This window comes from Balaenoptera acutorostrata, chromosome 3 (genome assembly GCF_949987535.1).
Source record: "Balaenoptera acutorostrata chromosome 3, mBalAcu1.1, whole genome shotgun sequence".
NCBI classification, from domain to species: Eukaryota; Metazoa; Chordata; class Mammalia; order Artiodactyla; family Balaenopteridae; genus Balaenoptera; species Balaenoptera acutorostrata.
Window position 1 is genome coordinate 96,513,937 of NC_080066.1, and position 69,127 is coordinate 96,583,063.

General features: G+C 51.9%; 3 protein-coding genes across 13 annotated transcripts; 1 reads left to right on the top strand and 2 right to left on the bottom strand.

Annotated features, from left to right (window-relative positions):
- Positions 1-7,086: 7,086 nt before the first annotated feature.
- Positions 7,087-17,534, bottom strand: KNSTRN (kinetochore localized astrin (SPAG5) binding protein). The gene is given in 10 exon segments (XM_028166098.2): positions 7,087-7,870; positions 8,605-8,679; positions 9,451-9,506; positions 10,534-10,627; positions 10,794-10,899; positions 13,201-13,248; positions 14,128-14,257; positions 17,072-17,163; positions 17,327-17,459; positions 17,462-17,534. Coding segments are annotated over 10 exon segments (939 nt in total). The 3' UTR covers positions 7,087-7,738.
- Positions 17,535-22,169: 4,635 nt separating this feature from the next.
- Positions 22,170-37,679, bottom strand: DISP2 (dispatched RND transporter family member 2). 6 transcript variants are annotated; one of them, XR_009007771.1, is made up of 9 exons: positions 37,508-37,679; positions 32,384-32,713; positions 32,095-32,286; positions 31,796-31,919; positions 31,407-31,522; positions 31,166-31,293; positions 30,701-30,846; positions 23,642-29,447; positions 22,170-23,529 (listed from the first exon to the last, which is right to left on the bottom strand). XR_009007771.1 is itself a non-coding variant. In XM_057544576.1 (8 exons), exons 1-8 carry the CDS (start codon positions 37,618-37,620, stop codon positions 26,181-26,183), a joined length of 4,206 nt encoding a protein of 1,401 aa, XP_057400559.1. In that variant the 5' UTR covers positions 37,621-37,679; the 3' UTR covers positions 22,170-26,180. The 6 variants fall into 6 exon arrangements, 5 of the variants coding, with proteins under 5 accessions (XP_057400559.1, XP_057400557.1, XP_057400556.1 ...); XM_057544576.1 differs by having other exon boundaries at positions 22,170-29,447; positions 30,701-30,798; positions 32,069-32,098; XM_057544574.1 differs by having other exon boundaries at positions 22,170-29,447; positions 32,069-32,098.
- Positions 37,680-55,937: 18,258 nt separating this feature from the next.
- CCDC9B (coiled-coil domain containing 9B) lies at positions 55,938-65,025 on the top strand. Of its 6 annotated transcripts, none has more exons than XM_057543931.1 (11): positions 55,938-56,073; positions 56,880-56,993; positions 57,277-57,384; positions 57,976-58,131; positions 58,223-58,348; positions 59,036-59,235; positions 59,560-59,618; positions 60,178-60,231; positions 60,331-60,430; positions 61,015-61,057; positions 61,142-65,025. In XM_057543931.1, exons 1-11 carry the CDS (start codon positions 56,062-56,064, stop codon positions 61,685-61,687), a joined length of 1,518 nt encoding a protein of 505 aa, XP_057399914.1. In that variant the 5' UTR covers positions 55,938-56,061; the 3' UTR covers positions 61,688-65,025. The 6 variants fall into 6 exon arrangements, with proteins under 6 accessions (XP_057399914.1, XP_028021896.2, XP_028021898.2 ...); XM_028166095.2 differs by having other exon boundaries at positions 57,277-57,375; XM_028166097.2 differs by lacking the exon at positions 57,277-57,384.
- Positions 65,026-69,127: the final 4,102 nt, after the last annotated feature.

The following is a 69,127-nucleotide window of genomic DNA, read 5'->3' on the forward strand; positions in this document are numbered from 1 at the left end:
CCTGCTCCATTTCAGGGAGACAGGAAAGGAAGAATGGTGTATGAGGGGAAAGAGGAGAGCTGATAGAATTCAGCTTCTATCCCCTTCCCTGCTTTGCTAATTTCCTTCTCTGTGGGGCGGTCAATGCCCTTGAAGAACTCATCTCAGGTAGTTTAGTGCCCTGAATCCAGGGACACCATTGTAATCCTGCTACTTAGATGTGGAAGTTCGGGCAAGTTTCTTTTTTTTTTTTTTAATTTTAATTTAATTGATTTCTTTGGTTGCATTGGGTCTTCATTGCTACATGCCGGCTTTCTCTAGTTGCATCCAGCGGGGGCTACTCTTTGTTGTGGTGCGCAGGCTTCTCATTGCATTGGTTTCTCTTGTTGCGGAGCTCGGGCTTTAGGTGCGCGGGCTTCAGTAGTTGTGGCACGTGGGCTCAGTCGTTGTGGCTCATGGGCTCTAGAGTGCAGAGGCTCAGTAGTTGTGGTGCACAGGCTTAGTTGCTCCGCGGCATGTGGGATCTTCCCGGAACAGGGCTCGAACCTGTTTTCCCTGCATTGGCAGGCGGATCCTTAACCCCTGTGCCATCAGGGAAGTCCCTCGGGCAAGTTTCTTAGATCTTTTCAGACTCTGTTTCATCTTTTTTTTTTTTGGCCAAGCCACCAGGAATTGAATCGGGCCCTCAGCAGTGAGAGAGCACAGTCCTAACCACTGGACCGCCAGGGAATTCCCTTTCATCATCTTTATTTATTTATTTTTTAATATTTATTTATTTTATTTTATTTTTGGCTACGTCAAGTCTTAGTTGTGGCATGTGGGATCTTTGTTGAGGCCCGCGGGATCTTTCGTTGTGGCCTTCAGGCTTCTCCCTGGTTGCAGCGCTCGGGCTCCAGGGCGCATGGGCTCTCTAGTTGAGGCACGCGCGGGCTTAGTTGCCCTGTGGGATGTGGGATCTTAGTTCCCCGACTAGGGATCGAACCCGAGTCCCCTACGTTGGAAGGCAGATTCTTAACCACTGGACCATAACGGGAAGTCCCCCCTTTCATCATCTTTAAATGAAAACAATACCACCCATTGCAACGAGGAATAAAGGAGATTACATATTTAATGACAACACTTTGTGTTCCTTCTTACAGTGCCCCATTCATTAGTCCAAGGTCTCAAACACAGCTAAGACAAAAGCCAGGCTCTGTCAGTTTGTCCAGACCAAAATGCTTTCTTCTTCAGCTCACTGCCTTTCATATCAAGGGTCCCCCCCACCCCCACGTGGAGAAGATTTTCAGAATAACCTGATGTAGATTGTGGGCAGGTTCTCTACATTTCTGATGATCTGCAGCCTCGTGTTTGCGAAAATCTTCCATAGGCACCTTCCAATTTATCTCTTGGAGCCATTCCTTTGCTTTACTTTCAGGGACTAGTAAATGTACAAGCTGGTACAAGTTTGAATATCCAGGCTCATAAGTTCTTACTGTAAGATGAAATTGTTTAGCAAACCCCAAGGGATCCTGTGAACAATCTGGAAATTCCTTAGTTAAGGCCTTAAGTTCTGTCCTACTCCAAGGGTGTACAGGTAAGAGCAGGTTTCTCCTTAAAGGGGGTGGCTATTACTTTAGGGCTGTCTCTATCCTTTCCCTTAGACTCAACAAGTTCTTCCTTTGAGATTAGAGGTGGAAGAGCAGAGGGGTCAGCATGGGGGAGCTCAGAAAGAAGAGGATACGAAGGAGCCAAAGGAGGAGAGAAAGGAGGAGAAGCAGTGATGACTTCCGAGGTCTTTTCTAATCTAGTCACCATTTCTGATAATTTCTGATTTGTCTCTCACAATGAAGCCATTTTATCATTCTCTCGTTTTGAGGCTTCCAGGTACCAATTAAAATGTCTCCATTCTAGCTGTTTGATCTTAAGCTGGCTTTTTCTAATTTAGTGTGCAAATAAAATTTACCAACTTAGGTAAATCGAAAGTGCCCCATTTTGGCCATCTCGGGGACAAATGATTTTTGGTCAGACCTTCCCATTAAGTTAAATGCTTGCAAGCCTCAGTTTCATGGGTGTTATACATAAACCCAGCTGGGGTTCCCATAGGTGGCTATTCATCTGGGAGCTGTTTGGCCCGTAAGGCACGATTTCCCATTATTAATTTGGTAGTCCGGTTCAGGTATGAGATATGATCTGAACAATTTTCTGAGGACAGTGTGGTGGACTGGATGTGCACTGCTTCTGAGTCTAGCTCCCCAAGGAATTACCCTTGAGTCGGTTTGACTCTCTTATGTGTCTCGGTTTCTCCCTGTGACAGTCTAAAACTGTCATGGGTGTGGGGAGTGCTAAGTTATCAGCTTCTGTTGCGCCCCCCAGATGAGCAGTATTTACTTAATGGTCGTAGTGGGGTTCCCTTGTAGGACCACTGCACATAGTAAGGATTGATCCTCAGACACTTCTGCAAGGTCCTCAGTCACCTGAGGACGCCTTGTGGCCAGAAGGAGCAAAATGTCCCTTTATTCTTCAGAGCTGAATAACTCAGTCTCTCATTTCACTAACAAAAAAGTTTTGTTAAGACCCGATATCAATTTACCCTTTTTTTTCCCCTTGATTTAAGCCAAACTTAACAAAAACCAGCTACCTATGTTTCCCTGGACTTGCTGTCCAGATCCCCCTAGGACCCTGCCTAGGAAATTCCTACGTGCCCCTTAAGACAAGTAAAAACCAGCCCAAATAAAATTTTCAGGATCATCACCAAAACAACGAGATCTGGGTATTAGGAGAACTCACCAGAACACCTGAGAGATGCTGAGAAGCCGGTGAGGGTCAAAGTACCCATGCTGGTACTGAGTGCCGGTTTGAGGCGTCTTCCAGGTGTCCTCTGGTCTCTGGTATCCTGCTGACTACACCAAGCATATGTCGAAGAAAAATTAATCAATAGCCAATCTATGAAAGAAATGGAAAATTTTATTTGAGCCAAATCTGAGTACTGTAACCCTCAAATTTGTGTTCCAAGAACTGTTCTGCCTGTTAGAAGTCAAAACACAGTTACATAAGTTTTTTGAGACAGAGCCGTACATTAGATGACGTATTATTGACAGTTTACACAATCCAGATCGGCAAGTGCAAACTGATGGGTCATTGTGACCCCTTTACAAGATCAAGAAGAAATGTTGTCTTTTAAGGAGTTGTCTTGTTCCTGCTAGAAGGATGTTGCTGTTTATGGTTGAGCAGGTGTTTCTGCCAGCGGGGAAGGTTTTGTGGAGGCAAAATGCAGATACACAATGCACAGTAGAGGGGAGACAGGAGGCTAAAGGGCAGAGGAAATTTTTTTATATTTAAATTTTTCTTGTCTTGCCATAAAATGTGAATTTCATTTCACACACCTTATCAAAAATTGTTTTGGGAGAGTATTGAGACAGGAAGCCAGATTATCCACAGGTGAAAGAAGAAATCACAATGGAAATTAGAACATATTTTGAACAGAAAGACGAATAATGAAAATGGGACATAGCAAAATTTGGGATGCTGCTACCTGGCCCTTAGAGGGACAATTTATAGTTGTTAATGCATATACTGGAAAAGATAAAAATTGAAATGGAATTACCTTATCTTCTATTTTAAGAACCTAGAAAAAGAACAGTAAATTAATGGGAATTCCCTGGTGGTCCTGTGTCTAGGACTTTGCATTTCCATTGCTGTGGGCCCAGGTTTGATCCCTGGTCGGGGAACTAAGATCCTGCAAGCCACGTGGCATGGCCAAAAACGTAAAATAAGAAACTTGTTGTGATAATCATTTCACGATGTATGTAAGTCAAATCATTTTATGCTGTAAACCTTAAACTTATACAGTGCTATGTCAGTTGTATCTCAATAAAACTGAAAGAAAAAAAGGTGCTATGGTAGTGCCCCATGACCTCCTGCCTGCCCAAGGAGTGGCTCAGGAACTAAGATCCTGCAAGCCATCCATCTTTCACACAGTGCTAGATTCATTTTTTCTAAATCATTCATTATGGTGATCATCTGCTCAAAATGTGTCAGTGATTCCTTATTGCCTAGATTCATGGTTCCCAGACTGTGAGCCAAGGCATCCCTAGGCAGCAAGCTCACTGGGATGCCACGGGATAAACTTTTGGGGGAATCACAGTGATACATGACATGTTAGACCACATGTGAAGTACTGGCTCAAAGTAGGTCAGTTTCAACATTAAATCATGCTATGTTCCTCTCAAACAGGATAGGAAGGTGGTAGTGTCCAATTTGATTCCAAGGCTTGAGAAATTAAACTGTGCCCCACATCCCATTAGTAAATAATTGTAGTTATTTAAAAATAAAAATATTTTCTTTAGATTTATGTGTATTATTTTTTCAAATACCTACTAAGTTGTTAGGACATAAGTGCTTATCGTTTGGATCTAACTACTTAAAAATAGAACTTTTAGGTATATCTTTTGGTGTGTCATAAAATACTGAGACACTAGGAGCATCATGAACTGAGACAGTCTGTAAACTTCTGGCCCGGATGATAAAAATCCACACCTCCTAGCTTGCATTTAAGTTTCTTCAAAACATCTAGTAGCACCATGTACTTTCCACTCCCATTATTCCCTGGCTCAAATCTTTCTCCAGTACTTGCTTGTTGTTTGACCTTGGGCAAATCAACTTCATTTCATTAACTAATTTCCACTCCCATTATTCCCTGGCTCAAATCTTTCTCCAGTACTTGCTTGTTGTTTGACCTTGGGCAAATCAACTTCATTTCATTAACTAATTTCATTAATTAATTATATGGATTAATTTCATCTAATTTCTCTGAGCCTTTTTCTTTAGCTATAAAAAGGGTTAACAGTGCTTACCTTGTATGACTGTAATGAGGATAACATGAGAATGAACATAAGGAGGCACACACATAAACATCACATATGGCATATTACAAGTGCTCGGTTAAGCGTCAGATATAATCCCCTCTCATCTTTTTGTTTTTAACATCTTGGCCGTGCCACATGGCCTGCGGGATTTTAGTTCCCCGACCAGGGATCGAACCCATGTCCCCTGCAGTGGAAGCACAGAGTCCTAACCACTGGACCACCAGGGAATTCCTCCCCTCTCATCTTTTTTTTTTTAAGATTTCTTTATTGATTGATTGATTGATTGATTGCTATGTTGGGTCTTCGTTTCTGTGCTAGGGCTTTCTCCAGTTGTGGCAAGTGGGGGCCGCTCTTCATCGCGGTGCGCGGGCCTCTCACTATTGTGGCCTCTCTTGTTGCGGAGCACAGGCCCCAGACGCGCAGGCTCAGTAGTTGTGGCTCACGGGCCCAGCTGCTCCACGGCATGTGGGATCCTCCCAGACCAGGGCTCGAACCCGTGTTTCCCACATTAGCAGGCAGATTCTCAACCACTGCGCCACCAGGGAAGCCCTCCCCTCTCATCTTGAACCTTCTGAAGAAGCCCAGTGTTCTTACTTAGTTCCTTAAGACTCATCTGGATATCCCCTCAACTTTTTTTTTTTTCTTCAGTCTCTCATTTTATTTTCTCCTTGGAAGTTCCAATGATCCCCTCCTTGGGTTTGATTGATTTGCTAGAATGGCTCATGGACTCAGAGAAATATTTTATTTGCTAGATCTGGTTTATTATAAAAGGATATAACCCAGGAAGAGCCAGATGGAAGAGATGCATGGGGAAAGGGCGTGAAGCTTCCATGCCCTCTCTGAGTGCGCTACTGTCCCCAAATCTCCATGTGTTCACCAACCTGGAAAGTTCTCAACCCTCTAGCTAGCCTCTCTAAATATTACTCTTCCTTCAACCACAGTCTACGGCTTCCATCAAGCCTCCCCCAACCGAACTAGCTCAGAGTTAACTACTACAGCACACAACTATATCACACAACCCACTGTTTAACTATTGCCTTTGTTATTCAACTTGTGTATCACCTGTGCAATGTTTCACCACATGTACTGTAAGCATTTCTGAGGTTAAGAACGTCATGCTACATTAAAGTTTCCTATAGCGTCTAGCAAAGTGGAGGGTGCAGATCACACTGGTTCATGTAATGCATGAACTTATTCACACTGTACATCAGAATAAGCACCACAACACCTCCACACGTACAAAAGGCAGATGGAGCAGCAGAGGTCAGAGGGAACACAAGAAAAGGCAAGACTGCACAAATGCTGGCTGGTGGTGCAAAGCAGCGTCGTGAGGTGAAGGCCCCTGTGAGGCCAGACCTTGAGCAAACAGGATCTCAACACTGGGCAACATGAGTAATGGAGGAGTTGGGATAGTTCCATTCTTAGGAGTTAACTAGGGAGGCATGACAAGGAGGTGAGGATCTCACAGCTGAGTTTCCCACCCTTTCCTTCCAAGAAGGAAGTAGAACTTTTGGGGGGACCAGAAATGCCAATTACAAATTCACTTGGGTAAACAATCTTTTAAACTATAAATATCCTGAAAATGGGTAGAAGAAAATATTCAGCCCTTCTCACCAGTGAGAATTATTTAACTGGGTTTCCCTATCAAAAATATTTGGGACATAACCAACTGTGTGAATGTTGTATGTGTATGAAGGAAAAGAATTTTAGCCCTACAAGTTAGGGTGGGACGTTACTTGACTTGATTGGGTGGCTCTGGGCAGCCCCAATAATGCTGAAGAGTAGGGGGAGTTGCTGAAGAAATTGGGAGAGGTGCAGAAAAAAATGGGAGATGGCCAAAGCCAAAGTCTGCCTAGTTTGACTATGAAATATGGCGGTGCCTTTGGTGATCTGGCGGTTGCAGGGGTTGGGGGTGGCTGCTGCGGACTTCAGTTGACTAAGGATCCAGGGGGCCAGGTCCAGGATTGGCCGAGCAAAGCAATAGCAGAGATACACGCATACTTAGGAACGCAGGCAGCTAGTGACACAAACCTGGTGGACGGAGTGTGGCACCCACTGCTACAAACAGGGAACACCACAGAAGACTAGCTAATGTTCCTGGAAGATGGGGTTGGGGGGTGTGGGGGGGGCACTAGCCACAGAGCATTTAATGAGTGGAAGAAAAATATTCTGGGTGAAACTGGAGGCTTGGACTTGTTACCTAGATTAGTTCGATAGTATTCAGTGGACGTATTTAGGTTAAAAGGCTATTTTCATTTGCCAGTGTTGCAGTCTGAACATTTACAGAAATATTTATTTTAAAAGTAACACTTTATGAAAAAAAAAAACAGAACTGATTTAGATTAAAAGCTCCAAGGTGTATTGTTTCATAGGTGTTATTGCTATTTATACCTTCACCCCATTTATTAAGCCATTTCAGGTAACTTCCAGTTCATAAATTTACAGTGAGGTTGTACAGCCCAACCAGGATGGGACAGAATGTGTTCCAAGTGAGGAGGGGACCACAGGGCTCCTCAGTGATGTCTCCCGCGGAGCACCTGCGCACCGCTGTTTCTTCCCGCACGTCTGAATGTGACCTTTTGGCTTCTCTGGCTGTGGCTGGTTTAGTCTCCTGATACTAATTCTGTGCCGCTCTGTTGCCTAGGAGGTTGATCCAAGCTTTCAGGCCCCCTCTCTTGTAGGCCTCAGTTACGTATTGTGAGGTTCAGGAGAGCTGGCCAATCTGAAGGCTGGGAATGCTTGCTTAAAGGAGGAATTGCCATTCCAGCATAAACTGTCCTTAATCCTACTGCAGAAACTGTTTTCATTCTGGGGATGGTGAGTCCTAGAAGATCATGGCCAAGAAGCAGACGTCTTAAGTGGCCTCCTCTGAGAGTTTATCCCCAAGAGGGAGCCATGTGGCCACCTGCTTTCTATCACATTTCTAATAGCTGCTCCATTTCCTCAAGGGCTGTTGTAAAATCATTTACTTGACTGTTACATAAGGTCTGCTGTTCTAGGAACTGGGCCCTCTCTTCTTCTTTTATCTTCAACTTTACCTTTAAGGCCTGCATGGAAAGACATTAAAAAAGACAAAAAACAAAAAACCACCAAACTCTGACTCACAGGAAAGACAATACCATAACCAGAACATTATGCTTCTGTTTCATTGAGGAAGACCACTGGGATACTGACAGACATTGTCTTTTCTATCTTAGGTTTGTTTATCTGTGTTGGTTTTAGGAATTGTCTCTCTCTACTACAGAGTCTGTTATCTCAACTGGAGCAATGAAATCCTCTGGGATTCCGTGTAGTATCCCATGGTGCATCCAAGCAATCCAAAGCGGTCCAGACCCAAGAACCGGGGTTTCCTATTACAGGTTTTCCTGAGATATCAAGCTTCTACAGCATGGATTTCACACAGGTGTCAACTGTCAACCTGGAACCACCTAGTGTGTTGCACATTGCCTCATGCCCTGCAGATGTGAACATTTCTAAGAGTCTTTAAAACAGAAAATTAGTTGAAAAAAATGGTGAAATCAAATAAAGTCTTGGAATTTAGTTAATAGTAATGCATCAATATTGGTTTCTTAGTCTTGACAAATATAGCATGATAATGTAAGATGTTAATATTAGGGGAGTTGAATTCTCCATTATCTTTACAACTTTTCTGCAATCTAAAATTATTACAACATAGTTTATTAAAAATGAATAAATAGATAAATAAGAAAGAGCCCTCCACAGATCCACCTATTGTGGTAGGAAATGGTAATTTTGCCTTGCGGAGACGTCTGCCTCTCACCTGCAACTCCTCCATCTGCTTTTTGGCTGTTTCGTTAAAAAGCTTCAGTTCATCTTGCAAAGTTTCTAACAGCAGCTAAGAGAAAAGTACAATGTAGTAACAAATCTTTATTGAAATGTGAGAACTTTCTTCATATAAACTAATCTCTTCATGGGAGTTGAATCAGATGATCGCTAATATCCCATCTGTTCAGTCACTGACTGAGTGTCCGCAAAAGTGCCGGGCTCTCTTGTGGGCCTGGAAGAACTGAGTCCACAGGATGGACAGAGAACCCCACCTCCATGTGCTCTGTGCTACACAGGTAATATGAACGGAAGGCAGTAGCCACTAAAGGGGTGACAAATCGCCTAGGGGAGCTGAGGAAGGCTTCCATACCTAGTATTCTAGGATTCTAAAATGACAACTGATCTTCCTGGGGAATAGATCACAGAAGCTCAAAAGGCTTTAATTGCAAACAATTGCCTTCCTACTTCAGGGAAGGAACCAAAGAGAAGACAGATTTAATTCAGGCTGGACCTTTGTAAGACACAGTTCTCAGCAAAGGAATAAGGGGAGAAATTTGGTAAAGCAAAGAATAGAGAAACCAGAAAGCTGTCTCTACTGGTCCACCCTACTATGGGTTTTAAAGTAGTACATTTTCAACTTAGACTCACTCATATTTGTAAGCACAAAGTCACCTTCCAAGTAAAATATGCTATGTTGAGTACACATCCACCACCCTCTTCTACTACCCTGGATAACCGAAGGCTGCTTCGCGGGCTTTGCCGAGCATACGGCAGAGACCTGCCTAGATCTGCAGGGCCTCACGCTCACTGGGCCTTCGCCCACTCACACCCACACCCTCACCATCGAGTCCATGTGATCCGTGGTGGAGTCTTGCTGTGATGCCAGGGTCTCACTGCCTAAAACCAGTAAATACAACAAAGTCAGCCCTGCCTAGGGAACTGCAACTTAAAAGAAAATTAAAAGCCCTCCACAGAAGTATTCATGAGGGAAACTTCTCTAAGCATCTAAAAACTCTCTCCCCTGAGTTTTCACCTTGGCAAGGTCACCCACGCCTACCCTCCAGAGCTGGATTTTCTCTCCCCTTCCTCTCTAGGTATGGATATGGCCAAAACTTCATCCTGCTTTCTCCTCAGCTCAGCGGAAAATTTGTCCAAAAGAAATGTATAGGTTGTATTTTTTGGTTTTGTTTACAATACACAAAACTGTTTTTAAAAGCTTTTCAGGCCTTAAAAAATTTTATTATTTTTGGTAAAAACAGTGCATACACATAGGAAATTAAAATCATCCAAAAACGTATACGATGACTATCAAGAATATATCCTAAAATGCACAGGTGAATGGCAGCATTCAAAGTCAGCGCTCCTTAATTCAAACAAGCCTGGGCTCCTTCCCTGGGCATTCTCAGGCTCCTCAATTCAGGCTCTCTTACAGTCCTGGGGTAATCCCTTCTTCCGCTTCCTCTCTGTGACAGACTCTGCCCTCTAGGGACAGGGTCAGAACAGGAATCACATTTTAAACACCGTGATTCTGCTAACTAGCCAGCTTTAAGAACCCTTTCAACAGTATTATCTCTCTCTCCACCTGTGAAGCTTACCTGTATGCTATATCCCGTGAAAGAAAGAAAATATTTCTGATCTATTTGCAAGATCATACCTGTCAGCACCAAACTAATGGTATAAAGTGTTCAGATAAGAAAGAGAGAATCCTCTCTGCACAACCATCTGAAACTCCACTGGGCAGGCAAAGTCAACATCACAACAGAACAGAGAGGAGCTCCCCCAAATCTTCAGGGCTTTGCTAGGCAACCCCTGCACTGACTGGGTCAGCTGACACCATGCCAGACCCCTGATGCACAGTCCAGAATCACCCAGGAAGGGGCACATGCACTGACTCCTTTGAAGGCAGTTGTGTGCCGTCTCTTACCTGGGTTGAGGCCCTTGCTCTCCAAAATTGCCAAACAGTTGTCCTGAAACTTCTCCAGCAGCTCCACTTTTTGGGTCAGGTCCTTCAGCTCTCCCTGTAGGGGTGCCATACAGACAGGTAAGGCCTGCCCCATTCCTCAGGGGCAGCCACAGTGCAAGCCTGGCATCTTCTCCTTCTGCGCTCAGGCACCTGGCGTGGTCCCTCAGGATTCCACAAGCATCACCCAGTGCAGCTGATGGCAGGTCTGGGGGATCGCTTACCTGAGTTTCCATCAACTTCTGGTGCAACTGCTTGTTGACGGCCTCTAAGAGCTGGTTCTTATCCTTGAGCTCTTCCTCTGATTTCTCTTTACTCAGTGGCTTACAGCTGTAATGATAATCGTACTAAGATGAAGTGGTGGAGGGGTTAAGAGTATGGGCTATGGAGTCGGGTTGGTTCGAATCCTGGCATCACCACATAGTTGTATATGACCTTCAGGGAGTTGTGTAACCTCTCTGAGGCTGTTTCCTCATTTCTAGAATACCCACATCTCATAATATTATTATCATGAAGGATAAGAGAGAATACATATACAATTCTTAGCACAGCTACTGACACAAAACTTTTAATAAGTAATAGCCATAGCCAAAGCAGTCTTGAGGGAAAAAAACGGAGCTGGAGGAATCAGACTCCCTGACTTCAGACTATAATACAAAGCTACAGTAATCAAGACAATATGGTACCGGCACAAAAACAGAAATATAGATCAATGGAACAGGATAGAAAGCACAGAGATAAACCCAGGTACCTATGGTCAACTAATCTACAACAAAGGAGGCAAGGATATACAATGGAGAAAAGACAGTCTCTTTAGTAAGTGGTGCTGGGAAAACTGGACAGCTACATGTAAAAGAATGAAATTAGAACACTCCCTAACACCATACACAAAAATAGACTCAAAATGTATTAGAGACCTAAATGTAAGACCGGACACTATAAAACTCTTAGAGGAAAACATAGGAAGAACACTCTTTGACATAAATCACAGCAAGATCTTTTTTGATCCACCTCCTAGAGTAATGGAAATAAAAACAAAAATAAACAAACGGGACCTAATGAAACTTAAAAGCTTTTGCAAAGCAAAGGAAACTACAAACAAGACGAAAAGACAACCTCAGAATGGGAGAAAATACGCGCAAACGAATCAACGGACAAAGGATTTATCTCCAAAATATATAAACAGCTCATGCAGCTCAATATCAAAAAAACAACCCAATCAAAAAATGGGCAGAAGACCTAAATAGACATGTCTCCAAAGAAGACATACAGATGGCCAAGAAGTACATGAAAAGCTGCACAATATCACTAATTATTAGAGAAATGCAAATCAAAACTACAATGAGGTATCACCTCACACCAGTCAGAATGGGCATCATCAGAAAATCTACAAACAACAAATGCTGGAGAGGGTGTGGAGAAAAGGGGACCCTCTTGCACTGTTGGTGGGAATGTAAATTGATACAGCCACTATGGTGAACAGTATGGAGGTTCCTTACAAAACTAAAAATAGAATTACCATATGACCCAGCAATCCCACTACTGGGCATATACCCAGAGAAAACCATAATTCAAAAAGACACATGCACCCCAGTGTTCAATGCAGCACTATTTACAATAGCCAGGTCATGGAAGCAACCTAAATGCCCATCAACAGACGAATGGATAAAGAAGATGTGGTACATATATACAATGGAATATTACTCAGTCATAAAAAGGAACGAACTTGGGTCATTTGTTGAGACGTGGATGGATCTAGAGACTGTCATACAGAGTGAATTAAGTCAGAAAGAGAGAAACAAATATTGTATATTAACGCATATATGTGGAACCTAGAAAAATGGTACGGATGAACCGGTTTGCAGGGCAGAAATAGAGACACAGATGCAGAGAACAAATGTATGGACACAAAGGGGGAAAAGTGGTGGTGGTGGTGGTGGTGGTGTGATGAATTGGGAGATTGGGTTTGACATATATACGCTAATATATATAAAATAGATAACTAATAAGAATCTGCTGTATAAAAAAATAAATAAAATAAAATGCAAAAAATCAAAAAAAAGTAATAGCCATTATCATCATCAATATTAAGCCTTTTCAAAGTTCTGAGTCCTTCTTGATAGTATTTTGTCTTCAGAACTTTTAAGTCATGCCCAAATAACAGATGTGGAATTAAAACCTATTTCTACAGACTTTTCAGCTTATGTTATTTCTGTCTGCAGGACTGCAAAATGTCCAAGCAAATGGATCCTTCTCCAGAATTTCACCGGCAGCAGCAGCAGCAGCAGGAGCAGGACACTCATCTCGAAATCACTAACCACACGCAGGCTCTCCCATCCTGAGGGCTTCCCGCTCCTGCTGATGGGCCACAGCTAGGTTGGGGCAGTGGTCCTGGCATGGAGCCCCCAAACTCTTGTCTGGTACTCAAGATGGTAGCATCACTGATTCTTGCCCTGACAGTGGTTCGCAAACCTGGCTGTGCCTCACCGCTGAAAATCCCATCTAGATTTCTGGGGTGGCACCAGACTCCAACACAGTAAAACAAGTCCTGTGAGTGATTCTGATGTACAAGCAGGATTGAGCTCCACTACCCTAAAACGGTGGCCAGGTTTCATCTACCCTGACGCTCACCTCTTCCTGATGTTCCTCCTGGTGGCAGTGTCTGTAGCTTTCAGCTGCCTAGAGAAGCAAAAACAAATCAGGATGTTAACTAGACTTACTGCGGTGATCATTTTGCAATATATACAAATATCAAATCATTATGTTGTACACCTGAAACTAACACAATGTTGTATGTCAACTATACCTCAGTTAAAACAATAACAACAACAAAGAAATCAATCAGAGAATCACAGTACTGTTATTACTTTTTTTTTTTTTTTTTTGTATTTTGGTCCAGGCCATGTGCAGCATGCGGGATTTTAGTTCCCTGACCGGGGATCGAACACCGTGCCCCCTGCAGTGGAAGCACAGAGTCTTAACCACTGGACCGCCAGGGAAGTCCCAGACAGCACAAGCTTGAGAAGCTCTGAGGGCCCATGCACTTTTGTTTCAGCCCAGACTACTGAAAAAAGCTTATGAATAGGGCACGGGCTCCCCTCTTGACCACCTCAACAACCTGACAGACCTGTTTCTGCTCAAGACAGTGTGGCTACTTCATATCATCCTCACTTACACGGGAGCTGAACACCAGGTAGAGGGACACACATGCACACTACACTGGGCTGGACTGCTCAGAGCAGCAACCTAGGCTAACAACTAGGCCCCACCGGCCACAACTACCACTTAGGGCTCGTTTGACTGCAGAGCTGCTATTTGTACACTCAGAGCAAATGCTGAGAGAGGAAAGAATATCTCTTATTGCAACCCTGGCTGTGCCTCTTCTGACCTGATCAACACAGAGGGTTCTGACAAACAGGTCAGCAACGCTGCACTGCTATAGGCCACTGACTACAGGCCAATCCTTCAGATACCCTGTGCTCTCAAAAGCCCTCATTCTTGGTACTGAGCAATTTCTAGCCCAATGTTCTAATTGGATACCGATGCTCTGACTCTCACCCATTGTCTCGTCTTGGTTTGATGATTTTTGTAACATCATTTTCTGCATCTCCTGAGTGAGGTCGGGAAACATCGACTTCTTTGGACCTAACAGGTAATAGGCTCTTAGAAGTGGCTCGAGTTTGTGCATCTGCAAAGGAAAACAAGAGGGTGGAATCCCATGCATCATGACCCAACAGTGCAACTCTATAAATTCAGAAGAATAAGACTTCTAGACCAATTGGGAATAGAAACCAAAATTCTTTAAATGTGACAGTACAGTGTGTTTGAGGGTAGCCAAAAGCTTGCTGATACAGCAAACTGAATGGCCAGAGGGTATAGATGTGAAAGTGGAGATTCATACAAGCAAAGAGGATGAGAGGCAGTGTGGCCGTCAGCAAGGCAGAACACAGCTGAGTCCTTCCTCACACAGCAGTTGAAAGGAACTATGTCATTCAGCTCCTAAGCACTCTGCCCGCTCTCCTAAGGCTACACTCAAGCTGCTTCGAGTTTCACCAGTTGCTTAGTTGTTTTGACCAGACTGGCTCCCTAACTAGTACTCTAAGAGACATCTTTGTGCCCCAGCATCTAGGAGAGTATCTGGCATATTAAGAGGTTCAAAACCTACTTACTGAATAAACGGAACATGTCACAGTTTCATGGGTTATTTCACAAACCATCTCTAAACTAGCTCCTCTATTCTTCTTCCCCTCTTCCATGCTGACTGCCTTTACCACCAGCCCTTATAATCTGTTTATCCATCGTTAAGTTTAGAGGCTCGTTAGGTTCCCTTTTGGTATTCTGTTCTGATCCTGCTAGGCTACTGCCAGATAACCAGAGAAATGGCCCTGACATGACATTCTTCTTCCCCAGAGGAGAGCATTTCCCCCCTAGCCCTTATGCCAGCCCTCTACCACACACATCTTTCTACCACTTACATTCCATAGCAAATTCAAGTCACTTGTTCTGGAGTTAAGCACACACCCCCAGCACATGCACAGGATTCTTCTAGTTTATACTAACTTTCACTTTGTTCATTGTAAAATGGCTCCTTTAAGCTTGACCTAAATTAAGAGCCATAACAATTAAATCAAGCTGAAGAAATGAGGTACAAAGCACTGGATCACAGGGATTAGGAAACTTTGTGTTTGATAAAGATTTATTTTGATGACTCTAGCTGCACAACAGTTTGGAATAAATATGATTTCTCAGGCTAACAAATTATTTCATTTATAGGTACACTCAATGGGCACTTACATCCTATTTTCCCCTCTTACCCACAAAACATGTGTTAAAAAGGTTCTTTCTGAGGTCTCTGTTGGAAGTAAAAGGTAACTTTGAGTGCATGAATTTACCTTCTCCTCTCTCAAGTATTAATAAGTTACACACAATAAGAAATCTATCTCATGCAAAAAGGTGTCAATAGCAAATTGATCAAAATTAACACTCTTCATTGACTGGAATTGGTTTCAATAACCCATATTTGTTAGATCCTATGGACTGCATCATAGGAAAAATTTAGCAGGATTCAACAAAGACTATCTCCTTAAAATGAGAGATGCGAAGGAGGGAATTGGATGGCTGGTGTCAAGGAAGGGAAGACTTGTTTTTCACTGTATATCGTTTCCCCACTTTGAATATTTATTTATTTTGAATGTTACCTATTCAAAAAAATGAAGAACAACCACCCCATGCCTAAAATCTAAAATCCTGAGAGGCAGCCTAAAAATGTTAAACCATTGAGGTTACATATGATCATAAAGCTGGGACAAGGAAAAAAGCAAAGGGATGAAAACTTCCAACTTGGCTGGGGAGATGCCAGTCACTCCCCACTGAACGAGAGACTGCTTTCTAAGGGAAAGGCAGCATAAGACCGGCTCCATTTCCTCCATCAACTCCTAGGTCCTGCTGATGCCAGAATTGCCACTCAGGTGTTCTGAAGCAACATAGGACAAACAGAACCGTTTGAAGCCTTTGAAGTAAAGCCTATTTACTTCAAAGGTCAATCCTGCTACTGCTCATCAGTCAGCTGCATGGAGTCATCTGGGAAGGGATCTTAAATAGCTGCTTCAAAATCTCCTATCACAGGTTCTGATGTTTGAAGCCTATTCTGTGCTATAATCTCTAGATTAGGCAGCTCAACAACTGCAGACTTTAGGAGATGATTTTCAACCACAAGCCGAGTAACACAAAGCAAATGGCAAAGCAATCAAACATTGCTTTTATTTTATTTTTATTTATTTATTTATTTAATTTTTTAGTTTTTGACCGCACAGGGCATCTTGTGGGATCTTAGTTCCCCGACCAGGGATGGAACCCAGGACCTTGGCAGTGAAGGTGCAGAGTCCTAACCACTGAACTGCGAGGGAAGTCCCAAACATTGCTTTTAACCATCTCTCTTCTCCCAAGATTCTTGAATACTAGTTAGGCCTGACCCTTCTCTCTCACTTCACTCAACAAATGCTTACTGAGAATGTACTATATAAGAGACACTGTGCCGTTACAAATGTGAACCAGACACAGTGTGAACCCTAGTGCTCCCTAAGTATCCTGCTTTTCGTATGACTCTCTTCTCTCCTCCCTGACAACAAACCCAGTCCCTCCAGATAGCTCATCTGGAAATAAAACAGGTTAAATGTTTAAAAAGGGATTCCTAGCTTAATGGGAATAATATTGTAGAATAATCAGCAACTTAAATCTAATTGGTGAATGCAGCAGAGTTCGGTTTGGGGGAGCAGGGGTGCGGGGCAAGTCTAAATTCCCACCATGTGGCCCTTCCCCTAACTCCCATCACAAGCCTAGACAGCCCGGTTCTAGGGGAGTTAGCAGGTTGTCAGAGCCGATAGAACCCCCTCCCTTGCCGGAGCCCTCCACTCCGAGCCACCGATTTTATCCCCCATACTCCTGGCCTGACCACCCGGGGCCAGTTCGCAACGCCCGGGGGCAGGGGCGGCGTGACACCCACCTGCGAGCAGGCCGCTGCTCAGCACAGAGGGGGGCTGCAAGTACACTGTCTTGACCACGCTGGTCATCGTAACGAGGCGGCACGGCTGGGGCCTGGAAGGTACAAGGTGAATGTTACCCAGGGGTGGGCCAGGGGGCCCGAGCAGGCGGAGGACCCCAGAAGAGCGCGACTCAGGAGAGAGAAAATCCTCCATTCCCAGCCCATCCCATCGGCCTCCCACATCCAGCCCAGTCTCCCGCCCCGGGAGAGCCGAACCCAGGCGCCTGCTGCTCCTGCCCGCAAGCCTCGTCGCTCTGGTTCAAAAGATGCTCGGCAATAACTGCCGTACCGCAGACCGGGTCTGCCGCCTGGGTTTCAAACGGAAACTTCCGGTGGCCGGGAGGGAGGGGGGCGATGCGCTCTCTGTAGGCGGCCATGTTGTACGGAAGGCACTGCAGTGGGCGACGCCTTCGGGGGCTGCCATGCTGTACGGAAGATCCGAATCGAGGCAAGAGCGTGAGCTTCCTGGCGATGGATGGATGTGGAAGCCCCCAGGTCTGGGTGGGGGAGGGGAGTGGTGCGCTTTGCCGGCCTAAATGGAGCTATGAGTCATTGGCGTCTTTTTTTTTTTTTTTTTTAATTCTATCTAAATTATTTGAAGGGATAGATCCATTATTATAGTTACTTTATTTATTTATTTATTTATTTATTTTTGGCTGTGTTGGGTCTTCGGTTCGTGCGAGGGCTTTCTCTAGTTGCGGCAAGCGGGGGCCACTCTTCATCGCGGTGCGGAGACCGCTCTTCATCGCGGTGCGCGGGCCTTTCACTATCGCGGCCTCTCTTGTTGCGGGGCACAGGCTCCAGACGCGCAGGCTCAGCAGTTGTGGTTCACGGGCCCAGCTGCTCCGTGGCATGTGGGATCTTCCCAGACCAGGGCTCGAACTCGTGTCCCCTGCATTAGCAGGCAGATTCTCAACCACTGCGCCACCAGGGAAGCCCTCATTGGCGTCTTATTCCGGCCTTGGGACGCAAACGCGGTCACGTTTAGAGTCCATGTCACAATCCTCTTTATCTGGTCTGTGATTGTTAGGGATGGTGCATGATACCGGATAGCCAGGAGCACAGAGAGGGATGGGCAGAAAACTACACGTTACAGGGTGGAGAGTGGCAGGCGAGGTCTGGAGAGGGTCTGTGAGCTGAAATACCTGAAACACCTACCCTCAGTCCTAACTTTAATAACACTTATCCAGAATTTAAGCGGAGATTCAAAGCTACTCCTAGCGAACAGGGCAGGGTTCTCAAACAGTGCACTAATTCATTTCTCTCAACAAATATTTATTGAGCACCTGCTATGTGCCAGACCACAATTCTAAGTGGGCGGATGGGATGAGGGCAGCAAATATCAACATTAACCTGGGGTCTGCCCTCCTGGAGTTTACAATCCAGGAAACAGCAAACAATCACACAAACTTGTCAACTATATCTCAGTTAAGCTGGGGGAAAAAAAAAAAAATATATATATATATATTTATCAACTATAGTAAAACTATTAAGGGAAAGTACAATGTGCTATGAGAGAAAAGCAGGGAAACCTAGTTTAAACTGCAGAGTCATCTTTTTTTTTTTTTTTTTGGCTGCGTTGGGTCTTCGCTGCTGCATGTGGGCTTTCTCTAGTTGCGGCGAGCGGGGGCTACTCTTCCTTGCGGTGTGCGGGCTTCTCATCGCGATGGCTTCTCGTTGCGGAGCACGGGCTCTAGGCACGCGGGCTTCAGTAGTCATGGCACGCGGGCTCAGTAGTTGTGGTGCACAGGCTTAGTTGCTCCGAGACATGTGGACCAGGGATCAAACCCGTGTCCCCTGCATTGGCAGGCAGATTCTTAACCACTGTGCCACCAGAGAAGTCCCAGGGAAGACATCTTAAGTGATGTTTGACTGACAAAAATGAGTAAGAGTTAATCAGATGAACAATGGGAAAGAGGAGAGCAATGCAAAATCCCAAAGTAAGAATGGGCTTTTCCTAGACGGACTGAAAGATGGGAGGCGAATGGTACTGATAAAGCTGGAGAGATAAGTCAAATGGCAGTCTTTGTAGGCCAAAGGTAAAGAGATTTTTTTTTTTTTGAGATTTTTTTTCTTAAGGGTAATTAGAAGTCATTGAAGTACTAGGGCAGGAGAGTCATTCAATTTATATATATATATATATATATATATATATATTTATATATATATATATATATATATTTATATATATATATATATATATAAATATATATATATATATATATATATATATTTTGTCCACGCTGCGCAGCTTGTGTGATCTTAGTTCCCAACCAGGGATCGAACCCGAGCCCCTGGCAGTGGGAGCGCCAAGTCCTAACCACTGGACTGCCAGGGAATTCCCCAATTTATATTTTAAAAAGTTCACTCTGGCTACTCCATGGAGAATGGACTGAAGGGGAACAAGTGCAGAATTAGAGAGACAGTTGGGAGGCTACTCTCATCATTCAAGTGAGAGATGATGGGGGCTTGGCCAGGATGGTGGTGGTGGTAGTGGAGATGGAAAGAGGCGGACACATTTAAGACAGCTTTTGAGGGCAGAATCTCAGGACTCAGTGCTAGACTGGATGTGGGGGAAGGAGGAGTAAGGGGGAGGGAGATCTTAAGGATGACTCCCAGGCTTGAATAATTGTGTGGATAGAGTCATTATTTTGTGTTGGGGACAGGTTCAGATTTCAGTTTTGAACACGGCAAACCTGAAATGCCTTTGAGACATTCAAGTGGAGCTGTCAAGTAGGCAGTTGGAAATACAAGCCTTGAGCCCGGAGGAGAGTCTGGGTTGGAGATATACTCTTGGGAGTCATGGGTATACATATGTATTTAAAGCTGTGATATTGGATGAGATCACCAAGGGAAGAAGTGTACAGAGAGCCTTAGGACCAAGGACAGGGATGGCAGTACGTAGAAGCTGCAATGATTAGAAGGTGCCAGCCAAGAAATCTGATAAAGAGGTGCCAGAGAGGTGAGAAGAAAATAAAGAAAGGGTGGTGTCCTAGAAGCCAGGAAGAAGGAAGTGGTAAACTGCTGAAAAAGGGAGTGATAAACTATTGAAAATAACTGAAAGGGCAAGCAAGATGAGAATTTAAAAGAATCCATTTAATTTAGCAACAGAGAAGTCATTGGTGTGTACAAAATCCTGCAATGAATAAACTCATGCATGTGTTTTCTTTTTTTTTTTTTTTAAGCAACTTTTTTTTTTTTTTTTTAAGATTTCTTTATTGATTGATTGATTGATTGCTATGTTGGGTCTTCGTTTTTGTGCTAGGGCTTTCTCCAGTTGTGGCAAGTGGGGGCCACTCTTCATCGCGGTGCGCGGGCCTCTCACTATTGTGGCCTCTCTTGTTGCGGAGCACAGGCCCCAGACGCCCAGGCTCAGTAGTTGTGGCTCACGGGCCTAGTTGCTCCGCGGCATGTGGGATCTTCCCAGACCAGGGCTCGAACCCGTGTTTCCTGCATTAGCAGGCAGATTCTCAACCACTGCGCCACCAGGGAAGCCCATGCATGTGTTTTCTCACACACACACAAAAGTCACTGTTGAGTATCGGAAGAGGAATTCTGGTGGAGAGGCTGGAGTGAAGCCACACTGGAACAGATTGAAGAGTACATGAGAGACGAGGAAGCAGAGATGGCGGGTGCAGAAGAGTTTGTCTGTGAATGGAGTTAGAACAATTGGGCAATAACTGGAGGTGGGTTGTGGGGGTCAAGGAAGGGTTTTCTTGAAGATGTAGATAATAGTGGGTACATGTGCCTATGGGAGTGAGCCAGCTGAGAGGAAGAAAAGGATGCTTCAGAAGGGAGATGGGATGATCAAAAGAGCAAAGTCATAGAGAAAGGGGCAAGGGAGATGGTACCTAGAGTAGCATCTTCAAACTCCTTTGTGCATGTACCCTCACAAAATATATTTTTTTAAAATGCACCCTCTTCATTTTTAGTTGATGCCTAAATTATTTCATAATTTTAAATAGTTGTAAAGGACATATTTTCTGCTTGTTGTATATTGTGTATGCTCTTTATTCATTTCTAAACTTTTTTTTTTCTCTTGGTGTTTCATTTTGGATAATATCTATTGCTATGTCTTCAAGTCCACTAATCCTTTTTTTTCTAAAACGTCTAAACCGTTGATTCCATCCAGGGATTTTTCTTTTTTTTATCAGACATTTTAGTTTTCATCTCTACAAGTTCAATTTGGGTATGTAAAAAATATATATATATATTTTTCTAAGTCTCTACTTAGCTATGTGAACATATGGAATACAGTTATAATAATGTTTGGATGTTCTTGGCTTTGCTCTATCAAGGACTTCCTCAAGCAGAGCATTCTCAAGTAGTCCTTTTATTTGTTTTTCAGAAAATACTGCAGAGGGAAGTGCCAGAGTAGGAGTCAGAATGAAGGAAGGGTCAACTGGGAAAGCGGAGGCTGGGGAGGCGAACTTGCCGACCTAAGGCTCCTTCTTAGGCTGATCAATATGAGGAGAGGAAAATTATAAAGAAGGAAGCTCTTGAAACTGATTCCCTTAAAACTATCTGTGCCCACCTACCTTCTAGAAAGTGTTTATGTCTCTGTGGGAATGCAAGCCCTAGTTGAAGGCCTCTGATGCAAAGTGTGTGAAGCCATTGATGGGGCCATTACTGCTTCTTTCTTTGTAACAGAAGGGATGGGTTGAGAAGCCAGTAGGAGCACGGTAGTTGAGTTGGGGACTTGGTGCCTTGAAGGTGAGCACATTTTGCTCTGATGCCTCCAGGTTTCTTTATGAATAGAGTTTTTTGTCTACTGAAAGTTGGGGTGCAGGGAGGTGAAGGGCATCTGATGTCTGAAGCAGGTAGAGAAAGTACGAAATGATCATTGCAAAGAATGGAAACTAGTAACTGGAATGGAAGGGCTAGGCAGGGCTGAGACTGCAGGTGAGGTTGGTGGTCATGGATTCAAATCTACGTCAGTCTGCCCAGCTGAGTGATATTCGTTAGCAATCCTGAAGCTCTTGTTGGATGTTTGTGAACTTGGTAAAATGTTGATCTTTTCCCTATGTTAAGGTCTAACATGAATAACCACACAGAGGCCTCATGATAACAAGTTTATCAAGGTCCTTCCAGGGCTCTTCAGTGCAAGGTGGCTTGGGACGGCCAGCCATTTACATAGGACACAGTGGCTTTCTTTTGTTTCTCATCTTCCCAGTGAATTGAGTTACAGCTTCTTCCCTTAAGCATAAACACCACTACACCTTGAGTTACTGTGGTCCCTGTGAACAAGGGTGAGGTTAGAAAGTGTAAGGAATGTCTGTTTCCCCACCCCCAAGCAAATCTTGATGCATGGCATGGGTGCCAGAGAGCTTGTCATTGCCCACGTGTATTATCAAAGGCCGAGATAAGGCCACCATGGAAGAAAAGATCAGAAACTCTCCAATATGTCCTCTTTCCTGGTACCCCTCACCCGCCTCCCTGTCTTGTCATGCACTGGGAGAAGCAGTTAGTTGGAGAGGGCTGAGGGCATTTGCCTTATAAATCTCCTGTGAGATGTCTCTTTCAGAACCAGGCTCAAGCTGAGATATTGCCTAAATATCATGCTATGGGATGTGCCCGTAAAATCTAAGATTCTGCCGGTCAAATCAATCTTTAACATTGTCACCAAAGTGCCACAGCCATGGAAGGATGGGTTTCCCCATAGGGACAAACTATTCCAAGTTACATTTTTAAAACATACGGTACACGTACTCATGCTCTGGGTGTGAGTTCAAGGATCTGTGGCACAAATAGGAGAAATGACCTCAAGTCCCAAATGAGTGTTAATGCAGTGTCTCAGTGTTAAGAAACTATTTCTTGAATTTTCCAGAGCCATCGTGAATGCTTTGACTGGTTTCCCCTTGCCTCACAGCATGCATCTAAGCCTCTCCCCACATGTGTCCAGGGCCATACACTCACTGTAACCACCCATAACGATAATAATAGATCTGCTGAAACTCAAAGGAAATAGAAAGCACTTCAAATCCCGCTTTCCAAAGTTGGGGCTAGAGAGGCGGGCGGGATTACCCACTGCTGTGGGAAGCCTGCTCTTCGTTCGGGCCACTCTGGGCGTGAGGTGCTGTTTTGGATTACCACTGGGTTCTTCCAGTCCTTTGGGCCCGCTGGTGTAAAGAACAAATTCAGCGGGTACCTCGGCTGCTCTGACTCATCTGCCTTCCTGAAGGGTTGTGTGGCCACAGCCTGCCAGAAGGGGACCCAGAAGTCCCTGCGGAGGGCCCTCAGTTGTGCCCGGATCCCTGATGCCCACCCCAGCCACCACTTCATGTTCTCTCGAACATTTCACTGGTTGTGTTCAGGCCAAGTTTCTGAAGCTCCAGTCCCAGACATCAACGTACCCCCTGCAAGGCACGAAAGAGGGTGTGGAGGAGCCGGTCCTTTTCGTCCAGGGCCCTGCTGCCTTCCTACAACACAGGGCAGAAGAGCCGCGGTGAGTCACTGAGAGACCACTAAGATGCTGGATTCGCTTTTGAGTCAAGGCCAGACTTCTGCTCGTGCTCAGTAAGAAGGGCTCACCTCGTCCTCCCTCTGGCTGATGGTCCCGGACGAGACCAGAGCTCTCTCAGCCTGGCTGTGTGATAACAGGATATAGTCCATGGTGCAGAGAAGCCAGGCCAGAGAGGCTGAATTCTACTCGGACATGAAGAGAGAGAGGTCCCAGCAGACCTCCAGGGAGATGGTCCAAGTTAGTCCTAGTCACTGTCTCTCCTTCCTGGTGTCAGGAGTCAAATGGGTATCATTATCTTGCAAAGGAGCCAACATAACCGGTCATTTCTGCCCACGGTCTTCTGTCTCTTCCACAAAGCCCATATTTTCATTGGGGTTCTGGCCTCACTTCTTATGGGTTACTTGGAGAGGGAGGTAGGGCTCAACAATATAGGAAAAAACCCCAAAACACCCCCTGATTTGCCTCTAGCTCTGCCACACACTGTCTCTTTGGCCCTAGAAAAGTCCTTCCCCTCTGTGATACTCACCGATAAAATGACCTGCATCAGTGGTTTCGCACCACATTCTTCAGAGCCACCAGGAGCTTGAGGGGATCCCCAGGGTCCCCTGAGAGGCACAGTAGAAAGGGAGGCTGACCTGGCTCTGCACTCCCCCACCCACAGCACCCACCAGAGTGGCTGCTTTTTATCTGCTTTTATACTGTTTCCACACAAGGATTCTTTGAAGAAAGGATCCTGAGGCTCCAAAGTTTGAAAACTGCTGGAATAAATGATTGTTAAGGTCCCTTCCAGTTTGAGATACTTGGACTTCTAAAGCCCAGCTCAAGTCGTTCCTCCTCCAGGAAGCCTTCCTGGTTACCATTCCTGGGTACTTGAGCTCCAGCAATAGTCATGGTGACAGGCCTATGGCCCTCAGCATGTGCTGCATGCTACTATCAGTGACTCATCGCTGCCTGCATGTGTGTGTGAGCTGTTTCCCCAGCTAGAGAGTGAGCTCCTTAGGGCAGATGTCTGATTTTCCCTCCTTGCCTCTGTCCCCGTGTAGTGCCATAAGCAGAGTTGGTGTTCAGTAAACTTGCTGAAGCTCCAGGTGTCGTGAGCTCTCATGTGGGATAAAACCTTCCAGAGAGACCCTTTGCTTTGGGGAGGGGGCAGTCAGCCTTTGGTCTGCTGAGTGCCCCTAGAGAGACCTGTCCTTAGGAAGCTGGGACCTTGACCTGCGAAACAGCTTCAGACTTACACACTCCTAAAGAGAGCAGCCCTGAGTTCCTGCCTTAATTGAACTCTTCTCAGCCTCTACTGCCCTCAATGCCTCTCCTGGCAGGGACTCTCCACACATTGTGGCCATTGAAGAGGCCTCCTCCTCTTGACCCTGAACCTGGGAATCAGAACAGCCAGGATGCCTTATGGATGGTAGGCTTCTCAGCTGGAGGTGGAGGGAAGCACGGGGGAGATGGGGAGGAACTCCAGGCTTGCTCAGAATGTAGCTCTTTCTGGAGATGGTGGCCTAAAGTGGGGAAGGAGGGGAGTTTACTGAGAGGCACCTGCGAAGGCAAGTTGTTAGAGGGTGTCAGAGGCCAAAGATCAAGACAGCCACAGGCCAACATCCCTGGGGCAGGTAGACAGGAGGAGAGTGGCAGTTGTGGTGGAATGAGTCAGGAAGCCTGTTCTGCCATTTACTAGCTATGCAACTTTGTGTAAATCACTTAACCTTACCTAGTCTCAATGTCTTTACCTGTAAACTGGCTGCAAAAGGACCTAACCAACTGTAGGCTACCCCATACAGAACTGGTGAGATTCCCAGGACACGACGGGTGTGGAAGTGTTCTGCAAACTAAAAGATGCAGGACGTAAAGGATTCTTATGGTTGTTAACAGGGGAGAGGACCCTTCCATGTCAATGCAGCTTCCCATGAGGGACCATCAGCAATTTAGGGATGCTCTGAGGTTGACCATTCCTCCTCCTCCTGCTTCACTTCCAGCAGCCATCTCTGCCTGGCCTTGACAAACTCCTGGTCAGACTGAGGAGTGTGAGGGGCACAGGTAGTTAAGGACGGAGGGCCCAGCCCAATTCTGGCCCAGAGAGGATCCCCAAAGAGAAGGAAGTGTCCTGATAAAAAGCCCCTGAAAGGTGTGAGGTCCAGGAGGCTGCTGAGGTTTCCCAGGGCTCTTTTGGTTGGTGAGGTGCCCTGGCAGGGTCCCAAGGACTGGGTCCCTTAGTCCCACTGAACTTCATGTCACTTGGCATGGGGGCCAGGTCAGCCTCCCCTGATACATGGAGCTACACCTGTGGCCTTCCGCCTTCCAGAGGGTGGGTCCTGGTTGGCACTGTGGGGCAGATGCGCCCTTAGCAGGTCACAAGGAGAGCTTGGCGTTTCGCTCCGAAGACCACCCCCCGCGCCCCCCGCCACCACTGAATCCTCTAGATGTGGGGAGGAAGCAGCAGCCCCTACCAAGCCTGGATCATCTGGCAGGGTTTAAAATCCGCAGCTGGAGAGTGAGACCCCTCCACGCTGATGTGAGGAAACACCAACCGGCTCTAGCCTGCTGCTGCCCCTGCCTTGTCACCCCCGACAGGCTCTGGGCCTGTCCGGCCTCTCGGGGCCCCCCTCAGCTGCTGTAGCCTGAAGTGTGGGTGCTGGGCCTGCGCACCCAAACGTCTGGCAGATCTGGCTGGCTGTTGGGCAGCATCACAGGGCTGCCATCCCCTGGCCCCCCACGGCCCTTCCAGGACGAGCTGCTCTGGTGGGAGGCGGGCAGCGATGGATCGTACACGGTCTCCCTCAGCGCCAGCCACAGCGTGTCACGCTTCCCATTCAGCTGGCCCCGCTCAGGTACTGTTTGCTCAGTTTCATCCAGGTCCTCTGGAGAGGCACCCACGGAATCTGGCACACGGGCACTGGGCTCAGAGGTGCTTAGGCAGGTCTCGTCAGAGACACTGAGCCCCTCCAGGGTGCTGGCTGAGGAGCAGAGGCAATCAGGAGGCTCTGCGACCTGGGGCTTGGGCTTTGGGGAGCAGGCTGGGGCTTCCGGTGATGCCTGCAAAGGCTCAGCCTTCTGTCCTTGGGAGTCCTGCCTGGCCCGGGTTTTGGGGCTGAGGCCAGCCTGCTTATAGGGGGAGGAGGTCTGCAGGGCTGGGCACTGGCTGAAGAGCGCCTGGTGGTCCAGGAACAGCTCCCTTGGGGAGGTAGGGGCTGGTGGGAGCCGGGAGCAGCAGGGGCCGTCATGCAGCTGTAGATCCTCAGAGAGCACTGAGGGCCGGTGGGACAGCTTGCTGGTGGCTGTACTAGTGTCAAAGCTGGGACTCCGGCGTCGTGCCAGGGGCTGTAACTCGTACTGCTCTGGGCAGGACCCAGGCGCCCCTCCCACTGGCCCTGGTCGTTGGCGGCCTGCCTTCTCCCCACCAGGCTCCCCAGTTCCGGCGTCCCACGGCAGGTGGGCACAAGGCCAGAGGATTTGCCCACAGTTCTTCTCTGGTCCAAAGAAACAGCAGAGGGATTGGAAGAAGAAGCTGGCGAAGCCGCAGCTGACGCACTTCACCATCATGAGGACGATGCCCAGCTTGCGATAGAGCAGCACCGAGGCAGGCAGCATGAGCACACCGGCTGCAAACAGAGCTGCAGCCCCCACTGCCGTGGCACAGCTGGTCTGGCGCAGCGAGAAGGCCACGCGGCTCAGGCGGTCAGGGTGTGGGCACAGGTGATAGGAGATGCAGTAGTTGACGGTGAAGTCGACCGAGAGGCCCACAGAGGCAGAGAGAAAGAGGGCCTCAGCAGTGTTGAGCTGCCACTCGAGTAGAACCAGGAGCCCCACCGTGAGCAGCACGGTGCCTGCCACGGCTGCCACAGAGAACAGGCTAAGTGGAACGTTCCAGGTGCCCAGCAGCAGTGTGGCAAAGGCCAGCGCCAGGGCCAGGCCCAGCACCACAGCAGGCTCGGTGCTCAGGCTGTGCTGCAGGCTGTACAGCTCCAGACGGCTGGTGAACCAACCCCGGCGCAGGCCGGGAGGTGCCCTGCCCAGCTCTGCTGCCAGCCAGTAGCTGACCTCAGTGTAGAAGTGGTGGGCCTGGCTGTAGTCTGGACTATACTGGAAGTTGGTCTGAAACTGCAGGACCAGGGCGGCCAGGCCGCCCTGGGTATTGAAGCGGGCTCCCAGGTCCCGGGTGCTCTCGGGGCCTTGCTCCAGAGCCATCATCTTGAGACAGTGCAGGAAAAGCTGGGGGGCCCAGGGGAAGCCCGAGTGGCCACAGCAGAGGCCAGGCCCCAGGCGGGCGCAACCGGGGCTCTCCATCCAGCGCCGGAGGGCCTCCACGAAGCACAGTGTGGGCCAGCCCTCTGGCTGGGCCCCAAAGAAGCTCTGATTCCGAGCTCCCTGGCAGAGTGCCAGCAGCCAGCGCTGGGCCTCAGGACTGCTGGCCGAGAAGGCAGGGTCACTCACCAGAGAGCTGTTGCTGCGAGGGTCCAGGGGGTCTCCAGTGTCCACCGGTAGGATGCCCCACACCAAAACCACAGGCATGTGGCCGCCCTCGCCCTGAGGCAGCCGCTCGAACAGAAACTGCTGACGGTACTCGGCGTCGAAGCGTTCGAAGGGGTGGCTGGGCCGGAAGACCTGGCCGCGGGGCGGCGGCAGGGTGGGCAGCCGCAGGCGGGGGCTGACGCCGGCGATGTAGGCGCCCCCCGCCGCCAGCGCGGCGAACCAGCAGATCCAGATGTAGCGGAACTTGATGACGCCGCAGGGCAGGAGGCGCTGGAAGAGCAGGCGCGAGGTGCTGGCGGCCGCCCTCCGAAGCCCGCGGAGCCGCCGGTGCAGCGCCAGCGCCAGTCGCCGGGGCGCGCTGCCGCCCCACGGGCCGCGCGCCCGGGCCGCACAGCCGCGCGCTAGGTAGCGCTCGTGGAGCACCGCGGAGGAGGGCAGCCAGGCCAGCGTGAGCGCCAGGTGCGCCAGCACAGCCGTGCCCATGTAGAGCGCGAAGCAGCGGACGGCGGGGAGGCGGCTCAGGTAGCTGGCGTAGAAAGCCGCGCCCGTGGTGAGGCCCGAGACGAGCAGCAGGTAGCCGAAGTGGTGCATGGTGCGGCCCACACGCTGCGCCAGCCCCCCGGAGGGCAGCTGGCTCTTGCTGAGGCGCCAGAGGTCGAAGAAGATGAGGGTGTGGTTGGCGCAGACGCTGCTCAGCAGGACAAGGGCCGCCAGATTGACGAAGGGGAAGTAGGCCATCCGGAAGGCCACTCGGTAAAGAAAAAAGGCAAGCAGCAGGGAGCCCAGCACCCCCAGTAGCACCATGAGTGTGAGGAAGAGGGAGCGCAGGTAGAGGGCGATGCTGAGGAAGATGGCGGCCAGGGCCAGCAAGGGGTACACCGTATCCTGGGCCAGGTAGTGCCTCAGCAGCTCCTGCTTGAGGCCCAGGTCCATGCCAGTGATGGACGTGTAGTTGTCGGAGAGCCCCCAGGGCACGGCTAGGCGGTCCAGGTAGATGCCCATCATGGAGGCACCCTTCGGGGTGGGCAGGAAGAGCAGGCTGTACTTGAGGGAGGGCACCTGGTAGTCAGCCGTCTGGGGACTCAGAAAGTCCCTGTCCAGCAGGAAGTGCAGGAGTTGGTAGACAGCACTGCTCCGGGAGCACTTGGTGGGAACCTGGGCACAGCGTGGGGGCTTGTCCTTCCCGGGTCCCAGACAAGAGGGCACCAGGGCACCACGGTGATAGTAGAGGGCACAGGCCCGCAGCAGGGCCAGCGTGCGGGCTGCGTCGGCTTGAGTAGTGTCCAGGCAGGAGGAGCGATTGGAGAGCACGGCCACATAGTTGCCCAGGGACCAACTGGGGCAGCACTCGTTGGCTGCTGTACGCTGGCACAGAGCCCCAAAGCTGGTATGGGAGCGGACCTATAGGACACACACAGCAGGAGAGAGCTCAGGGACAGTGCAGGGTCCCAGGTTTCCCCAGCGCTGTCCGAGGCCCTCTCACCTCCTTTCAGGCTGCAGGACAGAGGCAGAGAGGTATCTTGACTGCCCAGCAAAACCTGACTGGTCAGGCCCAGGTTCCAGCAGCTACATCTTGACTCCATCAAAGAGAAGCCTCAGGAATGCTGCCCCAGGCCTCAGCCTGAGAGGTCTTGCCCTAAAGGCCCCAGCAGGTCACACACCCCAACTCTGCACTGCCTGAGACAGGAGTAGGAGTGGAAGTGGCAGCTGCAGATGGAACGGGGCCAAGTGTCCAGGGAACTGGACAGGCAGGAAAAGTGGAGGCCAAAACATTCCAGGATCAGGGTCACTGCCAAACCCTAGCCCCCATCTCTGTCCACTGGTCTGCTTAAACCTTGTGAGGGACAGGGCTGTTTCTTTTTCAGACCTCATGCCTGTTTTTCTCTCCCACCCTGATGCTGACATTACAATAGCTGGTGTAGTTACAGAGAATGCCAGCCTGGGAATCAGAGGCCCTGTACTGCCGTCAGCTGGATGTATGGCATTGGGCCTGAGATCATGGTGACAACAGTAACATTTATTGAGAGATCACTATTGTCAGTCATTATGCTATATTTTTTACAAATTCTACCTTGTTTCATTGTCACAACACCCCTATGAGGAAACTACCATTATTCCCATTTTATATATACAAAGACCGAGGCACCGAGAGGTTGAGAAATGTGTCTGAGGTCACACAGCCAAGGAGTATTAGAGCTGGCCTTGAATTCAGGCATCTGACTCCAGAGCACACGTGCTTTAAGCCTAGTGGTGTTCACACTGTTTTTAGTAGCGAAACTTTCTTCAGATGTTATAGCACATGGTTCTCCAGTTAGCATGACTGGATCTGCAGTGCCTGGGTTGATGGGGGCTGGGGGCCTTGGGCCGGGGCCTCCTCAACAGCTCTTGAGGCTCCTTTTCAGGACCTTTCGAAAATCCCCAGGCTCTTGCAGGGTCTGTCTTCCAGCACCTGTGTCTTGGCTCTTCTGGAAACAGCTGACTCTTCTCTCCCTGCCAACCCAGAACCTCTCAGCAGGGTTGCAGTAATTTTCTAAGCAGGGAATGCTCTCTCCTAGTCCGGGCTGGGAGTCCTGGCTCAGCTGTATTTCCTTATGATCAGGTCCCTGGTGTCCCTGGTTCCCCCCCAGCCTCTGGCACCTCCCTAGCCAGCTCACCTGATCCTGTTCCATGCGACACATGGAATGGATGGCGTGCAGGTTCCACAGGCTGCCCGCTGAGGTGGACATGAACACCAGCTGTGCATAGCTCTTCTCTGCAACACACCACCCAGAGCTCACCCCTTTGGCCCCAGGTCCTGGGCCTACCAAAGGGAAGATGCTTACCCAGGGCCACATGAGGTTTAGATTCTCAGGAGCCTGAAACCTGTGCCTGGCTGCCTGATCCTGGGCCTGCATCCCTCCCCTGTGGCACACCCCATCCAGCTTGCCCCTACCTGGCTGGAGCACCTGACACCTGCCTCATCCTCCCAGCTGTAACTCAACTTCCTTGGCTTGAATGTGACTGGCCAGGCTCCTTCCCCTTCTGTCTGCCCAAATTTGTTCTCCTGGGCTCTCCTGTTCTAGTAGGTGGGGAGGGGGGTAACCACCATTAAAGCCAGGACTGGCCAGGCTGCAGCTTACCAGGGGGGCCACAGAAGAAGCTCTCTTGCCCTCTGGCCTCCAGGGGCTCCACCATCCTCCAAGGCCGGACCATGCCCTCCTGGGCACTGCTCCAGGGTGTGGGGCTCAGAGTGGTATGGGGGTTTGAGCTGAGGTAGAGAGAAAATCTGTGCCAGGCCCTCTGACCTGCCTTCGGCTGCTCTCTGGAGACCTCATTCTTTCCCCGGTTCCCCCCAACAGTGGAAAGATGGGAACCCATTACCTGTTCAGCTCAAGGTCTGGAGAAAGGGAAAGCAGCTTCTTGGGGCCTGTGACGGACTGCAGCGCTCTCCAGACCACTAGCTTGCGCCCAATATCCGTGTCCCGAGGCTCAAAGCCCTGCAGGGAGGAGGGCAGAGAAGATCAGGCCGGCAGGAGGGGGAGTTCTCCTTCTCCCTTCTCGGCTCTGCCCCTTTGGGTCCCTGGAGCAGGGAAGGCTGGCCTGCCTGCCTGGATTGTTGGACACGAGGATCACCTCTATACCATCTCCCAGCTCTCTCTGTAGAGCCCACTGCTGCCACCCCACTCCCAGCTGGGCCACTCCAATTTTCTGCCCCAGACTGAGCTGAGGTGGCCAGGCCTGGGGGCCCATCCCTCCCCTTGGTCCCTCACCAGTAAGGGCTTGGAGAAATCGGGTAGCTGGCCCCCCAGCAGTCCAGCCAGGGTGCAGAGGAGGATGACAGCCAGACACAGCAGCAGCACGGCCACTGGCCACTCAGCAATCAGCTGGGAATAGCTGGGAAAGAGGAAGAGATCCCACATGAATTAGCGTTGGGTGTGATGGCAGGGAGTGCGTGAGCTTAGAAGCCACCAACAAGGGATGGTGGGGCTAAACTGGGCACTGGCCTGGTCATCCCTAGGGCTCCAGAGAAGGCCCAGGCCTACCTCTTTGGCATCTGGAAGGCCCGTACCTGCCTGTGGAAGAGAAGAAAAGACGCTTGCTAGAGTCCTCTTGTAGGGTGGGAGGTTGGGGTGGGGGTGGAGGATAGAGGAAGATGGCATCAACCCTTTTAGGCTTGCCCACTCCCAAGCTCCAACGCTTCCTTCCTCTTCCATCCAGGCTGCCTCCTCCATCAGACGCAGGGGACATCCTGGGCTGCCTCCTAGTGAAGGAGTCCAGAGCCCGGGGGCGGTTGACCCCACTTTTAAGCCCTGCCCCACCTTCCAGGGCAGCTGGCAGGCTGCTGGACCCCTCCTTACCTGACGCTGACCACGTGGTGCTGCACAGATGCTGGCTTCCAGGCCCCATCATGCTGTGAGGGGGCTGGGGAAGGGCTGAGGCTGGAGCCATGGGAGCACAGCGCTGCCCGGTCCCCAAGCCCTGGAAGGGAGCTGCCCCCCCGGTATTCCTGTGGTGCCCGGGGATAGGTAAAGTGGGCAGGGGCCAAGGGGCTGGATGGGCCCACAGGATGGAGGGTGGAAGTTGCTGGTGGGGGTCCCGAAGAACTGGAAGGGTCCTCAAGGGGCCAGCTGTGGAGGGCGCAGCTTCTCTCTGGGCTTGCCTCAGGGGCCACAGCCTTGCTCTGGGACCTGGGGAGAGAGGAGGCAGGGAAAAAGGGGGTGGGAGACAGCGGTGGTCCACACCGTGCAGCAGCCTTGCTCAGTAAGCTGAGACCGACGGGGCTCAGGCTGTTCTATTCCTAGGCCTGGGGAGAGGCAAGGAGGGTGGAGGCTCTGGGTCTACACCCACAGCCTACTTCTTGGGGTCCACTGTCTCATTCACGCATCTGCCCATGCACCTCAAAACACATATGATCTTATCTACTCCTTTAAAAACCATACAGGGTAAGTACTTTCCTTCTTTTATAGATTTGAAAACTGAGGTTCAGTGAGCCCTGAAGAGCTGGGCCTTGAACCCAGTTCTGACTTGCAGCCCTGTGCTCTTTCTGCTGCAGTTGTCTCTTCATCCTCTTGTCAGATGTTTATTGAGCACCTGCTGCACTTTTGTTCCCACCTTAGAGCCTTTGAGCTTTCTTTGCCCTCTTCTCGGGATGTTCCTCCCCAGATAATTGCACAGCTCACACCATTACCTTCTTAGAGAAGCCCTCCCTGACTACCCTCTCTAAATAATCATCCACCAACTCCTATCCCCCTACCTACTCTATATTTCTTCCTAGCATTTTCCACAACTGGACATTGTATTATATATTGCCATGTTTACTGCCTGTCTCTCCTATGGAATGTGAGCTCCGGGAGAGCAGGGCCTGGTGCATTTATTCATCTGTATGTCCCCAGTGCCTTGAGCAGCACCTTGCACACCGAAGGTGCCCCAGGGATGTTTGTTGAGTGAAGGCTGAGTGCTGGACGGGCTGCTAATAGTGGTGCCAGGATGAATAAAGCCCGGTCCTTGTCCTCCAGGCACTTGTGGTAGGTGGGCGATGTGCAGGGGCCACCGTGTTGAGTGCTGTGAGAGGGGAAGTCACACAGGGCTGAAGGCGCCCAGAGGAGGGCCCAACTTTGACAGGGGTTGTGGGGGGGGTTCAGGGTAAGCTTTGCAGAGGCAACCACTGCCTTTTCACCAACCCTGGGCCTTGGGGCAGGAGGTTTGCTCTGCAACGGTGTGCACAGTTGGGAGAGGGAGCTGGGACCCCCAAGGAACTTGCCAGGGAGGAGTCAGCAATAGATTCCTCTTTCCAAATTACGCATGAGGGCAGCACTCTGTGCATGGACCCAGCCCCACTCCTTGGGTGCAGGCAGAGGTGGAGTCCCACCCCAGGGGCAGGATTGCCAGGCCTGGGACAGGAGAAGATGGCCACAGAACAGAGTGCCTGAGGGCCATGGCGGGTTCCCAAGGGGTTCTGGGCCCTCCAGCGAGTCTCCTTTCTTCCAGCCGCCTGCTACAACTTGCATGGCTCCCATGGGAGAGCCAGGTCTATGCCGAGCAAACCCTGGCTTCCAGTCTTGCCTGCTGCACTGCTGAAGGGGCCGTGGGCCAGAGTCCTGGCTGTGGTGGCAAGTGGACGTTGCCCACAGAGGCTGGGTTCTGCCCAGAGACCAAGTAGAGGAACTGGAAAGAATAGGCAAGCTCCTCCTCTTTCTCCCAGAAGGCTGGATGGCAGACAGTCGGGGGGTGGGGTATAGTTCTCATGCTTGGACTAAAATAGGGGAGCAGTGGAGGTGGGATCCTGGTTCCATCATCCTTTAACTCTGGGGTCTTGGGAAAGACACACAGTTCTTGGAGCATTGGCATCCTTGTCTGCTGAGTGAGGGTACGATGATAACGCCTCCCTCTCAGGTTTAGTATGGGTATTAACTGAGGTAACACATGTGAGGTGCCTGGCGTGGAGCCTGGCATGTGGAAGACATTTACTTTCCTGCCTCTTCCCACACTCAGTGCTGCAGGGAGTGTGTAGTTTAAGAAGTATATTTATATTTACAATTTGACCTCTTTAGGCACCTCAGATAATGTATCTCCATTTGAGAACTTCTCACACCTTGAGAATCTCACTACATATATAAGTACTTTTCTTTTTGTTATCCAGAAGCAGCATCAGAATTTGTTTCATAATTTAAACCACTGATTTTTTTTTTCTTACTAACTCAACACTTAGAAAAATAGGAATTTGACTAAACTTGTTCTCAAGCAAGACCTCAGATGACCCCATAAAGTTAATGACACAGCAACCAGTGTCCTTGCAGATAAAATAGCTTATGGGCCCATCACCATGGGCCAAAGGGAAGCTGGAAAAATGACCCGGGTTCATGTGTATAAGTGTGGACATCTACTTCTTTAAGATTTTTATTCTGCAGGTCTTTTTTGAGCACCTGCCACATGCTGGGCACTGTGCTTGGTCTGGGTTGGATCCTGAAGGCATGAAGGTGACCCATTAGTCTTGGTCTCCCTCTTTAGAGCAGGGCCTGCTTTCCGCAGTCAGGAGGGTGGGGCAGCCAGGGTGCCTATTTCAGCTGCGCATGGTCTTAGAGCACTCACTGAGCTTTGGGCTTATCCTAGGAGCCAGGCCCCCACTTGGAGTGTCAGTTTCTTTTTCATTAAGGGAAGCCAGCACTCCAGGGCGTGCTGGCGGAGAACAGGAACTCCAGTTGTCCTTAACCAGTCTACCAAATCTCATAAGCCACCCCCTTCCTTAGCAGGCTCCTGTTCAAGGGGGATTCCAGCATCCACCATTGGTTTGCTTCTACTGGGGTCTCCCTGGTCCCAGCCCCTTCCTCTCAATCCCTTCTATTCCTCTCCAGGGACCTAGGATCAGCTGCTCCCAAATCTCACCCTTCATGACTGTGCCCATCATCGTGAATGTGGCAGAATTTGAAACTTTCCACGTTCCGACTGCTGTAGAACCGGGAGTTTGTCTTGACCCTCCCAAGGAGAAGAGCCAAACTGTTCTCAGAATAAAAGCTTTCTCCTGCCAGCCCCTGCTGCCCTCTATTTTCAGGAGACCTAGTGATAGTACGAGTTAAGCACCCCACGCCTTGCCTCCCCAGGGGGCTTTCATTCTCACCCTCTCAGTTCCATGGCTCTGGCTGGGATGAGCAATTTCCTGGGCCACCTGCCTGGGCCCACTGGTCTGTAAGCTAAGTGATTGGGGCAGGCAGGTAGGTTAATGGAAAGTGATGACACAGGCCTCACTCATGGCCAAAGTCACAGCAGTCAGGGCCTGGCTAATAGTGCCCCAGACACCTCTCTTGGGGGCCCTGTGAGCGGAAAATGTACATGTGTATTAACCATGCCCCCAAGTCCACAGACACGTAGCCATATGGACATCCATGTGATCCTGCGGAGTGGCCAGGACAGATGAGGGAGCAATTCACGCCACTAGGAAAATAAAAAGGTAATTTTAAAAACACAAAGAATGAACTATTTCAAATTGCCCTGTTGTCAATGCATTAGTAAATGTGTGTGTGTGTGTGTGTGTGTGTATGTGTGCGCACGCGCGTGCTATCTTATTCACTCCCCAGAGTGCTACTTAGTTCAGCAGGAATGTATTTTTGTTTCTTGGATTGAAATGAATCCGTTTGCCTGATTTGTCCAGGGTCTCTGGGGAAGTGCAGAGAGGGGCCAGAGGTCTCAGGGAGTTGCTAGAAGAGAGCAAGTGATTCCTGTGCCCAAGTATGACCCCCATGTGCAGGGGAAGTGAGCAGACCAGACAGGGCTGATCCTTGGCAAAATATCCAAGGCAGCAAATGACTCTCCAGCCCCTTCTAGGGATGCTCCTGGCTCCTGCCCTGTCCTGTCACTGTCTCTGCCTTGTCCATACTTGGCTTTTTGGTCAAGCCATAGTCCCAGGCAGCTCCCTGGTCCCGGGAACACATTAATCCTGTGTACCATCCCGTTGAAGAAAGTTCTGTGGCTTTCAGACTGAAAGGTGGCTAAATCTACCCAGGCTGATGTGTCAACATAGAGGGAAGAAAACATTTCCCTCCACTTGTGGGGTCTCCTCTTCACTCAGGTACAGAATGCACATTTTAACTGGGGCAGTCGGGAGACAATGTGTCCACCTCTGCTTTTGCCCCCAAAGAACGCTTCCTATTTCAGTCCAGGCAGGAGAGAGAGGCGGTGTCATGTCAGGTGAGGGATTCTGGGGGCCGCAGACCAGGCAGGGCACAGAAATTGCGCCATATTGCTACCTGGCTGGGCTGTTCCCTCACACATATGGTGGAGGAAGGGAGAGGAGAGGCACCAAGATCTGGGCCCTCAGCGGGAAGATGTTCCTTCTGTCCCGCCAGCCTGGTGCTCCTTCAGGGACGGTACTGACCGCAGCCTGAGCCTCAGAGCCTGCCCACGCAGCGCCTCCAAAGAGTGCAGGTGGCTGCCACACGTGGGGACTCGAGCCTACACGTGCGCAGCTGGCCATGTGGGGCAGACTGGAGACAGACGGTGATGGACAAAGACAGACCCTAGCTTGGAGGCCGAGTGTCTGCCCTCCCCCCAGGACACACCTTGGAGAGTCTCCCGTCTACAGTACACGCGCACCCTCGACCACATTGACTCGCTGGAACCCGGACTGAGGTTGCTGCAGGCTTGGGGCTTACAGAGAAGACGCGGGGGCAGGGCCTAGAGGGAGGGGCTCTGGAGGCCGGAGGGGCTGGGGATACCGGGGCCTTGGAGGAAAGGTAGGAACAGTGGGTGGGGCAGGTCCTGGGGGCGGTGAGGGCTAAGGGGGCTGACAGTAGGGGGTATCGGGAGAGAGAAAATTGACCCGGCAGAATGAGGGCGTGGCCAGGGGGCAGGGAGTCTGGAGGCCCCAGAAGGGGCTCTGGAAGGGGCTGGGGACTGAATGGGACGACATATGGCGGCTACTGGGGATACCTGGGGCGGGGATTCTGGGAAGGTCTGCGAGCTGGGTTTGCGGAGCAGTCCGCCCCTACCTGTCCGGGGAGCTGCCGTCTGGAGCCAAAGGCTCCCCCTCGGGGCGCTGCTGCCCTTCCGGACCCGGGCCGGGAGCCGGATCGTTGCTGCCGCTGCCGCTACCGCCGTCCATGCCCGTGGGCGGCGCCGCTGTCCGGGCGCTGGTGCTGAAGCGGCAGCGGCGGCGGCGGCGGCGGCGGCGGCGGCGGCGGCGGCGGCGGCGGCGGCGGCGGGCTCCTGCGCACGCGTCGACGCCAAGCGGGTCGATAGCTGGGCGGGGCCGACGAGGAGCCCAGCCAATGGGCGAGGCACCGGGGGGCGGGGACAGAGGCTTCCCGCCGCGCCGCTGCCGGAAGGCTCGCTGTCTTTAAGACCCACGGGCGGGAGTTGTGGGCTCTTCTACTCAGGCCAGGTCTGAGTTCTGATGTTAGGAGTCTGTGCAGTAGTTCGCACACCGGCCTTTCCTGGGGGGCATCCGTCTTACCGTGAGAGACCAGGAAACGCGACCCCAGGCACCGTGTAAAGAGCCTCATAACTTGTAACGCAGACTCTTCCAGCCCCAAAGAGGGAGCAGCTCCAAGCCGGCACTTCACTGCTCCGGACGCTGAGGGGTTGAGAGGTTGGGCTACTTTTAGACTCACATTTCTCTCGGCTCCGCTCAGCGTCCCCTCTTTCCTTCCCAGTAAGGCTAAGCACCTGCTCAAGTTGGGTCTTCACGTTGGTCTGGACCTGGGTCTGCGCCCCTCAGTTGTGGAGCCTGGATTCTGTTATTCAAGTGCAGAGTATGGCCGGGGAGAGGGACAAGAGAGACACTCAGAGAAGCCCCAACTCTCTTACAACCACCCCACTTCAGCCTGGAAGGTACCCAATAGTCACTCATTCCAGGGTGCTTGCTGCTTCCCCTGTCAGGGAATGGCTGTGAGAGAGGGGCGGTGTGATGGGCGGTGGAGAGGCCTGGCTAGAGGGCTGTTACCACAGCTCTAGAACAGATATGGGCCCTGTGAGAAGCCTGGGAGTTGGGGAGCGGAGAGGATCCCAGAAGTGGAATTTGGATGGGCAGAAGGGGTTTTACAGTAAGCAGGCTGTGTGTGTGGTAGGTGCCTTGGCTGAAGCATGGGGCTGGGGAGAGAGTCAGAACCCAGGAGTGTTTGGACTATGGGTATCCCTAAACTGTGTGCAAACCGTGTGCGAGGCATAGACCAGTAGGCATGAGGGTGGGAGAGTCTAGAGTTGTAGAAGTGGTGACCCTGCCCTGAGTAGCTTAGTTTGGTTAGAGAGATAAAAAGCCAGCCGATTAATTGATGCCAACTGGGTAGGGTGTGGTTGGGCCCATGTGATGGTCGATAGGAGCTGCAGAGGAGGGGGCAGTGTGCAAAGACAGAGAGGACCTCACTCATCCTAATGGGCTTTAGGGAAGCCTTCATGTTGATGGTGGAGCTTCAGATGGCTTGGAAGGAAGGCATTCCTGACCTGGGGGTGAGGTGGAGGTGGGGAAACTGTGCAAAGTTTAAGAGGCTGGAAATTTCTATGTGTTTTCAGGGGATAGTGAGAAATAACATCTGGAGAGTTAGGGATCCATTGAAGGCTTCTGATCTGTAGGGTGAGGCATGTAAGATGGAACCTTGGAAAGCCCACCAGGTCTGGGTATATATGATGGGATAGATGTGATGAGACCATACTTGAGACCCTTTGATGGGGGGTGGGGCAGAAGTGAAAACAAAAGGAGGGGTGACCTTATTCAACCATATGCTATGGACACTACTGAGAATGCCTGACTGGGTGCCGATTTTCACAACTAGGGAACTCAGAGACCACTGGGCCCCCTGAGTGCCAGTTTGGATGTGAAGGAAGATAGGCTCTTTTAAGAGTAGAACATGGCCTCCAGGAGGCTGTTTATTAGATACAGAAGATTCTGGTTCAGGCCCCATGCCAGGTCATGCTCTCCATTCTTATGTCCTGTTTCTTCTGCTTCCTCAGTGATGTGGACCAGGGGGTTGCCCACAGGGCCCTGGGGGGTGGCCCCCCGTAGGACAGTGCCCTGGTTCAGGGTGGGAACCTGGAGGATGGTTGCCATGCCAGGGGGTGCCCACCACCATGGCAGTGCCCAGAGCCAGGGCCGTGACCATGCCCGCCACCATGGCAGGGCCCCTGTGATGAACAGATGAGCCAGATGAACAATATTAGAGTCAGAGGTCAGTGCCAATCTTACCTGCAGTCAACTCTCCGTCTCCCTTCCCCTCCCCCCTCTCCAGCCCCTACTCTAGGGGACTCAGGATTCCTGGGCACTAGCAGGGGCTCGTTGTGGAGGTCAGGAGACAGGGATAGCAAGTGACTGCTCCTAGCCCTGGGCCTTTTGCCTTGATGAAGCCAGAGCACAGAGCAGACACAAGGGGAGGAACCTAGATTCATTGGGTTCCATTCTTTGAGCTGAGATATGACTTCCACTCTCTGGACCTCAGTTTATTTTATCTGCAACTAAGAAGCAGAATTATCTCATCTTCTCTCTTCCCTCACCCAGGAACCCATGCAGAGTGATTAGAGGTTTTGCCATGCTGACTACTTAGAAGTGAACGTGGGGCTGGGGGAGGCTACAGAGGGGCACAGTGAGGGCCAGGGGCAAGGAGGAGACAGGAGGCAGGGTGAGGGGAGTTGCGGGAGCCAAGGAGAAGGAGAGGCAGCTGGAGGGTGGGAGGAGACAAAGGTAGGAGGTGACAAGGTAAGGATGTGTTTGTTCTCTGTGCAGGTAGTGTATGCAAGTACAAGGCTATGTGCTGCATTTACATACAGATAGCTATGTCTGTATATACATGTGCATGGGTGGGCGCCTATACATGCCTGCTGTGTGCACAGATACATGTGTATGAGTGCATGTGCCTGGTCGTGTGTATGTGACTGTGGGAGTACATGTGAGCCCATGCCTGTCCCTGAGAAGGTGCCAGACTCAAGAAACCAGGAAGAATAGAAAGTAAAATCAAGGCTTTATTGCCTGAGCCAGAAGAGTCCTGGGAAAAGTAGTTTAACCTTCTGTCTTGGCTGGAACCACTGCTGAGGCCCCAAGGCCAGAGAAGTCTCTTTGCCTCTTGCCACAGGCCTAGGGAAGAGTAGAGACGCTACCTTGCTTCTGGTGCTGGGCACAGGGGACCTGGGGCCCCGGGGGAGCAGGGCTGGGGCTATGGCCCTACTCTGGGGGGTGGATAACTCCCCAGTCTGCTCCTGCCGCCTAGGGCCTGAAAAGGGCCTATAACCAGTGGGGAAGAGGCAGGCCCCATGGTTAGGGGACTTTCCTGTGACCAAGTTAGGGCTGCCGCTGCCCCATCCAGGCTCAGTGATGCCTGGAAACTGCCACTTGCCACCCTGCTTGCCTCTTCTATGACTGTTTTTGTGGTGAGGCCAGTTCCGGGCCTAGGAGCTGGGTCTGCTGGTGGTAGCCAGTGGGGGCTGGGGGAGGGGGAAGCAGGGAGGAAGGCAGGCAGCCTCCCTTCTCTGGCAGAGGCAGGTCACTGGGGCCCTGCAGTGTGGTTGCGATTTGGGAGCAAGCCAGCTATCCAGGGAGGCTGTGAGTAGCCAGGAATGCAGAGAAGCATGGAACAGGAGGGGAAGCAGCAGGAGAGAGGATGGGCTGCTGGGGCAGGGAGGGGATGTGAGAAATGGAGAGAGACAGATGGGAAAACAGGAGAGGAGCAGAGGAGAAGGCTGCCGCCGGTAGTGGGTGAACTTGCGCTGTGATGCCCTGCTGGGGCTGAGGTCTCCCTATTCTGCATTTGGGGGACATTGTGGCTGCTCCCTGAGGGTCTAGGAAGGGGCTGGAGGTCTGGGGGACGTGGCAGCGGGGAGGAAAAAGGGGAGACGGCTGGGGAACTTTCTATCCTTTGGACCTGTGGGAAAGGAAGGGAAAAAAAGAAATAGCTTTAGTTATTTGGTTCTGCAGTGAGAATCCTGTCTTCCTCCTGGTGCTGATTTTGTGCCCACCTCCCACCCCCCTCCTCCAACAAGCCTCAAGAGCCAGCTGAGTTCTCCTGGGTGGGATGGGGCTAGTTGGGAAGTGTGGGTTCTTGTCCTCACTCTGTCAGCTGTCTGCCCTCCCAACCTCGGCCAAACTCCCTAACACTAAGGGAGCCGTCTGCAGTGAAAACCCTGTTTCTTCTATTTCCACCTTCAGGCGGGCCCCACCCAGTCTCCCCCTCTGCCTCCTCCCCCCGGATCCCATTTTCTCAGCCCAATCTCTACTCAGATCCTCAGCTGTTTCTTGGCTCCTGCTTATGACCTTCTGGTCCCAGCTCTTAGCCTTTGCTCATGTCTCCTGCCACTTGGAACTCTCTCTTGCTTGACTCTGTGTCGCATTCCTGCAGGAAGTCTGCTTAGATTGGGCCATCCTGCCTGCCCTCACTGCCCAGCTGCTGGCCCAGAGGGCTCATTCTTGCAGTAACTAATTTGCGTGGTCCTGGGTGTTCTGAAGTGCTCCATTGGTGAGAATCGCCTCCTTGATGAGATGTATATTTCTTTTTTCTTTTTCTCTTGGCAGCATCACACAGCACGTGGAACTTCCCTGACCAGGGATGAAACCCGCACCGCCTGCAGGGGTAGTGCGAAATCTTAACCACCGGCCCACCAGGGAAGTCTGAGATTTATATTTCTTGAGGGCCAGCGTGGTCTTTTGTTCCTTGTGAGGGGAGCCAATGGCACAGTTGCCAAGAGCTGTGTTCAGGGCTCCAGACCCAGCCACACCTCCAGGGCCTCACCCTGAGCGTGACCCCTAACTTCCCCAGAGCTCATGTGTACGCAGGAGGAGCCCCTGCCTGTTTTACTCCTGAGGTTGAAGATCTAGTGAAATGAAGGATGTGTGGGCATGCTTCTTAAACTGTAGAGTGTACTACAAAATTTAAGGGCTTGTTTTCATTTTGGAACCCTACCACCACACACACACACACACACACACACACACACACACACACACACACACACACACACACACACACACACACTCTCTCTTGGCTTGCGGTAGATGTGACTGACTGACTGCCCCTGCCTTCACCACCCTCCCCTTCCTTCTCTCTTCCTTCTTCCGCCCTACAGCCTCCCGCTGCAGTACTTACCTGGCTCCATCTTTATGGGGCAAGCACAGGGAGGGACAAAAAGAACACCTGTGAGTCAACAGGTAAAGTTTAGTTTACTGTAATCTAAATCTGTCTCTCCTTCTTCCTCCCAGGGATGTACACACGTAGACCCTTCAAGGGATGGAAGGGATAAAACTGCTCCCTGTGGCTTAGCTTGGGACTCACTATGGAGCTGGACACTGAGTAGGCGCCAGGCAAGGATGTTGAGCGGATGCACTGGGTTCATTCATATGGTAGGTAGACGGAGACATGAAAGCATTATGCACCCCTGAACCCTACACCCTCACACGTGACCCACCAGATCCACCCCCAGACTCACAATCCTGTATTAATTCATTTTTTTAAATATAAATTTATTTATTTATTTATTTTTGGCAGCGTTGGGCCTTCGTTGCTGCGCGTGGGCTTTCTCTAGTTGTGGCGAGCGGGGGCTACTCTTTGTTGCAGTGCGTGGGCTTCTCATTGCGGTGGCTTCCCTTGTTGCAGAGCACGGGCTCTAGGAGCGCGGGCTTCAGTAGTTGTGGTATGCGGGCTCAGTAGTTGTGGCGCGTGGGCTTAGTTGCTCCGCATCATGTGGGAGCTTCCCGGACCAGGGCTCGAACCCGTGTCCCCTGCATTGGCAGATGGATTCTTAACCACTGTGCCACCAGGGAAGCCCCCTATTAATTCATTTCTACTTGGGTCAATTTCAATCATGTTAATTATTCATGTAGCATGCCTACCATGTGTCAGGTCGCAGTACTCAGTCCCTAGGGACTCTTGTCCCTGTGTAGACGCCTGGCATAAAGGTGGGGAGGGAGGCTTGGAGAGATCAGTGCACCCAGAGCAGGGAGGATGGGGTTGGTGGGTAGGGGCCTCTGGGGGATCCAGGGGATCCTAAGACATTTACCCCCGTGGCACAAGTGAATGGAAAACCTTCCTTGATCCAAGCTGCTTGTCCCTGTCTCCTCCCACCAGGACTGGAAGGGGACTTGGGGGCTGAGCCAATCTGTCATTTGCCAATAAGTGTGCTCTCATAGGATGGAGCTTCTGAGGTGCCCTGGTGCCAAGGCTGACCTTGTCTTGCTTGGGGCTGGTGCATAGGTCATGATGGACCACTCCAGAATGGACCCAGTGCAAATGTGGTATATTAATTAATTTTTTTTTCTGACCCACAAATCAGAATCTAATATGTGACATACAGACCAACTACTTGACATGAGGGCACTCTGGTATTCATATGGTTGCCGAACATAGAGGCACAAATGTTCACACACACAGACACGCACACACTTCTGTACTACAACAGCCCCAGCCCCTTGCAAGACAGGCCCCTGGCACCTTTTTTTTTTTTTTTTAATTAATTTATTTGGATCTTCGTTGCAGCATGTGGGATCTAGTTCCCTGACCAGGGATCGAACCCAGGCCCCCTGCATTGGGAGCGTGGAGCCTTAACCACTGGACCACCAGGGAAGTCCCCCTGGCACCTTTTGAACCACCCATTTTTGCTGGCTTTTACTTATGCAAGAAATGTTCAGCTGAGGTCAGCCTCTGAGCTATGCCATGGTCCTTCCTGTCGCCTCCTTCTTCCCCTTAGTGAGTAATAAGTATGGAAGAGATCCATGGGACTAGGCTTGGGGAGGGAGTGGTAAGGAAAACCTTAGGGCCAGCCAGTATCTGGCTTGGAAGAAAGAGAAAAGACAGGCCTTGGAAAAAAAAAATCCCATTAAAAAATGGGCAGAGGGGCTTCCCTGGTGGCACAGTGGTTAAGAGTCTCCCTGCCAATGCAGGGGACACGGATTTGAGCCGTGGTCCGGGAAGATCCCACATGCCGCGGAGCAACTAAGCCTGTTCACAACAACTACTGAGCCTGCGCTCTAGATCCTGCGAGCCACAACTACTGAGCCCACGCACCACACCTACTGAAGCCTGCGCACCTAGAGCCCATGCTCCACAACAAGAGAAGACGCTGCAATGAGAAGTCCAAGCACGGCAACGAAGAGTACCCTCTGCTCACCACAACTAGAGAAAGCCTGCGCGCAGCAATGAAGACCCAACGCAGCCAAAAATAAAGAAATAAATTAATTAATTAAAAAAAAAATGGGCAAAGAACCTGACATTTTACCAAAGAAGACATACAGATGGCCAGCAGGTACATGAAAAGGTGCTGAACATCAGTAATCATCATGGAAATGAAAACCAAAACCACAACGAGTTATCACCTCACACCTGTTAGAATGGCTATCATCCAAAAGACAAAAAATAAGTGTTGGCGAGGATGTGGAGAAAAGGGAGTGTAAATTGGTGCAGTCACTATGAAAAACAGTATGTTGGTTCCTCAAAAAATTAAAAATAGAACTGTCATATGATCCAGTAATTCCACTTCTGGATATTTATCCAAAGAAAACAAAAACACTAATTTGAAAAGATATATGCACCCTCATGTTCATTGCAGCATTATTTACAATAGTCAAGACATGAAAACAGCTTAAGTGTCCATCAACAGATGAATGGATAAAATGTATATTATAAATAATGAATATTATTAAGCCATAAGAAAGAATGAAATCTTGCTGTTTGTGACAACATGGGTGGACCTTGAGGGCATTATGTTGAGTGAAATAAGTCAGACAGAGAAAGACAAGTTATCATATAATCTCACTTACATGTGGAACCTAAAAAAATTCCCCAAACAAACAAAAAAACCCCTCAAGCTCACAGACACTGAGAACAGACGGGTGGTTGCCAGAGGCAGGGGGTGGGACCTGGGTGAAATGGGTAGAGGGGGTCGAAAGGTACAAGCTGCTGTACACCTGACACTAATCTAACCTTATCGTTAATTATACCTCAATTTTAAAAAAAAAGACAGGCCTTGGACTGTCTCTCCCCAGTTCAGGCCAAGGTGCTTGAGGGGTAGGAGTTGGTGGCTCTGGAAGGGAACTAACACAATCTCCTGGACCCTCAGCTAAACCCCTGTGCCTGGCGCATCAGAGGCTGTAAATGCAATTCTAACTCGAGAAGAGAGCGCAGACCCAGGAGTGGGGTCAGGCACCTGGACACATAGCACACAGACCCACATTGCGTGTATGAGAGACACACGCGCGCGCGCCTGTGCACGAATGTCACCCACACAAAGAGACACAGAGGCACAGGTACCAATTCAGTACACACACACACACATACCCAGGGAGACCATGACCACACAGGCCCACAGCACTCAGAGCCCACAGCCAGCGGAGCCAGACCCTTACCTGGGAGTGCAGAGCAGAGGGCAGGAGGCAGTCTGAGGCTCTGTTTGTCCTCAGGTATATTTGTAAAGGATAGGGAGGGGCTGGGGTGGGCCAGGTGCGCTGGGAGGATCCTGGGCTGAAGGTGTGGAGGAATGAGGGGGGCTGGGCTAATCTTTAACTGGGCAAAGAGCAGCTGGAAACAGTGTGTGTAGGGGGGGGTGTGTGTGTAAGGGTGGAGTGGGTGGGAAGGAGCAGGGAAAAACCCGTTACCCCATCAGCCTGGTAACAAGATGCCACAGAACCAAGGCAGGGGGCCCATACCCTGGCAAGGCTGTTTAGCACCCAGAGGGCCGTCTCTAAACACTTATGGAGCTCCTAGTAAATGCTAGGCCCGGAGGTGCTTCACACACTTAGTTAACCCACTGACTCATACAAAACAGTGAGATTATCACCTGCTTCCATGGGGGGAGGAGGAAACAGTGAGCCTAGTGGAGGGGCCTCTGGAATCTGTGCCCTGGGAGCCAAGCCCCAGGCCTGAGTTCTCACATGTGCTGCCCCAGCTCAGGCGGCTCGCCTGGGAGTGGAAATTGAGTGAGTCAGAAAAAAAACAAACTTGTGGTTACCAAAGTGGGGAGGGAAAAATTAGGGGTATGGGATTAACAGATTAAAAACTACTATATATAAAATAGATAAGGAGGGCTTCCCTGGTGGCGCAGTGGTTGAGAATCTGCCTGCTAATGCAGGGGACACGGGTTCGAGCCCTGGTCTGGGAAGATCCCACATGCCACGGAGCAGCTGGGCCCGTGAGCCACAACTACTGAGCCTGCGCGTCTGGAGCCTGTGCCCCGCAACGGGAGGGGCCGCGATAGTGAAAGGCCCGCGCACCGCGATGAAGAGCGGTCCCCGCACCGCGATGAAGAGTGGCCCCCACTTGCCGTAACCAGAGAAAGCCCTCGCACGAACCGAAGACCCAACACAGCCAAAAATAAATAATAAATAAATAAATAAAGTAGCTATAAAGAGTATTACAGTTAAAAAAAAAAAAAAAATAGATAAGGAAAAAGGCTATACTCTATAGCATGGGAATTATACTCATTATCTTGTAATAACCTATAATGGAATATAATCTGCAAAAATACTGAAGCACTATGCTGTACACCTGAAACTAACACAATATTGTAAATCAACTATACTTCAATAAAAAAAAGTTTTTTAAATAGAACTGGGGATAAGATTAATAAATTTCCAGGACACTGAAAAAAGAGAAAAAAGAAAAGAAGAAGAGGGGACTTTGGAGTTGGAATGTCGACAAGCGGGAAGCAAGCCTAGGGTTTTGCAGTCCAGACCACCAGCTTGCTCTGTGCTCTGCAAGCCCCTGCGGCCCGGGCCCAGCTGAATTGTCTGGCCTCTTGCTTGTGCCACACCCCTTGGCTTCCCTTAGGCCCCTGCAGAGGCCCCTGTTACAAGGCATCCCCTCTCTCCCTGCATCTTTCTTCTCCTGTATCCTGCTCCGTGGGACTATCTGCTCACCTTTGTATCCCCAGGGACTGGCCCTTAGCAGCTCTCCTGGCCCTCAGCAGGTGCCCAATAAAAATCTGGTGAATGAATGCAAGGTTGGGGTGTAGTTACTGTTGGGTAGTAACTGGTCTCCATTTCTGTGGTTTATATTTTGTTTATTTTTCTCTCTTTTTTACATATTAAAAACATTTTTTATTTTCTGGAAAAAGGAGAAGGAGGAGGATCTCTCCCATGATGGCAGTCCCCTGGCTGACCTGAGCTCATGCTGCCCACCCCTGGGCTCACCGTGATGGGTGAAACCGAGGCCAGCTGACACTCCCACCCTCAACTAGGCGAAGGGGCTCGGAGGGGCCCTGTTTCGATCAAGGAGAACAAGGACCATGTGAAATCGAGAACGTGCAGGAGGAGGCAGAGAAGTTAAAGCAGCTGCTCTCTCTAGGTTCTCCTATAAAAAGCCTTGTTGAACTGGATGCACCTGAACTGCTTTAAATTCATTTTTAAACAGTGACCTGCCGGAGAGAAGGGAAAACCTGGGCCTCACTAAGGTTTATACTTGAATGTAGTAACTTTGTTTGGAATAGCTAAAAACTGGGGAACGTCTCAAATGTCCATCAATATGTGAATGAATAAACGGATCATGGTGCATGCACTCCATGGGATACGACAGTAAAAAGGAATGAACTATTGATACGCACAAAAACATAAGTGAACCTCAAAATAACTGCTGGTGAAGGAAGCAAGACATAAAGAATCCATACTACATAAGTGTCTATAAAATTCTAGAAAATGTGAACCAGTTGATAATGACAGCAGATCAGTGGTTGCCCGGGGAAAGCGTGGTGGGAGGGGGAGGGGCTGGGGGGAGACATTAGAAAGGGACATGAGGAAAGTTTTGGGTTTCATGGATGTGTTCATTACCCTGATTGTGAGGATGGTTTCATGGGGTAAACACACGGCAAAACTTATCAAATTGTACATTTTGTGCCATTTCTGGTATATCATTTTGGCCTCAATCAGAGCTGTAAAAACAGAAGCAACATAACCACATCAGAAAACAATTTGGAAAATGGAGAGGAGGAAAATAGTGATTCTCTGTTATTTCCATGGTGGGCAGGAAAGGAAAGTAGTTGTGTGTCAGTTTCTTTTAAAATACCAATTATCTCACATCAGCTCTTGGGGATAGGTGTTATTATCTTCCTCTCTTTTATAGATTAGGAAAAGCCAGGATTCAGAGAAGTTAAGACACTCGCCTGAGGTCACCCAGCCAGCGTGTAGTTAGTCCCAATCGAGGACCATCTGAGTCTAGAGCCTGGGCCCCTTCTCCACATTACGTTGTCTCTCTTTTCAGGAATGCATTTCTGAAAAATTCCAGCCTGCTTTGGTAACACTGTGGGCAAAGGACTTTGGTTTATGACTAGATGGGGAGTTATTAATCCATCATGTACATATTTGCTGTGAGCCTTAGGGGAGCTAGTGCACGGAGGGCGGGCGGAGGTTTACAAAGGCGCGGTGTCTGCAGAGCTCACACCTTCCAGCCCACGCTGCCTGAATGGTACTACCTGTGGCCACCACGCCCTGCCCTCCCCAGCCCTCCCAGCCCTCCTCTTCCAAGAATCCTCCTTTTCCCCTTCCGGAACCCTGATGTCATGACCTGTTCACCCCCAGCCCCAGCCTTTGGCAGAAAGCTAAAAGGAGAGGCCTATGGCTTCATGGACCCCCCAGGGGGAGAGGGGACTGCAGGGCTGAGGAGGGCAGTGGGGCCTCATGCTCTGGGCTCAAGGTTCAGTACCCTGGTTCTCTGCATCTCTGGAGTTCGGGTCTGGGCTCCGGGTCTGCATCACTGCAGGCAGGCAGTAGGAGGTACAGAGGCCTTGGGCCGAGGAGGTAGACCCATCATTTTTTTTTTTTTAATTTTTATCGGAGTATAGTTGATCTACGATGTTGTGTTAGTTTCAGGTGTAAAGCAAAGTGAATCAGTTATACATATACATATATCCACTCTTTATAAGATTCTTTTCCCATATAGGTCATTATAGAGTATTGAGTAGAGTTCCCTGTGCTATACAGTAGGTCCTTATTAGTTATCTATTTTATATATAGTAGTGTGTATATGTCAATCCCAATCTCCCAATTTAGAGGTAGACCCATCTTGATGGGGTGGACAGAGAAGCGAGGACAGTCTGAGTGGTCTGGGTGGGGTGCAGGCCTTCGGGAGGTGAGGAGGATGTCCACAGCAGTGGGTGGGCATATTGGAGTCAATTTTTTTTTTTTAATGGATTAGTCTTGCTTAATAATGTCTTATTTATTTATTGGCTGCGTTGGGTCTTAGTTGCTGTGCTCAGGCTTTCTCTAGTTGCGGCGAGCGGGGGCTACTCTTTGTTGGGTGCGTGGGCTTCTCACTGCAGTGGCTTCTCTTGTTGTGGAGCACGGGCTCTAGGCGCGCGGGCTTCAGTAGTTGTGGCTCACGGACTCTGGAGCGCAGGCTCAGTAGTTGTGGCATATGGGCTTAGTTGCTCTGCGGCATGTGGGATCCTCCCGGACCAGGGCTCGAACCCGTGTCCCCTGCGTTGGCAGGAGGATTAGTAACCACTGCGCCACCAGCGAAGTCCTGGAATCAATTTATAGCAGAGCACGATGTTCCTTGGGATCCCTCTACCCAATCCTAAGATGTTGGGGGTGAGCAGAGCCTCGACCTCATGTGGGTCCCCTCTACCCTCTGGCACTGTGCCTTACAGATAGTAAGTGCTTACCAAGTGCTTGGGTTTATTGCCTGGCAGAGAGAGGTGGCCCTTCCCTACCAGAAAGGCAACCAAGTGGAGAAGAAAGGCACTCTGGGAGGAAGGAGAGACATTTCTGGGCTCAGGGAGAGGAGAGGCTGAGGGCATCTCCAGAAGCGGTAGAGGCCCTGGGTGGGGGGGCCTCAGGGAGCGTGTGGACTGATCGTGAAGGCCAAAAGGCAGGATGTTGGCCCTCTCTGTGATCCCCAATCCCTGTCAGCAGAGCCAGCAAGGCCCTTGCTCCTGGGCTGTCCTGGGGGGTGGGGTGGGGAGGGAGGCGGGACAGCCAGGCACCTTTGCAGGGTTTGACGGGACAGGTTTCTCCTGGCAGGAGGGTAGAGGTGGCCAGCCTTGACCTGGGCTGGAGAGGGTGCTGCAGGGATGCGGCCGGTGCAGCGGGAGGCCCCCACCCGACCACGAGACTCCCGGTCGGGTCACTGACCCTGATCGCCAAAGAGAATCGAATAACACTAGCCCTGGCTAATCCACAGATTTCAAAGCTTGATGAGATCAAATGACATCACATGTGTGAGGGCTTTGGCAGTGTTAGATGTGAGTGCAAGGTGTTATTATGATTATCAGTATTAGCACTGATGACCTATTTGTCTTCCTGGCCTTATCGTTCATCCCCTTGCTCTCAGTGGGATCTTCCTGAGGGACACATCTGCGTCTTTGGCCTCTGGCATCACTCAGAATATTTCACTCACAGGTGAAGTTTCCCTCCCTGCCCCAGCCTCCTTCCCCATAAAGTGACCAGACATCCAGGTGTGCCTAGGAATGGGGGGACTTCTGGACACAGGACTTTCAGTGCTAAGATGGGCTCAGGTTCAGGCAAACCTGGACAATTGGTCACCCTACTTCCCTTCCACCCCCAGGCTGCTTCCTCTTCCCTGTGATGACTGTGGTGTCCCAGGCATTTCAGCGTGCTCTCTCTCACCCTGGTTGCCCTCTTCTGCCTTGAAGCCTCTAGGCTGGGTGATACCACCTCAAGAGAGCGGGCATCCACCCCCTGCCATTCCAAAGGCCAGCTCTCAGCAATCCCTCGGCCTCCTCTTGGGCTTCTGTCCTTCTCTCCACCCCTGAAAACTGTGCCAGACCTTTTCCCTATCCCTGGAGGGTGTGACCCCACCCACACCTCATCCCCATGAGAGGCCCCTGTGATGAGCTTCAAGATGGGGAGAGCCTGTCTGTCCCAAGCCAGCCTTCCAGCCTCTCTGCCTGTCTAGAGGAAGGAGCACCCTGGGCACATGCAGGCAAGCCCGGCCTGCTCCCCACATCCATGAGGACCCCAGGCCTGAGACCCTTCCCTGGAAACTCCTCTGCCCTCTCTGGTACAGACCCCTCCCTCCACGATCTGGACTCAACCTCCTCCCTGGCTTCCTAAACCACTGCATGGCCTACTCAGCCCCTGCTGTCAAACCTTCAGTGAGTCCCTCTGGATGGCTTTGTCCCCTCAGTCTGCCCTTCAGTGACCTACCTGGTCTGGTCTGCACTTTCCTAACTTAAGGGTCTCTCTCTCTCTTTTTTTTTTTTAAATTTATTTGGCTGCGCCAGGTCTTGGTTGTACGGCACACGGGATCTTTGTTGTGGCATGCGGACTCTTAGTTGCAGCATGCAGGATCTAGTTCCACAACCAGGGATCGAACCCGGGCCCCTTGCATTGGGAGCACGGAGTCTTACCCACTGGACCACCAGGGAAGTCCCCTAACGTTTTCTTACTGGTAAGAAGCCACTACCGCTTCATGCAGCACTCTCACTGCCATCCCCTTGCTGAGTCTTGCTCATCCCCTGGAAGGTTATCTCCTGGAAAATTGTAACAGGGAAGAGCCAAATCTGACTACATGTAGGATCTGTTTCTTTTACTTTAACCTTTGCTTTCCGCTGCTTTTGTTCACTAAAAGGATATTGTGTATACATAATGGCCTGCCTCGGGGAACCCTGCCCCTCTGCCAGAATGTTAAACCAAGTGCCTTTTGTTCAGGCAAACATCCAGACCCTGTCCACCTGTGGATGGCTAAGAGAAAGAAGAAATTAACACTTAACACATCCCTTCCCGGAGGCTGGCCATTCCAGGGGATATTTGCAAAACGTCTGGCCTTTTTACTTTACTGCCTCTCTCCTCCCCCTCTCTGTGCTATAAAAGAAACTGGCATCCAAACCCCGATAAGATGGTTATTTTGAGACTTTAGTCTGCCATCTTCTCTGTCTGCTGGCTACACCTCATCTCCGATTTATTGGCCTGTCCTGCGGCAAGCAAAACTCCTCAACTGATGAGTCTTATGTCACCCTGGCCTCAGGCTTACGTGGCCTGGTATCGTCAGGTGCCTCTGAGGTAGAGCCTGGGTCTTCACTTTTTGTTCCCTCATTGACCGGACCTGGTGAAGTAGCTCAGGGGTTCGGTTCCACGTCAGGGTTCTCTTCCCACTGCCGGCCTGGAGCTGGAAAGCTCAGGATGCCCCAGCCCAGGGCGTGCCCTGGAGAGCAGAATGGAGGAGGGGTTCCCCGAACCATCCTTCTGCCACCTGATGCTTCAAAGGACTTCGGCCCCACCCTGCTCTGGCATGTGTGCTCTTGGGAGTGGTAGGGCCCAGACCGTCCCTGGCATCTAGAGCCTGCCAAGAGCTTGTCCCTCTGGCCCTACCTTATGCACTCTGAGTCCTCCCCACCCAGGGCCAGGCCTGGCCTAACCTGAGAGGCCTGCACTAAACCTCTGGTCAGTAGGAGTCATGACAGCAGTTTCTTGATCCAGGGAGGCGCTGAGGGTGGGGTGGTAGTGCTATGGGCCCAGCCGGCAGGCTGCCTGAAAGGGTGGGGGACCAGCCAGGGAAGAGACACGACCCAGACCTGCGGCCCGGGACGACAGGCCCATCCCTGCGTAGAGAGAGGGAGGGCACACAGTGAAGTATCAGGAGAAACAGCGTTGTTGGGACAGCCAGGAAAAGAGCTGGTCAGGAGGCAGGTGCCTGGCTGCTAGGTTCATCTGAGCCACAAACAGGCTGAGCAGCCTAGGCAGAGGGGCGCTACCTCTCTGGTCTCATCACCAATAAAATGAGGCTCCTACAACGCATGTGGCTTCTCTGGTCTGATGGAGTTGGGAGGTGGGGGTTATGGAGACTTGTGGGAGGGGCGCTGGGAGCAGAAGGGAGGGGAAGAGGGCCCCCCAACCAGGCTTCGGTAACCCTGCTGCCCCCTAGTGGTGACACAGAGTAACAGAGACATGGTCACCCCTGGGGCACACAATGCTGGTCACACCCCGCCTTCCCTAGACAGGGAAAGGAAATTCATGGTTAGGGACTTTAGCGGACACCGCCTCCCTCAAGGCTGCGTGTGTTCTGGGTGGAGGGAAGGGCAGCCGCAGCCAATGCACAAGTACCCACAGCCACGCACAGGATAGCATGGCTTCCTCACTCATGTATTCATTCTGCAAGCGCCGAGGGAGGCTCTGTAGTGTGCAGGGGCACTGGGCCAGGCCCTGGGGATTTAGAGCCCCTTGGCACACCATTCCTGCCCTCAGAGAGCCTCTGTCCACGGGGGAGCAGACAGGCACACCAGAGACTCTGGAGAAAATAGGAGACTGCTCTGAGGCGTGACTATTGTGTGAGTAACACTTGGGAAGCACATGGCCGGCCACCGTGGGGCTGTCTGACTATTGGTTTCTCCTGGGCACATGGGCCTCCAGCCTGCTGGGTCCAGAGGCCTTTGCCACTAGTTTAGGGGAGTCCTTTCCTGCAGGGCCTTCCAGGGATCTGGGTCGCCCTCCCTGCAGGAGAGCTGGATTTCTACCTGTGTCTGCTGCTCCCCGCTGCTGTCCTGCCCCCACCCTGGCTGGGAACAGGCGCAAGGGGTACGGCAGACCTTGCCTCACTCCTACCACCTCCTCTATCTACACCTGCCCTCCCCAAACCTGGTCTGGGGACCTGGGTTCCAAAGACAACAGGGAACATTAGGTCTCAGCTGCATCTCCCCCTCCCAGGCTGGTGCTCTGTGGGCCTTCCAGCTCCAACCACACAGCATGGGGCAGGAGACAGGGGGCCCAACTGCCACCCCACCAGGGCCCTGCCCTGACCTTCAGAGACTAGGCTGGAACTCAGTAGGCAGCACGTGGAGAGGGTGGGAGAAGAAGCAAGTGTGTGTGTGTGTGTGTGTGTGTGTGTGTGTGTGTGTGTGTGTGTGTGTTTGTGTGTGTGTGTGTAGCCTGGGTGCGTCACCATCACTGGGAATGTAGACGAGTCTGACTCAGTAGGAACATCCGGCATGAAAGGAAGAGAGAGCACAGTGGCATTTCCAAGCAGGATGGGAACTCTGGGTGGTGGAGACTGGCCATGGGGTCAGGGGTGCTGCTCCAAGGCCTGGCCTAGAAAGAGGCTAAGCGTGGTGGGGAGGGGAGACAGGAAGGTGTAGTTCAAGGGGAGCAGAGGTTGGACCTCTGACTGCCTGGGCTGGTCTGGGTAGGAGAGAGGGCAGCAGGGCTTTCTGCTCTGGAGACAGAAGGGGACAAGTCATGCATGGAATTAGAGAAACAGGCCTGGTCAATCAGGGATGAGGGGAAATGCAGGGACTTCCGACCTGACCTTCAGGGCCTGGAGGTCGGGCACCTGTTACTACTGAACCAGACCCCAGGTGCTCCTGATACGGAGAGACCACCCCTCCTCCCAGAGGCACTAAGGGTGGGATTGCCAGGCAAGCTGCTCCCCTGGGCAGAGACAGCAGCCTCAGGTGCTCCGGGAAGATTTGGGGAGAGACTTTCCCAGGAAACGTTGCTTCCTTTCTCGGGATCAGAGAGGCTAAAAGGGCCAGCCCTGGAGAGCAAGGCCAGGAAAGGCCCAGAGTTAGGAGCCAAGGGGGAAGGCTGTTGGCCAGCCCTGACCTGTGGCGGCGCGGACCCTGAGGGATGCTCCCCACACCAAGGGGTGATCTGGACAGCTGAGCGTCCCAGGAGTGACTGTACTTGAAAATACAGGGAAGGGCTTCCCTGGTGGTGCAGTGGTTAAGAATCTGCCTGCTAATGCAGGGGACACGGGTTCGAGCCTTGATCCGGGAAGCTCCCACATGCCACAGAGCAACTAAGCCCGTGTGCCACAACTACTGAGCCTGCACTCTAGAGCCTGAGCCACAACTACTGAAGCCCGTGTACCTAGAGCCTGTGCTCCGCAACAAGAGAAGCCACAGCAATGAGAAGTCCGCGCACCGCAACGAAGAGTAGCCCCCGCTCGCTGCAACTAGAGAAAGCCAGCGCCCAGCAACGAAGACCCAACGCAGCCAAAAATAAAAAATAGGTGAAATAAATATTAAAAAAAAAAAATATATATATATATATATATAAAGAAAATTCAGGGAAGACAATGTTGAACCTAAAGGAATGAATGACAAATGGTGTTATTTTAGGTATGTGGTAGTACTTGGTGGCCTAGGGGAGGGGAGCTTCTTAATCCCTTCAAATTACTAAACCAGAACTGATGAGGAGAGCGAGGGGACAGGGGACGCTCATTTGAGTTGGGCCCCTTGGACCAGGGAGCACAATGGGCTGGGCTATAGGTCTTTCTCTACTAATGGGAGGGCCAGAGGGCTACTTGGCTGTCCATCTGTCTGCAGGCAGGCCAGGCTGGGGTCCCACTGGAGCATAGGGCCCCCTGTGTGCACTCAACCCTCCAGGGAGAAGTCCCTGCCAGTCCGTCTGGGGATGCCGGGGCAGGGCAGGGAGAGGTGCTGGGCAGGGCCAGCTGGCTGCCGGGGCCCTGATCCTCGCCCTCTGAGGGTGGATGGTGAGGGCGGTGGCCACGGCGTTCCTGGCTGGGAGCCCAGAGGAGTCTTTTGTAATCACAACATGATCTCGTGTGCTGGGCGGTGAAGCCGGCAGGGAGAGGCCGGCAGAGGCCCGGCTCCGGTGGCTCCAGCTTCCCTCCTGCTCTGGCTCCCCCAGGGCTGCTCTGGAAATCTCTCGGTGCCTGCTGTTGCCATGCACTCGGCTGTGAGTGGCACCTTGCCTTTGGCGGGGGGCTTCTTGGGGCTGGGACACCAGGCGGCCACACTCTGGGGGCAGCTGGGGGCAGCTGGGCCTGGGAGGAAGAGGGCTGCGCCTATGCCGGTGGGGGGCTGGGCAGGGGCATCGGCCACAACGGGGTCCCTGCAGCCAGAGAAGGAGGGACTCGGGGATCTCGGTGCTGAGGCACAGTGTGCCCTGCGGTGTCCCCTGCCCTCAGAGCTGGCTCTTTCCTGCCCCGACTGACTGACTGCCGGCAGCTCAGGGCCTGGAGAGGCTGGGCCTGTGGGAGTGGCTCTTTCCCACAGGCTGGGCACAGGTTTGGGGAGTGGGGTCCAGGGCCTGGGAGCCGAGGACAGAGCAGGGGCCTCTCTTTTCACCGTGGTTCTTGGCCTGGGAGCCAAACAACCCCCCCTCGACCTCCTGAATACCCTGGCAACTTCCCAGTCACGGCAGGTTCCGCTGCCAGAGCCATTTATAACTCCCATTCCAGGCTCTGCTCGGCATTGGAGCTCCCTGGAGAGCCGGGGGGAGGGGCAACCACTGCTGGGAGCTGCAGGCCTGGGTATGAGGCCCCGGCCTGGGCCGCGGAGGTGGCAGGAAGACGGGCAGAGAGGCCAGCAGGGTGGGGCTGGGGCCCTTCCATGGGCCATCTCCCCACGTGACCCTCACTCTGGCTCTGGAGTCTGCTCCTTGGGTGGTAAGAACATGGTAGAGTGGGCGAATGTGAAAGTCGAGGAACTGGTAAGGGATGGGCCCAGCAGTCAGGAGTTTGGGCCCCCTGGCCTCTGCAGGGGCCTCATGGGGCCGAGTCCCCAATGAGCAGGCAGGAGGAGAAGGATGCAGAGCTGGACAGGAGGATCGTTGCCCTTCGCAAGAAGAACCAGGCCTTACTGCGCAGGTACCAGGTGAGTGGGCTGTGATGGGCCGGGAGGACTGACCGGGTTGGCACTCCCTGTCCGATCTGCAGACCCTGAATGGTTGTCTCTCCCTGCAGGCTCTGGGCCTGGGACCAGGGTTAGGTTGGGTGTGTTCCATCTCAGGGGCTCTGTGAGGGTCCTGGGGACTCTGTGATGTAGTGCCTCTGCCCCCTGGTGTCCCACTGGTGTCTCTCTGTGTAGGCCTGTTGACATCTGTGTCTCTGTGCACCTGGGGGGCCATGGCCTGTGCTGACCCCGGGCCCTCCCACAGGAGATCCAGGAAGACCGTCGGCAGGCAGAGCAGGGGGGCATGGCTGGGACCACGCCGGAGCTCCTCCGTCCTGACGGCCTCACTGTCACCATCAGCCAGGTTCCTGGAGTAAGACCCACCCGGCAGACAGGGTGGGGTGGCAAGGAGGTGGAGGCCCAGCCCGTGCCAGGGGAGCACAGCTGCCCCCGCTCCTCTGCTTCTCCCGCTTACATTCTGGGGCATACCTACCAGCTCCCAACCTCATGCAGCCCAGGCCACTGCTGGCCCCCATCCCCAAAGAGCCACAGCTGAAAGGTGACCAGATAGAAGCCTCTTCATGCCCTTTTCCAGCCCCAGAGCTCAGCACCCATATCCCCAAGCACAGGCCGCTCGTAAACCCCAAACCCCAGGGGCACAGAGACGTTGGGGCTGAATGCCAGGAACAGCGTCTGAGGGACAGAGCCTCATTGTCTGAGCGCTTTGGATTTCCCAGCTCAGAGATGATGGGCCACTGTGGAGTCTTGGGCCCCTGGGTGGCCCCAGGCCCGGATAACCTAATGCCACTGGTATGTGAACGCCTCGCAGCGTCAGCTCCTCTGTGGGCATTCCAGGGAGGGCCAGGGCTGGAACCCAGCCTGGGGAACCACCCAAAGGACCCAACCCCCAGCTTCTGTCCAGTGCCGTCTATGTGGCCTGACGGCACGGCCCCTCATTCTGCAGGGGAAGCGGGTGGTCAGCCGGAACTGGGCAAGGAGCGCCCTTGGACCTGGAGCAGCCAATGAGATGCTTGAGGATGAGGAGGCAGAGGCCCACACTGGTGCCTTCTGCTTGGGGGAGCGGGTGGAGCTGGCTGTGACCATGGAAAACAAAGCCGAGGTGAGCAGTGCTGGTGGGGGAAGCCCGGGCACCAGGAAGGCAGCCTCTTCTTCTCTGGCTCTGCCACACTGCCCATCCTCGCCTTCCCCAGGCCAAGCGGATCGTAAGTGAGAAGCCCACCAGAGCAAGGAGCCAGGGGGCAGAAGGGTCACCTGGAGGGGGCTTGGGCCGGAGCCCCTCCATGCAGATGGCCATCAGCTCAGATTCTGCCCGGAAGGTAGCTCTTCAAGAGGGGCTGGGGACATGAATGTGGTGGTCCCCTTTTGGGGGAGGCATAGAAGCTAAGTCACATATGTCCCCATTCGTGGGGACGTGGCCCAGGCAGGACCTGCAAGAATTTCCCACTCCTTCTTCCTTTCTCTGGCCAGTCTCCACGTTGGGTGGGTCTTGCAGTGAGAGACAGGGTAAGCCAGGGGTGTGACCTAGCCCCTTACCCTGCCTGGACCTCTGGTAGCAAGCTCAGGGGGAGGGGGGGTGGTGGTGTCTGGAGGTCCGTCAGGAGGGTGTAAGAGACTGGCCATGTGCCAGGTGTGGCCTCTAGGTGGCAGCAGCCCCTAGTCTTGGCTCTTGCTCACAGCCACTGGGTGCCTCTCCACCCTGCCTGCACCTGACCACACACCCCAGCAACAACTCTGTGGATAGATGCTGTTATTACCCCCATTTTACAGATGAGGAAATGACACACAGAGAGGTTAAGTAACTTGCCCAAAAGACACCACTAACGCGTGGACGGAAACCGTGTCTATAGCAAACAGCATGTTAGAGACGGAATGGATCTAATTTTTTTGGTGGGGGGACCTCAAGACCTTGAGAGAGGAAGGGGTTAGTAGACTCTGGATCCCCATTCCAAGCTCAGGGCTCTTTCTGCTTCGACCCCATGGTGCTTTGTGTCTTCTCCCTGCAGGGTGTCCGGGAGCCCCAGAGTCCAGGCCTGGTCCCAGCCCCAGCTCCCCGCCGGCCAGTGGGGGGCCCCCCGGAGGTGGGCTGGGACTACGCCCAGTGGAAGCAGGAGCGAGAGCAGATCGACCTGGCCCGCCTGGCGCGGCACAGAGACGCACAGGGTGACTGGCGCCGCCCGTGGGACCTGGACAAGGCCAAGCCCACGTGGGTGGCAGGGCTGGGCATCCTGCTGGGTCGACATGCTTGTGGGGCTGAGTTGGGCTAACTGTGGGTGTCTCTTGGAGGGCTGCTGGGACCCTCCCCAGGGTGGTGAGGCTCTGCCTGACCCTCTGTTCGGACCCTGGGCTCAGGGCTGTGTGTGGGCACTGCGTTTCCCATCTTTCTCGGCCCACCCTCTCCATGCTGTCCTTGGTTCCGTGGCTGGGCTTGGGGCTGGGATTGGGGCAGGAGGTGTCGGCCCACCAGCAGCCTTGCAGCCTCTGTGATCCCTGCCAGCAGCCAGCCTGACTCCCTGTCTCTGCAACGCAGGCCACAGGACTCCAGCAAGCCTCGGGAAGAGGGCCCGGCCAGGGTGGGCAGCACGAGGGGTGAGCCAACACGCACCCCTCCTGGATTTTTTCACCCCTTGCCCCCGCTTCCTCTCTGTTCCCTGTCTCTTGGTTTACCACTTATTTTCAGAGCTGGAAGGAAGCATGGAAGGACATCTTCCTTCCTCTCTCTCCCTATCAGAGGAGGGCACCATGACCTCCCTTCCCATCCTCCGAACCCACAGCCCCTGTCCTGGATTCTGACACCAGAAGGTCTGGGGAGAAGGGCTCACCAGGAAGTCAGCGCTGGGGTCCTTTTGAGGTGTTGGTCCCTCGTGGGTGGCAGCTGCCCCTCGCCTGTTATAGGAACAGAACTTTGCGTCGCTGGCCCCTCATTTTACACACAAGGGAGCTTGAGGCTGGAGAGGCTCTGCCGGTCACCTAGTCAGGAGTGACACAGCGAGCACAGGGACACAGCTCCCCTGACCCCCACGCCAGGGCTCTTTTTTGGGAGCCAGAACACTCACAGCTGGCAGCTTCCCGGTCCCGAAAGAACTGATGTTCCTGCTTTGGGTCTTTTGTGACACCCACCCTTTCCCCATTTCCTTTTTCCACTTAGGCCTCAGGGGCCACCGAAAGCTACAGCCCCCACCGTTGCCCCCTGATGGCAAAGGTGAGTTGGGACAGGACGAGGAGCAGGTCCCATGTGCTGGTGAAGGAACTGGGCTGCTATGGGCCTCTTCTCTCCTAATTTGTGGACCATCTCTTGCAGGCGGTACTACTCGGGGTGGGCAACCCAGCAGACCTCTGGTGGCGCTGGCCACACGCAGCAAAGCTCGGGGGACAGAGAGGCTGACTGGCAGGGCCCGCAGGTAACATGTGGCAGGGAGCTAAATCGAGGGAGGCATCTGGGCTCCCTAATTTCCTGGCCCTCCCCTGCCCCTGGGAGGTCAGGCCCAGCACTGGCCCAGGTGCCTGCCCCAGCCCCCGGGGCCTCTGCCTCTTGGCTGACTGCTGCCTTGTGGCAGGTTAATGAGATGCGGGGAGAGGCCATCAGCAAAGGCAGCAGCAGCAAGAGCCTGGTGTCCAGGGAGGCTGGTGGTAATTACAGCAGTTACCTTCCCCTGGGAAGTCAGGCGCGCCTTTCCCAGGCAGTGCAGGCCGGGACACGCACGGAGTCCCCACAGAACTCAAGGTGCTGCAGGCTTGGCCATAAACAGCAGTTGGGGACCTGCAACGGGGCCACGGTGGGCGGTGTTCAGAGGAAGTGGCTGGGTTTGGGGAGGAAGGTTGGGCTGGAAGGGAAGCATCCTGGAGCCTCGTCCTGGCTCTGAGGTTCCTCTGAGACCCTTGGGCTCTCACTTCTCCCTGGAAGACATGGGCTGCTGGCTGCGGAGCAGGTGACGTGAAGTGGGATGGGTAGTAGTGGGGCCTGCCATGTTCTGTGTTTCTGCAGGTGGGAAATGAAGGGAGGCAAGGAGGAGCTGGAGAGCCAGGAGGTGGGTACTTGGGCATAGGATGGGGCGGGCTAGGGACATGAGCCCTGAATTCACCAACCAGCAGAGCCAACCTCCTGTTGTCAGGGAAGCCCAAGCACCAGAAGGACTCCAAATGAGAAGGAACATGCGCAGACTCCGAGCAGGATGGAGCCGGGCGGACCCATGAGTGTCCCAGCAACCAGCCCAGCTCCAGCATCAGCGTCGCCAGAGGAGCCAAAAGAGGAGTCAGGAGCTTCGACAGCCAGTCCTGAGCCTGGCTCTCCACAAAACACGGACTTGCTTCCCCTCGACCTCTCTCTAGGAGGTGCCAGTAGCCCTGGGCCCGGGGAGGGCACGTGTGTGCTCAGTCCAAGGCCTGGGACCCAGGAGAGCTCTGTGTCCTGGCTGGAGGGTCACGAGCAGCCCCTGGGGTGGACCGAGCCCCAGGCTGAGCCAGAAGCCCAGACTTGTTCTGGGCCCCCAAAAGAGGCAGGGCCCCTGGAACCCAGAGAAGACAGGCCTGGCAAGGCTGGGGCCCAGCAGGTCCTGGCACCTCGAAGCAGACCCCCCAGAGGAGGCAGCCAAAGGGCGAGGGGCACAGGAGGTATGAGGAGCAGGACAGGGGGTCCTGCCCCTGCCAGAAGATGCTGAGCAAAGCTCTCGGGAGCAGGGGGCCGGGCTGGGGAGGGGAGGAGGGAAGACACCGTCAAGAGTCTTTGAGCTCTGGGCGTGCGGTGGCTGGCGGCTGTGGCAGCCTGGCTGAGCAGTTTGGCAGACTCTCCGGTGGAGTGACACTGTGAAGGCAAGGAGCCAACCCCTGCACCTCACGGGCACCCCCCTGTGCACGTGTGTGCTCTCACCTGCAGGTAGGGCCCCTGGTGTATCCCCACGCCACACCTGGTCTGTGAGGCTGGCAAGCCCTGTCCCAAGCCTACTGCTGCCCAGGCCACAAGCTCCCTGACCATGGCGAGAGGAGAAGGCTTGGAAGCACTCAGCACCTGGCTCTCCTGGCTTCCATCACCCCCAGGGCCTGGCCTCCCTCTCCGGCTGCCGGCTCCTGGCTCCTCAGGTACAGGCAGCCTCAGCAGCTGGCATGGCCAGCCCAGGCTCGGGCCCTTTCCTACACCCCTGCCTTGCACCCAGGTGACTCACAGTCCAAGACTCACAGGATGGCCAACCTGGGGATCTCACAAGCAGCTGGCAGCCTCCTGCCTTCCCCTGGGCCTCAGCCTCCTGGAAGAGGAGGCTGAGGCCCAGAGAAAGGGAGGCCACAGCCAGCAGGGACAGAGCTGGGGACAGAAGAGCAGAGCTCAGGTCTCCTCTGTGAAAGGAAGGGTCTCTGGAAAGTCTCTGAAATGGGGCGGGGGGGGGGGGGAGTAAGGAGGGGCCGGCTTCCTCTCCCCACAGCAGGCGTGGGAGCCCACCGTCAGGGACCTCCTCCCCCACCCCCCAGTCAGACACGGAGTGCGCCCTGAGCGGGGGCAGAGGGAACCTGCCACCCAGGGTCGTTTCCTGCCATCTCCAGCTTCCTCTTCCCACCGCCTCCCTGCACTGTGTCACGCCAGAGCAAGGTCTCAGGCAGTGACCCAAGAGGCAGAGAAACAGCGACTCCAGCTAAGTACGACACCAGGACTTGTCTTGCCTACTTAGTCTCCGTTCCCGTCCCTCCCCTGAGGCCCACGTCTCTGCACAAGCTGTGGCTTCCTCTCAATTCAACAAACATTTCCTGAGCACCTACTACCAGCAATGCAGCCGGTGGGCGATGGTGACTTTGCCAGCAAGAGGGAGGGAAGAAACCCCTGCATCCGGCAGACCCAGGCCGCGCAGCAGGAGCTGTTCTTGGCTGTAGGTGCCCGACAGGGGCTGGGGATGGTAGTAGGAGCCCAGAGGGGACCATCCCACCGCTGCTCGCAAAGGCAGGCGCGTCTCCCTTTCTCATCGTGTGTACCCTTTGCCCCCAAGCCCCTGCTTGGATCTCCCCACGTGGCTCTGCCACGGTTGTTCCTCTCTGCTGAGGGTCCTGGGCCTCACCAGCCTCTCTGGGTTCTCCAGGGAGTGTCCAGATCATCCCCAGCATCTCTCCACTGTCAGTGAGGCCTAAACTGTGGCTCAACTGTGTGAGGGCTGGGCTTCCCCACTGGCTCTTGCTCCGCTCTCCACCCCCTCTATTGAGGAAGCACGAGGAGGGGGTGTCTTTTTGGCAGGTCAGATTGTTTAGAGCAGTGCCTCTCACACATTAAGGTGCAGAGTAATGCAGATTCTAACTAGGGAGGTCTGGGTTGGGCCTGGGAGCTTGCATTTCTACTAGGCTCCAAGTGCCACCTCTGCTGCTGCTTCCTGGACCACACTGTGAGAGTAAGGGTTTGGACTAGAGTGTATGGAGGGCTAGGGGCAAAGACAGACTCTAGACGCTAAGGGCTGGCTGCTGGCTCTGTAGGAGATGGGGGCAGGCTGCCCCTGCCCGGTGGGAGCTTCCTGGCCTCAGAGTTGGGTGGGACGCTGATGCATTGGGTAGATGCTTGAGAGTAGGTGGTGTCAACTTCATGTAGTGGGGAGTGAGAAAGCTGGTTGGGAACGGGATGAGGTGAAGGGGGTTGGAAGAGGTGAGGACTGATCAGAGGAATTTTGGAAAGGCTTGGGAGCATTCTGTGCATATGGGAAGAAGACCCCTGTGAGATATGAAGAGGCAAGGGTGAAAGATTCCAAGCTCAAGTTTTCCTTTTGCCTTCCAGTCACACGTGCGTGGCTTTGGAATATGGCACTGGCTCTGGAACTCACGACTCCCAAAGGATGGAGCTGGGGTAGAGCAGGTTCGGGCAGCCTCGAATTCAGATGTCTCCCAAATAATTGTGATCCAGAATTTGAATTCTAAGATTCACAAACTTCCCCCAGCCCCCAGTGCCCCCAACTGTACAGATGTGCTTTCATTAAAGGGTCTGTGCCAAGGCATGTTTGACTATGGGATGGGGATGTAGAACTTGGGCAGAGCTCTGGTTGAGACCTCACAGCAAGACCTAAGCAGGAGAGGAAGCTGGACAAAAGGGCTATGGAGAAATAGGGCTTCTCTCCCTTCTGGATGTTAGGAGAAAGGGATGTCACGGGAATGAGTCACTAGGGCTTGGAGAGAATGGAGTCTGGCACAGGACGTCTTCGTTGCAGGAGGACTGTAGTGCAAGGCAAGTATCACCGAACTCTTCTCAAAAAAGGGGAGCCCTTCTTCAGGAGCAATGAACCAGCAGCTCTTGTGGCCACCCCTCCTGCTCTAGGATGGAACCAGCTAAGGAGCAGGAGGGAAGGGTAGACATCCCTCCACAAAGCTCGGGGCCATGGAAGGCTGCTCTGTTTCCTTCTGGCTCCTTTGGTTAAAGGCCTGGCTGGGAGCCTTCTTCTTGGATTCCCTTCTCCTCTCCAACCAACAGACAAGACTGCTCCTCAAAGGTGGGAAGTTCTTCATGGGACACGGCTTCAGGATCCCAGGCACAGAGCTGGAGGAACTGACAAGGGAGAGTGCAGGGGGTAGTAGGGAGCCAGCAGGGAGACGACAGCTTTAACTAAGGCCTCAAAACAAGGAGGGCAGAAGAGGTGGAAAGCATCTCTGTCCTGGCCCATATCACCTTACAGAGGGGAGCAGCAGACCATATTGTAAGGGAGTTATTTTGGGGATGATAGGCGGCACGGTTGAGTGGAACAAACATGGGCCTTGGAATCTGAGAGACTGAATCTGAATCCTAGGTCTGCCACCTGCTAGCTGGATGACTCTGGTCAATTTTAACGTCTAAAAGCCTCAGTTTTCTTGCCTGCAAAATGGAGCTAGCAATACCTATGATGAAGGGTTGTTAAGAAAATTAAAGATGAGAATATGCAAAATATAAAGAAAATTAAAGATGAGAATATGCAAACTATACCTGGCACACTGTAGGCACTCCATTCACAGTAGCACACGGAAGGCACTCAGTAAATATTTGTCGAATAAATAAAGTAGCTATTTGTTGTGCTCTCTGTCTACTTGGTTTTCTATCTTTTCCACTGTCTTCTCTTTTAGTCTCATGGTTACTGGAGTCAATACACTCTCAGGGAAACAGGGATGGTTTGTAAATGTTACCCTGCCTTCTAGGACAGTGAGCTGCTTTTAATCCCCCGGGGTAGTCTGGCTGAGTTAAAAGCATCATGAAGTGACTCTGCTCTTACAGGGAATGTTCTTTGCCCTCACCCACCCCCTGGATCACAAGGATATCCTAAGCATTTCCCCCTGACTTTGCACACGGCCTCTTGCAGCTCAGAGTGTTTCCTCTTTTCTTCTGTTTACATCATAGCAATCTCAGGAACTCACTCCCCAGAAACAAACTCCTTTGTGGAGTTTGCTCCATGCCTCCCAAAGTTTTATCACCTAAAGGAGCAGCATGCCAGTATTTTCTTACAATCAAGAGATGGGTAATTGGGGATCCCTGGAAGCAGGGGATCCCCAGCTATCTAACAAGTCCCAAGTTTGGAAGGTTTGACCACCAGTCAGCTCCAGCCCCAAACCCTAGCCTCAGGGACAGGAATAACAGGAAAAGATGGCACTGGCCCCTGAAAAGAAAAAAGGAAATGGCAAAAATCCCACTTTGGCCATATCTTCTTATTTGGGGGACTAAATCGGGGGCATCAAGGGAATAGGAGAAACTAAAGGCACCGCTTCACTTCTGCCTCTTAAGTCGTTTATCAGTGTCCACAGACCCCGCAAGCGTCTCTTCCTGAGTGAGGGATATCAGGGCTTATGAGGAAGAGCTGACACAGGGTGACCACAGCCCCACCGAGGGGGAGAAGGCGAGGCTGGGGAAGGCAATGAGAGAAGTCGCGTAAGGCACAGACGAAGGCTGCTTTCTCTCAGCAAGTCTGCCGGCCTACGTCACAGCCTCTCATTAAGCATCCACTTGACGCCGGGGAAGTGAAATAGCACAGACCTGGCACCAGAAAGGACAAATGTGGCACCCACTGCTCCTTTTAAGGACCGGCTGGAGGAGCTGCAGGCCCCAAGGCAGGAGGTGAGGCAAACACATCAGTACCTTTGTGGGAGGGGGAGGGAGGACTCTTTCAGGCCTGCCTCCTTCTTAACAAGCTCTCCAGGGCAAGCTCTCCTGCAACCTTCAAGAATAACCAACAATGAAGGCTTTTTCCCTTTTAAAACTCTAGGGACACAGTGTTTCCTCTTCCCTCAGCAGGGCAGCGGGCTTCAACCAAGAAAGAGGGTCAAAAGTCACCTTTGGATAACCATCTGTTCAAACAGTAATACCCTAACCCCAAGTTACTGAATCAGAGCGAAAGGCTGGGCCAGTGCTTCTCACATTTTAGCGTGCGTCCGAAACACCCGGAAGGCTAGTTAACACCGCGCGGAGCTCCTCCTCCTGAATTTCTCATTCAGTCGGTATGGGATGGGGCCTAAGACATGGCGTTGCTAACAAGTTCCCAGGTGATGCTGATGCTGATGGTCTGGGCACTGGTGTAATGTTTACTCCCGGCCCCTTCACATTTCTTTCCATGCATCATTTTTGCCCAAAGGGACAGTCCCTCCCTTGAAAATATGTTAATTACCTCATGTGAATATACTGTACTTTTATTCCCAAGATCTCGAAGCCCTGTCACACCTGTTAGCTCCATTTGCTCTCATGAATTCTCAGTTGGTTAGGAGGAAAGAGAGAGGTCAAGGGCGATAACCAATGCCATCGCTGAGTCTGTAGGCTGCCTGTCTTCCAGTTCAGGGGTCCCTCCCAAGAGCACACTGCCAGCCCAACCCAGATCCTCGTGACATGTGAGCTGCCTGCAGCTCAGAGACTGGCTGCTGTGACTCAGCACTGCCCACTAGCAGGGAGCTGAAGGGACAGGTGGCCTCCAGCACAGGCCGGGGGAGACCTCAACTCATCCTCTGAGCGTGGAGGTAGCAGACAGAGGTAGAGGTAAAAGGAAATCCTTGGTAACCAGCAACTGCTTTTTTGGACAAGTTGGTTTGGGGACTTTTGAGGCTCACTTCGCACACTGTAGGCGATAAATAAATAGTTCTTGAAATAATGGTAGTGGTTTATGGGAAATGTTCTAAGCAAAGTTAGAATCTTACTGCTGATTAACTGATGAGCTATTGTAAAAACAGATTACTGAAGTTAAGGAAACCGGGAAGTAACAAGGGTAGATTCTTGTTGGTAAGCCATTTAGACTGGGCTTGTGTGGGTATCATTTCTTTCCCCCACTGTGCTGAGGAAGTGTTTTTCTGAAGTTTCTGGCATAAGAAATATTTTTAGCATTGGCCCCGGAGTCATCGTGGTGTCACTGTCATGATCTACTTGTGTATCCACAGGCGAGAATCTTGGTTCAGGGGGGTGAATTGCTAGCTCACAGCTGCACTGGGGCACAGGGAAGCTGGTTTGGCTCCGGCGCTCCTTACTGACCAGGTGGCTCAAGTACACTGTGTGTCACTGGGAGCCACGGCTGTTTCTGCGCTTAGGACAGACAGCCTGGTAGAGTCTGGGAGTGTGGTTAAAAAAAAAGATTTCGTCTTTGTATTTTTAAATTAGCTACTGGAGGAAACAAAGAGCGTAACACAGGTTTTCTGGCAGCAGAAACCTACATGTTATGTCAGCAAGTAAAACAGATGCGACCAAAAAACTGTTGATAGAGCAGATATTTTTATAGCTCAAGATTGGCCACAGGGCCAGGACAAAGGAGACAATGAATGGGTTACATATTCTCTGTTGCCTCCTTGAAGCACCACATGGAATACAGCTGTGGGCTCCTGGCACCTGGCAAGAACAGGCAGGCCAAGCCCAAGCCCCTCAACCTGGCAGTGAAGAAACCGCGGCCAGAACGGCCAGTGCAGCTGTGAGCTAGCAATTCACTCCCCTGAACCAAGATTCTCGGCTGTGGATACGCGAGTGGATCACGACAGTGACACCACGATGACTCCAGGGCCAATGCTATCCAACGCGGTGATCAACCAGGTGGTCAACAGGGCCAGGCACTGAGCTTAGAGCTGGTCCTCTGAAACGAGCAAGGCCACTGTGCTCCCTCCCTCCACCGAGGGAGACGACAAAATGTACAGCTGTGGCCCTTTTGTTACTGCACTGCAATTCCAGAAATACCACCATTCTCTGCAGACAGGAAGGGGAGGGCAATTATTATCCCTTTTAAATAGCTGTGGTAGTCCTAAAGCTCGGGACCTGACCTTTCAGTTCCCCTTAAAGAAACATGTAGAAACAAGTAGATGCTCTCCACTCAGCATTTCAAAACAGGATATAAATACTCAACGAAAGAACACACTATCTTAGGATTCCCTAGTGAAAACCAAAAAACAAGGTAGACAGAAAAAATTCCAAAGCTGTGGTCTCATATGTGTAGGAATCTCGAGCTGTTAGGAAGAAAAATGTTTCTTATGCCGGAAACTTCAGAGAAACACTTCCTCAGCACAGTGGGGGAAAGAAATGATACCCACACAAGCCCAGTCTAAATGGCTTAGCAAACTCCTCACCCCTCACCCTCCAGAACAACACTTTCGAAAGAGGATTATTTCATCAAATGCAGGCTGTCGAGAAATAAACGCACACGGTCACTTCTAACATAAGCAAACACCTAGAAATGATCCAGGTAGTCCCAGTGCAAAGCAGTTAAAGGAAAATAACCCCCCTTTGCCCAGACCTCTCCTTCCCGGCTCAAAACCTGACGGACAATTTTGCAGCTAATTTCTAACCCTTGAAGATAAAGCTATTCCAACCGCTGCTCCCTGCCACCAGGCCCTGTTCTGGTGGAACAGTGACCTTCGCATTGGCCAGCAGGCTCCTGCTGCACACACTGCTGTATGTGCCCAACGTGTGAAGCCGTGTGCAACTGCAGAAGCCACATGTCCCCGTCTACAGAAAGGAGGGGCTGGCTTGAAGAACTTTGGAAACTCACTCCCCTTCTGCTCTGCCTTACCAAGCCCTCTCACAGAAAGCCATTGTGTGGGCTCAAGAGGGAAATAAAAGAAGGGTGGACTTTTTCCATGCTCCCCTGCGGACCACAAGGTGATGTAAAAGCACAGCAGCCACCCCCCAACAGCTCCGGAGAAGTACAGGCCTCAGGGGGCCC

Coding starts and splice junctions, on each gene's coding strand:
- DISP2 (XM_057544572.1), bottom strand. CDS start 37,620: ATGGACGGCGGTAGCGGCAGCGGCAGCAACGATCCGGCTCCCGGCCCG. Junction 32,287..32,383: donor CACCACGTGGTCAGCGTCAG/GTAAGGAGGGGT, acceptor CTCCTTCACTAG/GAGGCAGCCCAGGATGTCCC. Junction 31,920..32,094: donor TTCTTCTCTTCCACAGGCAG/GTACGGGCCTTC, acceptor CCTCTTTCCCAG/CTATTCCCAGCTGATTGCTG.
- CCDC9B (XM_028166094.2), top strand. CDS start 57,519: ATGCAGCCCAGGCCACTGCTGGCCCCCATCCCCAAAGAGCCACAGCTG. Junction 58,349..59,035: donor GCTCAGATTCTGCCCGGAAG/GTAGCTCTTCAA, acceptor TTCTCCCTGCAG/GGTGTCCGGGAGCCCCAGAG. Junction 59,236..59,559: donor CTGGACAAGGCCAAGCCCAC/GTGGGTGGCAGG, acceptor TCTGCAACGCAG/GCCACAGGACTCCAGCAAGC.